The following is a 72,089-nucleotide window of genomic DNA, read 5'->3' as shown; positions in this document are numbered from 1 at the left end:
CCTGCAAGTGAGCCTTCCCTCTAGAATAAAACCAACCATCCACTTGGCTTTGTACCACATGTGACTCCTCTTGAGCGGATTGGCCTACCTTGTGATGATACAGACAGATCATTGGCAGGGAATCCCAGAGGAAGCTGGGCCAGGCTGCACTTGGCTCCCCGTCCAGTTCCCGTGTTGGTGAAGCCTCCTTGCTTTCCTTGCTGATGCTCCCTTTACTTAAAATGGGATTCATTTTGTCTTTGAGAATGATTGTCTGAAGGGGAAAAAAATAAACAGCTTGTTTTAGTTTTGTGCTTTAAATCCTCCTAATCCACTCTCTCTCGGTTTGGAGTCTTCTGGAACGAGGAGCCGGTCCCCAGCTCCTGCCTTCCTCGACCGACCCCACGCCATCCTGCAGCTCGGGGGAGGGCCTCACTCACCTTTGCTGAGCCCGGTGACAGTCAGGTGTGTGAATTCCAAGCTCCTATCTTCCATTATTTCCCAGAGCAAGGACTCCCATGTATCTGCTTCCTGTGCATGCGGAGGGGGGGTTCTACAAAGTCCCTTTCCACCCAGCGCAACCATCCCCATGTGAGTCTCTGGCAGGGATTGTAATTTCTTCCTTCCCCTGGGCTTCTCTTTCCCACGTTGAACCAATGACCTGTTTCCTGTTTTCTAGGTTCTCGAGGGTGGGGGTTCATCCCTCACCTGTGTGTGCCACTCAGCCTGCTGAGGAAGCTGAGGAGGAAGCATTTCCTACAGACCACACAGGTGATCCTCAGCATCTTACCTAGAGGCTTGTTCCTGGCCTCCCAACCACTCCACCAGCTGGATTATGACCACCTGAGGTGGAGAAAATAAGGACATACCACATGCTTTCTATGATGGACGGGGGCATATTTCAAACAAGACATGCAACTAATGGGTTTGATAATGCCCCTGTAGAATTCTCCTGCCTTTATCAAATGGTGGAAGCCTGGGCTAATAGCTGACACCACATCTGTGCTTCTCAGTGTCAGGGAAGCTTATAATCATACTTCCTGTCAATTCACTGAGTCCTTATTACAACTGGACACGACCAGCACTACCAGAACTCGCATTGGAAAGATGGGGAAACTAAGACACAGAAATTATAGTTTGGAGGCCTCAGAGTTCAGGTGCATCTATCAAAGCCCCCGGTTAGCCGCAGCTCCTCCCCACGGGAAGGACCAGATATGCCACACTGGGCTCACAAGCTGCCTGTGCTCTCTATGTTTTCATATTTATATTTGCATATATGTAGTTTTACCTTCATACCACATGTTACACATCCATGGACCCAGCCAATTATGGACCAACAATATTCCCAAAGAAGCCACCAGGTGACCATGGCTCACGTCTGTAATCCCAGCTACTTAGGAGGTTGAGGCCTGAAGAATTACCATTCAAAGCCAGCCCAGACAGGAAATGCCATGAGATTTCACCTCTAGCAAAAAGGTAGGCTGGAGGCATGACTCAAGTCTTGGAGTGCCAGGTATGACCAAGCAAGTTGAATATAAATGAGATCTTAAGTTCAAGACTTAGTACTGGCAAGTGATAGAGCACTAGCACAAAGAGGATCAGGGACAGCTTCAGGCCCTAACTTCAAGCCCTAGGACTGGAAAAAAAGACAGTATTGGAAAAAAAAAACCCCACCTTCCCAAAGTATTGCATCTCTACTGAACATAGACAGACTATCTTCTTGTCATCATTTCATAAAAATTGAGTAAAATGCCTGGGATACTTACATTGCATTAGGTATTGTAAATAGTATAGAGCTAATTTAAAGGACACAGGAGGATGTTTACAGGCTATATACAAATACTACATTTTATAGAACACACTTGAACATCTGGAATTGTGGTGCACACAGGGGCTGTAATGTGTGACGTAGGAGGCTAATGTCTGACCTTCTGGTCCCAGAGTCAGCTACTCACCTTGCTCCCTCTTCTAGACCAGGGAAGATACAGATTCTACTTCCTCTGGAGAGGCTAGTGGGCAGCACAGATTCCCAGAACTTTAGGGAGTCTAAATAGATGAGCTAGAGAAGAAGGGAAGCTAAGAAATTCTTTTTTATCAGAAAGGCTGCTGTGGAGTCTTTAGATGAGGTAGCCAACCCATAGACCTACAGAAATATAAGGCCAGGTGAGCTCAAGAGTTCGGGAAGCCCCGTTCATGTATTTCTGAACCCTCTCAAATCTATCTGGAGCCTGGGCCAGTTCCTTGTCTCGTCACCTGACTACTATTGATTCTTTTCAGACTCTTACTGGAGGACACTGATGAAGAAATTCACTCAATTGGTCTTTAGTGAGTTAGGGAGAACTTGGATAAAGAGTTAGCACTCATCAAAGAGGATTTCTGCAAGGTGTGCTTGAGAGGATAGAGGAATGCACACACACACACACACACACACAGACACACACACACACACACACACACACACACACACACAAGTCTATAGGAAAAAAGGACACACATCTGAGGAGCCTGAAGGTTGAGAACAATTGGCATTTGTAGACTAGGAGAAGGAAAGCTGAAGTAAAGGAGGCTGGGGCTGGCCGCAGACAGGGGAGGAGAGATGGCTAGGTAGGTGAACTGAACCTGAGGGTGGCTGGAGTCACCTGTAGCTTCCTGGAGACGGAGACTGTTGATGCTTCCATGGTGAAGGAGACAAATGAGGAGCCAGAGCACTGAGATGGAGGAAGAGGCAGGTGGTGCACTGGGCGGTGTCTGTGGGGTCACTCTGAGAGCAGGGATGGATGGACAGAGGTTGGCAGGGGGGGTGCACAGACAATGGGTACAATTGGTAACAGATCCAGTACAGGCCCATCTGACAAAACTGAGTGAAACTTGAGCATGATAATGAGACCTGGCATTTAATAAACTTTTTTTTTTCTCTTCCAGGTACCTTCCACATGTCACCTGTTTCAAACCAAACAGAAGGGTTAAAAGATTTCACCAAGAGTCTTTAAACTTTGTTTTTATTGTCAAGGTGATGTACAGAGGAGTTACAGTTCCATAAGTAAGATAATAAGTACATTTCTTGTCAAACTTGTTAACCCTCATTTTTCTCCTACCTTCCCTCTCCCCAATCCCCCACAAGCTGTACAGATCACTTCCAACATATTGTCTTGTGTACATCACTGTTGCATTGGTTCCCCCTTGTCCTTTGTCTCACCATTCTGTTGTTCTCCTTCTCGTCCCTAATTCAAATAAACATATACACAATACCAGGGTACCAAAATCAAATACAGGGGACATACCATAGGAGGAAGAACATAAAAAAAATCACATAGTACAGTTAAAACAACAACAAAGAAAAACCTCATGTTTCCATGTTTTGGAGTTCATTTTGCTTAGCATCATCTTATATGGTCATAGGTACATAGCTATAGAGCTATTCTGCTCATCTGCTAGGATTATCCTAGATATACACTGATTATTGCAAATAAGGGAAACCATGGGACCTCTATTTCTTTAGGTCTAGCTTACTTCACTTCACATGATTTTTTCCCAAGACTTTCCATTTCCATGAACATAATGTTACTGTTACCAAGATTATCTGTGAGGATGTTGGGTGTCAGGGGCCTCAGTGGACTTAGGAATTATTCCTGTATTCCATCAGCACAAGAGCCCCAAGCCCAGAGGGAAAGAGGAAGCAGCCAGATGGACCTGCATACTTTCTGACAACTCTGTAGCAGAGAGGCCTGTGGGATGAGATCTTAGAGCAAACCCAAAGGACTGGTCACAATTGACTGGGTATTCTTCATGCTACATCACTCACTGATTGATGGAGACGAGTCATTCAGTAGCTCTTGTGGTAGCTTTGTAGTCTATCTTGGGCCAAATAGTGGGGATTCAGTAAACGTTGACTTTCATTAAGAACCTAGAACATTTTTTGTGCATCTCACTGTGTATCACACATATATAAACACAGGTACTACTTACCTAATGGGAATTTCGAATTTGTTGTTTGGTAATTAGTTAAATAATGTATAATTAGTTGGTTTTAGGGAGTCTTCAGAAGGGTTAAGGAGAGACTGACACAGGAGCCTCAGCCCCCAAACCTCCATTCTAGAACCTCTACTGCTTCTCTAAGGCACTGTACAAAACAATTACTGCTCCTTGAACTTGGAAGTTCCCGGAAGTATGTGTGCATATACATGTAAAAATGTATGATTTGTTCTTGTCTAAAGATAATTTCTGGTTATCATACAGGCAGTATAAATGTCTATGCAATTTCTTTAAAAAATAACCAGAGGAAGTCTGTAGAAATGTTGGGAGCAAATGAGCAAAGAGACCATTTAATTATCTCTGTCAACTAATAAAACTAATCCCAGTTTTATTCTCACATGGACTGTGATGGCGGAAATTATCACATGTTTAATGAACCTAATGGGGATGTTCCTTCTCAGACCAATTTTGTTCCTGCCTAGATTATACCCATTATCTCTCTGTCCCTGTACCATGCTATTTGCAAACATGTCTTGTCTCCCACCCTTCTAGTTGAGAAGCTCCTGGGGAGCGGAGAACCTCACTGGAGAAGGAGACAGAGTAGGAGCGATATGAACTATAGAAATAAATAGAACTGTTGTAACCACTCAATCCTTGTGCAACCCCAGGCAAACCATTTACCCTCTCAGGAACTCAGTTTCCCAATATGTCAACAGGATTAACAATACTCAATTCAAAGGTACCTGTGAGGATTAAATGAATGAACACATATGAGAGCAGCCAGAATCATTCTGACTTTGAGCTTGGGTTGATACAGCTGAAGTTGAATTTAAATAGACAGGGAAGAATGAAACTCCATAGAAGGCTAACCATAATTCACTTTCTCTAGCACACTGGGACTTGGGTGGGTTTTTGGAACCCAAAGGGTTTAAGAACCCTTTGAAATTCGGGACAACGCATCTGTCCTGTCCTTGAGCATGCATTTGTTTTCCTTATGGAGAGTAAGCCGATGGTTTGCGTCATTCTGGAGGGCAGGAGGAAAGGCAGATGTAGAGGTAAATTTGGTGGCCGGTTGACACGCTACAGAATGACTGCCTGGATGCAGGAAATAGGGCCTGTCCAGAGCCATATTTGACTTCCTTACCCAAGGTCAAGCTTTCCCAGGACTACCGCCCCACTGGGCATAAAGACCTCTCCACTATTCCTTGAAGTTGGGCACTCTGGTAGGAGTTATGAGCCCAGAAGTCCCACCTAAGAGGTTGCCTTAGGTGGGGGTGTACTCAGAACCCTTCACCTCTGTCCATTCACCTCTCTTCCTCCGCTTCCATGCTCAGCCACTGATCCCATAAACACCTGGCACCCTGGGCTCCATTCCAGAAAGCTCAGCCTTTGAGAGAAAAAAAAATGTTAAGAAAAGACAGACCGAATAGGAGAATAGGAGCTTGTGGAAAAGTTGCCAAAAGGTAAGTGTGACTAGCAGGGTCAAGGATAGCAGCAAAGTCAAGATAAGGGTGGAGGTCATTGAGGGGAACTAGCCTCTAGCCTATGGGATCCTTGGAAACCACAATTGCATAGAAGCAGTAGGGGAACTTTGGGGGAGACATTTGATATGTCCTCAGAGTATACAAATAAAAAGGAAGGAGACAGTGAGAGTTCTTCTTTGTAGGCAAGAATACAAGGAAAGGAAGCAGGTTGGTCCCAGGGCCAAGAAAAGGCTCAAGTATGTTGATCGTCCACGGAGATAATTTGGAAAAAAAATCCTTTCTTATAAGAAAGAAGCCACGGCCATCTTTAATTTTACACGAATGTCTGAAAACCCTTGGCAAGAGCAAGACTTCAAATCTTCTCCAAATGATTAAGTCAAGTAATAGGCTTTCAGAACATGGCGAGTTCAAAGGCTGTCAAGTTGGAGCCAGACAGCTAAGGAATGTGCATGCCCTGAGAAGAGGTGTGCTTCCATTAAGGTGTATCAGGTGGCCCTTATCAGAGAGTCCATCGGCCAGTCAAAGGATAGGTTATTGTGTGTGCCAGGTCACCCAGAAGTGGCCCCTCCGAAGTTCACTGAGAGCTGTGGGCCTGGCCCTTCCCTCAAAGCCTTGTTCAAACAAAGCACAAGGCTCTGTGGTTAGGGTAAGGAAACAAAACTGAAAGAAGATTCTTCACTATAACGAGTCCACGGGAGTTATAAGGACTCCAATTCTGTCCTTGTGCTTTCTTTACCACTCTGGGTATCACCCTTTCTGGAAACAAGACTGTCCCATTGGGAGGCATCCTAACGGAACACATATGCCATCCTGCCTGGGTACCTTTCATGCAGATGAGATATGCTAGAAAATTCTAAATAATGACAATCCAAAGACTTGGGCAGAATACAAAGATGCAAAGATGCAAATTTTCTATGGAATAAGTAGTAAAATAAAAAAAGTACTGAAACGATTAGCTAGTCTTATGCTGAATGCTAACATCCAGAAATGGACACTGTATTTGTGTTATCCTTTATTTATGTTACTGGTGCTGGATTCAAAATCTTATGCTCATTAGGCTGGGCTATGCCTTCATAAGTGTAAATAAGACTATGATTCAAGAACGCTTGGTCAAAGAGTGGGATTCTATCTCAGACATAACAAGAATAAAAAGAGCTGGAGGTGTGGCTTACATGGTAGATGCTTGCCTAGCAAGCATATAACCCTGAGTCTACCTCACCCCTACCCACCTCTGACTTGCCGAATCCTACATAATTATCACCTAAGCCACCTTTGCAAATGGCTAGAAGAGAACCACTGTCAATGTCCCTATTTCCCAATATGCTAGACTACTTTTACCATAGGCTCCTTAGCTCAGAATCCTCCCAGAACTACTAAACTGTTATGGAAAGGAATGAAACTCAGGGGAAAAAAATTAAAGTGCTCAAACAACCATTTTATAATCTGCCTTATTAATGAGCTAGGGACTTGGGATGCTGGCAGAATGGTGACTTTGGAATGGAGTCTCCCAAGAGCACCTTGTTCCTTTAGCAGGGCCTACACACACCACAGCTCGTGGTCTGGGGACTCCCACTCCGTGTCACACAGGGCTGGTTGTGTCATTCATAATGTGAGACCATCTAACATATTCTATTACTCAACTACGTGAAGCAAACCCAAGGAGTACTTTAAACTAATCTGTTGCTCAGAAGTGACATTTGCAGCTCCTTTCACTTACATTTCATTATTTCACCACAGGAGAACCATTTCCAGGAATTATGATGTTAAACAGTATATTAATAAATGAGTCTTGGTATTTTTGGGTAATAAATCACTGTTCACATTTGTTCAAACAACAGAAATGTTCACCAGAACTCTTTCTAAGATCTACCTTGAGAAACATAGGCCTATTAGATGCCATTGAGAATCATGTCCCAGGAACAGGAGCAACGTCTGATGGACATTTGCTGAATTCTATTATCCATGCGGGTGGATGGAGCTGAAAGGGAGTGAGACCTGGGCCTCTGGTTAACCAAGCCCACAGCAGGTCCGGCAGAAGAATCCCAGAAGAATACAATGAGCAACAGTTCTCGAATCAGAGATGGTAATTCCAGTGCTGGTTTTGTTCATTTGGTTGTGAGGATGTGTCCATTTTCAACCCCAGTTTCCTTGTGAGTAAAGCAGAATTGTTGTAGTCTGGGTTCCGGGGTCTTGAGAATGTGGAAAATAAAGAGCACCTGTATGAAAACAAGTGGAGGTCACTGAGAAAGAGCTAACTACAGCAACAGAGGTGGCCACCATCACTTAGTTTGGGCAGAGGCTCGAAGGCAGGCAGGAGAGGAAGTTTCCCAGTGATTATGGAGGCAGGGTTCCAGGGGTGCCCTGACAGATGAGCACAGGTATGAGGAGGAGGATGAGAAGAGACCTGGGAGAGGGCATTGTATGAGCTGTTGACGGGCGTATCTGCATTCTCAGGTTACTCCTGAATTACAGGTGTGCATTTGTGGTGGTAGAACTTAGAGAAATCAACAGTCCCCAGCTAAGTCTTACCCATTGGGGGACACTGGTTGCAGAGGCTGAAAATTAGAGCTGACCCTTTGCTAAGGTGTGTCTGCTATATAAATGTATATATTAAGTCTCTCAGTGACGCTTCAATGATGGGTCCATCATCAGATACTATTTTATGACACTGTCAGGGAAGAAAGGGGCACGTGTTAAATTAAAGGCACCAGTCCTTTGGGTATGCTGATAAAGGAGCTATTAGCTATACTGAAGAGTTGGAAGAGACATACAAAGCAACAAAAAAGATCATGTGGTACCCTATAAATGCATTAGAAATAATAGCAAAAAACATTTGTGTCCTTATCTTGGGGTTCATTGCTTAACATCATCTTATGTGACCATTTCTGCTTGTCTCGAATATATACTAGTTATTGCAAATAAGGGAAACCATGGGACCTATGTTTCTTTGTGCTTGGCTCCCTCCCTCATGGTATAACCCCTGTTTTCACTGTATTTGATGTTGATATAATTTGGGGAGTGGAAGGGAAAAAATAAATTGCTTAAATAGGGATACAGGTGGACCCACTGCAACAATGAGATGTACAAGATGCTATGTCAAAAAACAAACTTTACAATTTATGCGGGAGGGGGGTTAGGAGGAATGTAGTTGTGAAGATGGGAGGGAAGGGATGGTAGGGGAAAAACAAAGGAGGAGGCAACAAGGCTTAATAAGAAATATATTGATTACCTTGCTCATGTAATTGTAACCTCTCTACAGTATTTTCACAATAAAAACTTATTTTAAAAAAAAGAAAGGGAAAGGAAAAAAAGAGTTAGAGACTTCAGACTTTTATTAGGGCTGTAGATTACAGGTAAGACTTCAATAGACAAGAAGCAAGTGGAATGTCACCAGAGCAAAGGCAAAGAATCAGGGAAAGAAGAACTCTGCTGATAAGTCGTATATTCCCTAAGCTGCAGATGAAAGAGTTAAGTAGAAGGAAAAAGAAAAGCAGGTTAGGGGAATGGGAAGAACTGAGGAGAATGAGCTTAGTGCAAGTTCACACTTCATAGGTATCCAGACAGAATGACCAGACTGAGATTTTGCTGGTCTAAACCAAAATAGACCACATCACAGAGGCAGGAGACGATGCCCGTGGCTCGGTGAAGAGTCTGCCTTCCTCACATAGCTCAGAGGAACTGACTCTGAGGGGCCACAGCGGTCCCCAGCCCACACCAGGACATCCAGGATCCTTCTGTCCTTCCGGGGGTGGGGGTGGGGTTACAATGCAGAACTTACTTATGTTTGAAATTCTGTTGACTTATTGTCCAAGCAGGCAAAAGTTTAGTTACGAAGGAAGAGATGTTTTCAAGTTAGCAGATAGAACACTATGACAAGAGCAGCCATTTGGAAGGTTCAAAGGCTAAGGTAACACGTGGGTCTATAGTCAAGCTCTGTCTTCAATTAGGAATTCTCATGGAAAGTGGGGGGACGGGTAGTGTTCAACTTTTGTCTTGTACATGATCTGGGGCCTGAGCCATGTATCTTGGCCAGTTGTCCTCTACCCATTAACCAGCTGAGGTTTTTTCTAAGCTTTTGACTTGGTAATTATATCCAACTAAAAATTGATTCCTTTCCTCTGGAATCCAAGTCACTTTCTGTGGACAAACTCCCTCCCGTGCAGCCTTCTCGGTCCCAGGACTCTCTTGCCTACACCCATTCAGCAGAGGTAATGCTTTTCACTTAGAGTTAATCTGGCTTAGAGAGGATACAGCTTGATATGCTAGACCCAGGCTTAGAGGTCATTCTAATGAGCAAGTTTGCTCCTGGCAGAGGCGGTGCTGCTATGCCTGAATGTCAGGTTTGTAAAGACAACACAGTGGAGCAGCCTCCCCAGGTAATGTCACCTTGTGAGCACTCACCTGCCCCGCTTAGACTGTATAGATTTGTATGTGCACATGTGTGTACATATGTATATACACATGGCAGTACATAGCTGGTCATCAAAGGTCTTTTTAAACAAAAACTTCCTCCAGACGTTAGAGAACTTCCATTTCCAACTATTGATTTTAGTGCTGGACAGATAGCAAGTCAGATAAGAAACTAAAAGGAATCCCAGGGTTGCCTTATTGCAAAGCCCTCATGCCAAGCAAGCCCCTGTGAAGGACATAACAGCTTATACTTTCTACATTCTTTCTGTCCATCTATCTAAGGCAGAAAACCCTAGGAATCATGATATTGATGGGTGGATAATGGTCTTGGCCTTGCTATCAATTGGTTACATCATATTTATTATTCTATTGAGCATAGGGTAAGATCAAGCAGAATTTGGTGGATGGATCCAGGAATAGTTGACCACAGGCTTCTGGAGAGAAAGAAATGTTCACAAAGGATAATAACTAAGGGGTTTCATCAATGGGTTTAAACCTAAAGCTACTGTGCAGAAATTCCAATGTTTTCCAAACACATCATGTCTACTTGCTTTCTAAACTATGTGCAAAATACTACCTGTTAGTTTGCATCTTGCCCAGAGTTGATTTCCATTTTGTAAATTAAAAGGACAAGGAGGGGAAAAAAGTCTCAGTCTCAATCCTGCACTCTTTTCAATTCATTGTACTTTCCCTATAAAAGTGGTGTTAGATGGGTGTGGGGGTTCATGCAGCTCATCAACAAGGAGGCTGAGGCAGGAGGATTATGAGTTCAAGACCAGGAAAAAAAATGATAGTGTTGGGCTGGGAAGGTGGCTCAGTGGTAGAGTGCTTGCCTTGCATGCATGAGACCCTGGGTTCGATTCCTCAGCACCACATAAGCAAAAAGAAAAAAGCTGGAAGTGGCGCTGTGGCTCAAGTGGTAGAGTACTAGCCTTGAGCTGAAGAGCTGAGGGAAGTGCCCAGGCCCAGAGTTCAGGCCCCACGACCGGACCTCCCCCCCACAAAAAAAATAGTACCCTGACTTCATTCCATTGGCTGTCCTGTGGGAGCTGCTAGAAAGTGGAGGTTTTAAAAAATATACATAGAAAGATATATTTAATTATATATTAATCAACATCAATTAAATTAAATTAATATATTACTTGATAGTAATTAAATATATTCAATATATTTGTGTATAAATATATATTGAAATAAACATATTTCAATATATTTATTTAAATTTTCTTTAAGTACAAAGGAGTTGCCATTTAGCAGAGCAGTTTATGAATACAGTGCCTCTTGATCAAGGTACCCACTTCCCATCCTCACATACCCCTCCTTCCCCACCCCCTTATTTTTCTTAATTTTTAGGTTATTTTAGGTTTTTCCATTTTACAAAGCAATTTATGTATACAGTATATCTTGATCTGTGACATCCCTTCAACATCTTCCCCCCTCCTTCCCCTACCCACTCCTTCCCTTGTTTTTCTCAGTTCTGTTGAATACACAATACATTCTTGCCTACATTCTACTCATTTCTGCCATTCATTCTTCTCCTCCTCTCCTATTGACCTCACCCTCACAATACTCATTTCCTAGTACTCATTTAGTTGGGATTTGACTTAGTCTTTTTAAAGACTTATACTATTCGTGCTCTCCATAGATTTTGTTATACTCCTGAAGGCAATATGGAGGGTCTTCAAAAAACTAAACATAGAACTACCCTATGACCCAGCAATTTCTCTTCTGGGCATTTATCCAATAGAGCACAAACAAGGGTACTCTGAAGCCACCACCACAGCCATGTTTACTACAGCTTATTTACCATAGCCAAGATAGGGAATCAGCCCAGATGCCCCTCAATGAAATAATGGATCAAGAAAAGGTGATATATATATATATATATATATATATATATATATTCTCATCCATCCAAAAGAATGACATTGAACCATTCATGAGGAAATGGAAAGACTTGGAGAGGATTATGTTAAGTGAAGTAAGCCAGACCCAGAGAAGCACAGAATGCATGTTTTCCCTCATTAGTGGGAACTAGGATGTGCCTATAAATCTAGAAGTAAGCACACTGAGTGGCAAACAATCAGTTATAAATGAATTAACTGAAGTATAATAGAGAGTTGATTTAATGCTAAGTGTCTTGGGAAGAACGTGAGAGCTTGCCCGACAGCTGCTAAGTACCCAGATATGCTCAGATATCTAAGTACCCAGATATGCTCAGTTATACTCTCTAGTCTCTAGTCATCATATATAAGACAGAAAAGCATTCCCAGTGTTTCAAGAACTGTCACTGCATTACAAGGAAAAAGAAAAACAATTCAAAATGACTTTTGGCTGTTTAATAAAACAAAGGCTGATCAATTTATGATTGGTATCATCACTAATGAAAGCCTGTGCAAAATCAGCCCTCAGACTTCTTAGTGCCCCAACTATTTAGGGAGAGCTGCAATGGAGCACCCTGACTGATATCCACATACCTTGGTGCGATTAACCTTGGAGACTTCCCAGTTTCCTCAGCCAGCATCAGGGCTTTCTGTCTATGACAGTGAACTCTCCAATGCACTTGTGTTTGCACCACACCCACATCCTTTCATGCATTACTCAGATTTAAGTCCATCTTGGGTTGCCCCCATACACTGGTTCAGGATGAGGAAAAAGTCAAGAACCAACCCTGGACTTATTTTGAAGTCAGACATGCAGACATGTCTACCATTTCAGCTGGGAGAAGGGCCCCAACAGAATATTGTCCACAAAATACATGCTCAGTGAATGTTTGTTCAGTTGATCTTCTGAGTTGAAAGAGTACATTGTGTTTGCAGAGATAAATTTCACACATTCTCATGACTCAAACTTATAGAGAGGGTGTTAGGGATGCAGATTTTTAAAAAATAGAACAGAGAAAAGGAAATGAGAGAGAGAGAGAGAGATTGAAAAGAGAAGGATTTAACTGTCAACTCTTTCACTTATAGTAACTCATTTATCCCACATTGATTGAATGACTAGTCAGAGGCACACCCAATTCCTGGCTGCTACCATGAGAATTATAGACAATACACTCTAGAAATGTCACATAGGAGTATCTGGAATAATTTTATGTAGTATTTTGGAAGAGCAGGCTTGAAATTGGGACTTGTAGCACACACATATATACACACACTTAAGTTGTTAATCATTTTTCATAAATTCCCATTGTTTCATTTGCTCAACCCTAAAAACTTACTGTTTTATTTTCTCCACTCCCACCCCCTTCCAATAAAATAAAACTAATATCATAGTGTCATTTGAAAATATATTTATGTTTGTTTTCCCTATAAAAAGAGATAATAATGTTATGTTCCAATAATATTAACTTGCAATGTTATTTGCAAGATTGTAGAGCTTTTAATTTTCTGATTATTTCCACAGTGGGAGTTTCAGCTCAATTTCGATGAAGACACTTCTATCTGTTTCGGTTATTTTTTTATTACAGCTAGAAGCAACAATAATTGCCTTTAGTGTAGGGAAACCTCACAGAGGAGACAATTGCTGTCCCCAAAGAATAAGATCATCTGGGCGGATTTTGATGTACAATTTTTGTAAATTAATTGCAGAGTCTTACAAATATTATATTTACTAAAATGCATCGGCTGCTGTGTTCAAAGAATTCATCATTTTTTGGTTATTCTTTTGAAGACATATATTTCTTGAGAACCACAGAAACAAAAAGTGGGTGGAGCCAAGAAAAGCACTAATAGTTTCTATGCATCTGGTGCACAAAGGAGCGAATGTCAGTGGAAAGAACAGACCAAGAGAACGTGGGGGTCAGCATTGGCTCACAAACTTGGTAGATATTTGTTTTTCCATAAGCACTGCAAGCCCACAAAATAACAATTTGTGCCACTTTGAAAGGGTGACTCTGTAAAATGGACTGTTACAGCGTCTGGCATAAAAGCTAAGGTGCAACTCTAATGACAAGAATAGTTAGGTTGCACTCTCTCTTTGATTTCTCTAAGGAAAGTTCCAGGCCCAATGATGGGGACAGCAATGAGCTCAGCCTTCAAGTCTCTATGGTCACACTGCCATGAACTGAGCATCCATGGTGCGAAAAACAATCTCAGAGTTGACTACAGGATTCTGGTTGTTCTTATAAAGATATTACAAGTATTTCTTTGCCTGACAAGTAGTATCTTTTTTATCATCCTTCTTTCCTTCTTCCTTTTAAGTCACTGCCTTCATTATAAAAGTTGAAAAACAAAGTTTAAAATTACCAGCTTCCTTTGCAGCCAAAGTCTGCCAGGTGACCAAGCTCTGACTTTTAAAATGTATCAAAAATACCTGATGAGGACTTGTTTTTATTTTATTTAGGATTTGTTTTATTTGTTTATTGGAGTTCTTTCATAGAGAAGACCCCAATCTTGATTTTCTCAAAGTATTTATCTGAGAGGTCAAAAGTAACTGGAGGAGCTGGGCAGGTGGCTCAGTGGTAGAATGTGTGCCTGCCATGTATAAGGCCTTAGGTTCACTTCCTCAGCACCACAAAAGCAGAAAAAGCTGGAAGTGGCACTGTGGCTCAAGTGGTAGAGTGCTGGCCTTGAGCTAAAGAGCTGAGGAACAGCACCCAGGCCCAGAGTTTAAGCCCCATGACCACCCCCCCCCAAAAAGTAACTGGAAAGTATGCAGTGTGCAATATGTATGTTTGTGTTATTGGAGTTTAGCACTGAATCTGATACTCAACGGATACTAAAAACAGGAAGGAAGGAGGAAAGAAGGAAGGAAGGAAGAAAAGGAAGGAAGGAAGGAAGGAAGGAAGGGAGAAATCAAAGGTAAGAACTAAGGGATGGAAGGAGGAAAAAAGAGAGAGAAGGAGGGGGTAATCTCAATAGACAGGTATAGATATGGTCTAGAACTGACCAAAACAATCCCATCTGTATAGATTGCTACTCATTATTATTCACTTATTGAGTAATCACCATAGTCACACCACATTTTATTGTGTAGCTTTTCAAGTGAGTATATAAAGTTTCAGTGTGGAACTGTGTTCAAACTCCACAGAGATTACAGAAGAACTAGAATGGCACAAGCACAAGTAGGTGCTGAGCCCAGTTACTTATGAGATCGAACTAGTCAGGACGTGACAAATGAGCAAAGGAAATTTGAAGGAGCAATAAATAATACATTTTGAAATAAGGGAGTTAATTCCTTCCAACTGCCTTATGTAACCCTGCTTTTATAAACTTACTATGTAAGTAGTCCTTGAAAACATTTTCAGCTTTCAATAATAAAGAAGTATGCATAGAATGAAAACCATTCACAAAGACTCTAGATTTGTCCCCAGGTTCATTGGTATTATATGTGAAATGTATTTCTTTGGACAATTTCCTGTGCCTCTGATTACTTGTGATATGTCAGCTGTGGAGAGCTACACATGTGTGCCTGGTGTGTATCAATGTGTTCTTGTGTTTGTACATGTGTTCAGACATATATGGGCAATGCGTATACATTTATATATGCACGTATGACATCCATGGCAGTGTTCTGTTACACATTGCCATGCATGTTGATAGTGTATTCATTCAAATTTCTTCATACTGTTAATAAGAATATGAGACTAATTCATCTGAAAGCTATTTTTCTGAATAGCATGGTGCATGGAGGAGAAAATCCACCCTGTTTCCAAGCATTTGAGATGCTATCTTTTCAGATCTATGCCATTCTCTTATCTACATGAATGTCTTTTGGATGATTTATGGATTTTTATAATATACTGTAGCTTATAAGTAACTTTTTTCAGAACTGCTTTAAAAAAACTCATCACTTCTTTCGTTAAGTAGTTAATTAATTTCATTAATTTAAGTAGTTGTATGAACAGGTTTCAACTTAACACATCAGTTTACAGTGAGTATAATGCATGTTGATCAACATCACTCCTGCCATTGTTGCTCCGGTCTCTCCCAACCCAACCCCTCCCTTCAGTTGCCTGATTCCATTTACATATACAGACATTGAATATCATGACTGTATTTTCCCATTCTTTCTCTCCCCATTTGTCTGATGTCCCTCCACTTCATTGTTTGGGAATTTTTACACCTATAACTATAACAATTTCAGACTAATTTCTAAAAGTCTTGGACAAGTAACTACTGTTTAGTTCTGATGGAGAATTAAATTATGAGAACAATTTTGGAGAAGGTTAATACTAATTCTGTCCAGTTATAACCACGGCATTTTACCAAGTTACTCTGATTCTCTCTATCCTTTATTCAAATGCTACAGACACCTTAAAAAGGTTCATCATATTTCTATTTTTAATTTGGGATTGTAGACATTATCAATGTTACAGTTATGGGAAATACTGTGCTTACTTTTTCTACCTAAACATTGATGTTCCAATAAGAAAATAAACATAGGAATCTTTGCTTAGTCCATGCCTTTCTGCAGTCTTTTCTCAGGAATAATGATTCTGTAAGGCTACCATGTACTACTTTTGACAGAATTATATTTAGTGTGCTAGATATACAGGACATTTTATTAGGAGTTTTTTTATTGTCCACTGAGATAATAAAATGAATTTGATATCTTAGAATATTAATATATTATTTCCAAAGATATTTCAATATTGACCAATTTATGCATTTTTAAAATAAACTTTAGATGATAAAGAGATACAATTTGAACATATACTACTGAAATTTCTTTTTCTAATTTCTTCCCTAAATAACTAAATTCAAAGTACAAATAAGTGTATATACTGCAATCTTACCCATTTTTAAAAGGTATAGAAAAAAACCAAAGCTTAGAAGGAAATAAAAGTAAGGTTTCTAAATGCTTTTTTCCCCAAATAATAGAATTGTTGGAGCCTAACAATCTTCTTTTCACCTTTTCTAATTTCCTACCACTCAAATATTTTAAATAATGCAGTGCATTCTTGAGCACCAGAGTACCTCACCTCCAATCCCCAAGAGCTGATCCTGCAGAATTAGACACAAAACATGAGCGTCTCTGTCTTCATCTCCTTGTTTCAGCTGAACTCTCTTTAAGATTATAAAGTTCTCCTTGCAATTTCTTAGTTTAATTTTCCAAAGGCATTTCATGAGGTTTTGCTTTCAAGAGCTTTTGAGATTTGGTTGCCTTGGCTCGGTTCCTATTTTAATGCAGATAAAATTTTCTTTCTGTCCCTAAAGAGTTCATAGTGCATGGGGAATGTCAGCAATAATTAGACTCAAAGATTAGGAAAAGTCAAAATGAAGGTGTTGTATTGTTGGATAATGGAACCAGCTGTAAGTCTGCAGTACAGAGGCCTTTCTAACTGCCCAAGAGGCACAACAGAACTTCCAGAATGTTCTTCATATTGTCAGTGCCCTGTCATGCTCTGGGTATGTTGCAGGACTCTTTGCTTCAAACTGAATAATTATGGAAAAGCAGTGTTTGAAAGGACCTGAGCCTTTCAAACCAGACAAGCCAGCATTTGGCTTCTGCCTCCAATACTGGCCATCAGAATGTACAGTATGAGGGTGATGTTAAGGCCTGCTGGTCATTCAGTTTTTCAGTCATTCAGTGATTCAGTGAGAGAAGAAGGGATGGGTCCATATGCCTGATTTTCCACAAGTAGTCTTCACTACCTGTGACATTTAGTAAAATCAGCAGCAAAAACTAACCAACCAAGAAACAAGTTAGATATGCCATCTCTGTTAAATCCTAGACATAGTAGAAAGACTGAGTTTTTAAACTTTCTACTTAAGATCTCTTGATTTTTAGCTAGAGGCATGAACACTCCTTGTAGGTAAAACATCCCAGACTGCAGTGAAACTTGACTTTGAGGTGGACAGACCTTGTCTCAATTTTAAGTACTGAAAAACAATCCTTGTGGCCATGCTTTAGAAAGTATCAGCTTAGCCTGTTATTCCCTTCTGTGAAGTGGGTACAATCAAACTACCTTCTGCCCTTTTTACTTTTTGGAGAAGATTAGCAAGAGCAGACAGCAGGTAGAATAATTCACACCTAATAATAAATACCCAGTTTTGAGTATTTAAGATGCACCAGGCATTGTGTTAAGGATGCTTTCTGCAAATATTCCTCACACAGGACTGGGAAGGAGGTGCCCTCCCCACCCGACTGTATAGGCAAGGGAGCTGAGGTTCAGAATTTTGACTGGACCACCCAACCTCTCCAGATGGTCCAGTCCATGTCTCAAATCTCTTTCACAGAACAGCCAACACAAACTGGGAAATAAAAGCAAGGTACGGGTAGTAAGGAGAGCTGTGTAGAGCACCAGTGGCTCATACCTGTCACCCTAGCTACTCAGGAGTTTGAGATCTGAGGATCATGATTCAAAGACAGATGGGCAAGAAAGTCAGTGAGATTCTTATCTCCAATTAACCACTAGAAAACAGGAAGTGGTACTGTGGCTCAAGTGGTAGAGTGCTAGCCTTGAGCAAAACAGCTCAAGGACAGATCCCAGGCCCTGAGTTCAAGCTCCAGGACCAGCAAACAAACAAACAAACAAAGATCTGGGCTGGGCACAGGTGGCTCACGCCTGTAATTCTGTTTACTCAGGAGGCTGAGATATGAGCATTGGTGGGGCAGGCAAGTCTGTGAGACTATTATCTCCAATTAACCACCAGAAAACTGGAAGTGGCAATGTGGCTCAAGTGGTAGAGTGGTAGCCGTGAGCCTAAGAGTTCAGGGACAGCACTCAGGCCCAGAGTTCAAGACTCACAACCACCAAAAAAAAAAAAAAAAAGAAGAAGAAGATCTGATTAGAAATTTGCCTTCTGTACCAAATTCCCTTATCTGTTATAAGCTGCTTTTCAGAAGACCATTTCCACTTGGCTAGAGCCATTCTAAATCATGGGTTAATGGTAGGTGTGTAACCAGATCCCTCTCTCTGTCCCCAGGGGCTGGTACAATCAATGGTAGGAAGCAGTTGGCTTTGGGTTGGCCTTCCCCAGTTCTTGGCCTCTCCAACCCTATGGTGGCTGGGTGCGAGAACACCTGGAGGAAGGGCGGTCCTGTCTCCTGAATCAAGTTTCCCAAGGACTTTGCAATGTGGGATTTTACAAAAATCCTTATAAATGCAAAGGTAAGCTGAAAGTTTCTGTGTTTTTTTTTTTCTGAGATGGTTTGAGATGCCAAAACAGGGAAATGTGTTGACTTGAAGATGGACATTTTTATTTTTAAAATCTAAAAATGAATTTCTCTGCTTCCCATTGCCAAGTGTTTCACAGTAGCTCTGATTGCTGAGACTTTTCCAATATCTGCTGGAAATGTTAGGGACCTCATCAAACTTGTAATCTGCCTGCTTTGAGGGCAAGTTGTACTCAGAGATACATGTGAAGATGAGAGCTATGGAATTTATAGAACCCTCCTGAAAGAGATTTGAATCGGGAAATGGTCAGTCTACTACAAATATGCAAACAGAAACAGGAAGGTAAAGAATTTGGGGCTGACTCTATTCACCTACATTCAAAACACATACACGTATTTGATCCTCTCTTCCTCCCTCTTTCCTTCTCTTTTTCCCCACCTTCCCTCTTTTCTTCCTTCCCTCCTCCCCATTACCTCTCCCTCTTGCTTTCCACCTTCCTTTCCTCCCTTCTTTCGGGAGAAAACAGAAATAACTCAATTCCTTCTTGACAGTGCGGAGAATGGAACCTTGGGCCTTGCATATACATGCCAGGCAACTGCTTTGCCAGCAAAGCCCACATTCATGCATTTGAATGTGAATGATTTCTGCCTTTTCTCTGCTCCTAGGATATGTTCCATATAGCTTCATCTTGGGCATTGTTTTGTGTTTACTTTTGCTGGAGAGATGGCTTGTTTTCCCATCATTTGCTTCTTCCTATCAGAATTTGAACTCTGTCAAGAAGACGTGGAAGTGAATTAGTTCTGTACGCTTCTGCAACTGTCTTACACTCTGACACATGCTATGTTCACACAGAGTGTATTAAATTTCTCTGAGTTCAAAAGGTGACCTGTTGGGTCTCAGTGGTTCCTGACCATGTCCTTTAAAAACTGTATCCAAACACAGAATGACAAAGGCAAGAGAACTTTTTGAGGATGTGACAAGTGGACCCTTTTAACAACATTCAACTCTTCTCATTCTTTATTGACTAGCTCTGTTTTATGAGTGTTATTTTTCAAAAGCAATGAGCATGGTGAGTAATGTCTAGATGTCTCTACCTCCTTCTAGAACTGGCTTCAGCCTTTTGTGAGCAATGAAACCCTGAAAGCCCCTTGTCATCTCCAGAAAGCTTGATTTCCTCAGTGTTAAAGTGGGAGGTCTTAATTGTGGCCTTCCCTGCCCCATAGAGACACCAGAATTCTATGACAAGTCGCCATATAAGAATGTTTGAGTTGGTTGTGGTAGACGGCCTGGTCACCAGCCACGTTGACAAGATCAGTTTTGCACTCAGGTGTTTGGTGTCCAATAGAGGTAGGGATGGGAAGGCACAAATGATCAGAGAAAGCTTCCATTGGCCCCCACACCCCCCCCAAAATATTCTCTTCCTGCTTTACTGTCAATCAGGATAGTTCCGCCAGTTCCTGATAATTGCACATTTCATAGGATTTCTTAGCTGAGATGCAAGCCTCCGTTTCTGACACTCTGTATTAACTCTTTAACAACAATAGTTGTGACAAATGCACATGGAGTCGGACATATCACAAAATGCTCCCAGTTAGATTCCAGGTGAATGCTTTCCGAAGGGAGCAGGGCTACCTCCACAGGGAAGCGAGGCAGCTGGAGGCGGCATGCACATCAATGTTCAGGAAAATCCATGCATAGCTTATTGTTCCCACCAAGAAGGCTTTCCTCTCCTTATGGCACATCGGTTACCCATAGGCAACACTGATACATTTCCTTCGTATTCTATCACATAAAGAGAACATCAGGCTAGGAAAAATGTTTGATCAGTGGTAAGCTCTCAAAGTCATTAGAAGAAGGATTAAAGTTTGACCAACCAATTTCATTAGAACTTGAAGACAGGGACATTATAAACACGATTACTTGCTTTTGCTATCTCTAAGTATTTGTACAAAGGGGTTTCAGATCAACATGTCCATTTATGAATACAGTGCATCCTGATCAATGTTATCCCTTCGGTCACTCTCTCCCAATAACCTCCTCTTCCGATGAGGGAGCCATAATCAGGCAAAAGATGGGATGAGATTCAGTTATTACAAGGCCCAAAGTCAAACATAATTAAAAGCAAGATTTGTAATTTTAAAGCTGGTGTTTTAAAGCAGGCATCACACCCGCTAAAATCCTTTTGTTCGCTTACATGACTTCACTCACTAATTAATTGACTTCCCTCCTCTTCATGGATCTGAATTACCCTCAGTCACACCAGAAATGTGTCAGCAAGACCCAACTTCAATGGTTATCTTAACCCAGGGATCCTGAATAAAGGTAGATAACCACTTTTTCCCCTTGTACAAAAATAAAATACAGAAGTGTGTTCATTTATGAATCCATGTCACAAACATCAAAAGTCAGGACAGAAAATATCCTCTAGACAGTTGAGAGTTAAGTTTCTATTTTGGGGAAAGTCAATCTCCTCAGTTCAAAGAAAAACATATTCAAAAAAGGGACTAATGCGCGCAGTACAGGCAGATATCCTCAAAAACGAAACGCTGATCTATGAGTGAATAAACGAGAACCATATGGTTTTTCCTCTTTAATTGACATATGGGCTCTACAAAATAGAGAAAAACACACTTGGCAAGATGCAGCTCAAATTTTATTCAAACCACAAAACTTTAAAAATATCTTAACATGTCTAATGAACCCAAAATGTGTCCTGTTCACCCAAATTAATCTAACGCCATTTCAGTAAACATTTATTTGATTGCCCTACTATGTGCCAGGCACACACACACTTACACATACATGAGAGACAGACAGAGAAAGAGACAGAGACTGAGAAACAGACAGGAGACAGAGATGCAGGATGCAATACAACTCAACTCACTGGTAGATATTGGTGGGAAATCTAGGAGGTCTCTGAAGGTGAAGTTGAGGGTTCATCTGAGAAAGGTACTCAGAGAAGGTGATAGTTGCATCAGAACTTTATAGAAAACTCAGAGCTTTCCAACCAAGAAGGAGGGAGAGAGAACACTTCAGGTCAAGTGATCAACAGAGACAAAGGTCCCAAAGACACAAGAGGTCATAAATCCAGATGACAGCAGCCCAAGAAGCCAGTGTGAGGCAAGAGGATGTAGCCAGGAGAGGAAAGAGACATGCTGGGCTCAGCAACATCACTCAGGGAATCTCCAATAATGGGAGAACCCTGAGAAATAAAAACAACTTTCTCATTACAAAATAACATACACTCATAACATTTTTCTGAGCATTACCTACAGTCTTTTCCTCCCAGCCAAACTTGACTAAAGAGGAAGGAAACATCAACTTTCTCCATCACATTCTAGAACTTTCTACATGGAAATCAAGAGTGTGTACACACCCCACACACATACTTCCAAGTATAAATCTTATCCCACTTAGCATTGTTCGGAAGGTTTTAAGTAGAGGTGGGAGCTTTATCTGAGGCAGATTTAAGAACGACCCTACCACCTTACACGACAGCAAGCAAACCTGTATCGGCCTTGGCTGCCACCCACATGACAGGGCAGGAAGGTCCGGTTCTTCTCAGCCCATCCCCGGATGCCTTTGAGATTTTTCTCAGGCTCAGAGTTTTATGGGATGCTTCTTACTCGGTTTTTTTTTCCTGCTGTGCTATTTACTTCCATTCATAGAGTAGCTTTAGTTCAATAAATGATGTGTTTGCCATCAGAACAATTTGATTCTCGTTCTAATTATAGCAACAAGCTGCTTCCCCTAAGCATATTATGTGTGTTTCATTATTTTAAATTGTTATCTTCCATATTAATTACAGAAACAGTTGATCTTTTCTGATAAGCAAGCAGCTGCAAACTCCCTTTTTATGTCTCATTGTAATAGGTAAGGCGTCAGGTAGAAATCAAATCAAGTCCTAATCTGAGCCATGATGTACTGGCATTGAGGCCGCAATGTGGCTCTCCATTTAGATGACACGTGCTGTGTTCCAGAAGCCTAGGGATGCCTGGCTGGGCCCTCAGGCAAGACACCCCCTCCAGCTAGCGCTGTACCACTGACCTAGGCAGAGAGACAAGTGACACCTTGTTCTTACCATGAAGCTACAGTGGCCGGATGCTAGTGTCCCAGCAAAGCCAGTTTCTGCAGGGAGAGTCCCAGAGTTCAAATGAATAGCTCAGATATTCCAGATTCCCATCAAGAGTGGAGACAGGCAGGGGCCATCCTAGCTCAGAGCCTAGGGCATCAATATGGCCAGACATGTTTCCTGATGAAGACTGGGCATATGTCAAGGCTAAACTTGGGGGCAAAGGCTACATAGTTCTGAAGTGATATCTTGCATTTTGTGTCATATCCCAATCCATAAGAGGGAAGCTAAGCCACGGCCTAGCCCCTACAGGCACATCTTCCCAGTTCGTGTGGATTCCATCCAACATGGAAAGAAAGAAGAAAGAATGAAGTGCTGATGGAGGGAGAGGTGGAGAGAGGGAGAAAGGGAGAAAAGAGAAGAGAGAGAGAAAGAAGAATCAAATAAAAACTCAAAACTAAAAGAAGCCAGAAAGAAGATTCATGAAATAGAAAATAATAGTTCACAGCCATGAACATTAGACAGTTTTCTCTAATGGTTAGATTTACATTGGAAATTGAGCTCTGAGCATTACAACTGCTAAAATGAAGAGGGAAATGTGACCAGTTAGTTGTAAGATCCAGAGAGGAAAAACACAGGACAAACCACTCAGAAGACCTTAAATAGAGAATAAATTGCTCCAAGAGCTATTTTTAAGAGGAGTGGGGATGTGGGCATAGACAGTATCCCAGTCCGTGTGTAAAAAGGAAGAATCTCCTCCCTGTACAATAGCAGCTCCCACCCCTCGGCCTTCCTGCAACACCATCACCGTCCTGTTGAACTTTTGGCGGTGATGGAACTATCTCTACTTGCGTGGTCCAATCTGGCAGCCACGTGTGGCAACAGAGCATTAAAATTGAAACATGGCCAGAGCAGCAGAGAGCTCAGTTTCTAATTTTATTTCCATTTAACTTATTAAAAAGTAAGTGTAAAGAGCCACACATGGCCAGTGGCTCCTGTGCTGGGTGATAGCACAGTTTGTCTCTCCTCTGCTGGTGATCCCCTCTCCCACATACCTGGCTTTCCTCTTCTTGCCACACAAAGCCTGACATACAGTGAGACCTGGGTAGGAAGCTGCCTCTAAGTACAGCCCAGGATGCCTGAAACCACAGGAAACTCAGGACCACTCACGCTGGATTCCTATCTTCATCATTCACTGAGAACGTTACTTCTCTAGGTCTCAGTTTCCCTGTCTCATCTCTTGATAGCTTCTGAAGATACCACTTTAAATCCTACAAAGTCTCAGCTACACAGAGAAACAGATCATTTTGTTTGCTTGTTTATTTACTTATTTTGTAGACCCAAGCTTTGAACTCAGATCTTTCAGTGTTCTTCCCCTACCGCTGCAAAGAAGGCTAAAATGGATGGCCATCAGAGGGGACAGAATGTTGCCTCCAAGAAGTGGCCATCAAAGGTATCTGTGTCCCTGTATTTATTTTCTTAACATCAATAAGATATTAACATCAGACTTGTAGAAAAATATCTATACACTAAACTTAAAAACATGTATGTGTTTTTATTTTCTTATAGCTACCAAATACTGCATATCATTAGGACAAGGATCATTCATTCATTCATTCATTCATTGGATAAATACATACAAGAGCTCACCATGGTGGCTTTGGGCATCCCTCATTCTGGGGAGAGAGCTCATGCAATCTTTGCTCCTATTTAATCAGGACTTACCTGTGGCTTAGCATTCATCCCTAGGGATGCATCCAATCCAGGCCTCCAGATCCTATTACTGGAGAGTACTGAAGCCATCCTTTCTTCAAAATGTGGTAAGCAGCTGGGAGAAATCCCGTCACCAGTCTTCCTTGAAGCAATAGCTGCTATTTTCTCATAAAACCTAAAGCAAGGCTAAAAGGCAATGATTTCCAATGTGTACAGTGTCAAATACATATGCAGGTCAAAGTCACTGGTGAGAAGAAAGTGCTGGATGCCTCACAAGAGCCTGTCCTCTCTTAGGACAGGCTCAACCACCCATCCAAGCTCCTAATAGCATAGATATTTAAGACAATAATGTAAACCTCTCTCTTCCTCTGCTGCTCTCTGATCTGGATATCTGGTCTACCTCTCTACTAGGTTGGACTCTAGACCATCTTTGCTTGAATTCCTGGACCATCCTCTCCTTTTGCTCTCCACTCTGCATTTTTCATGCTGCTGTCAGGTCCTGCTGAAGCCTCAGCTGACCTTCTCCATTAAGAGCTAAGTCATTAGATGACCCATCTACCCTCTGCATGCCCAGAGTCCCAGGTCATAATCTCAGCACTGTGACCTGACATGCAGCATCTAAGTCTTGTCTCTCTGCCACTAGTAGGCTGAAGCCTAATGACTGGCACAGGGATCTGAGATCAGAAAAGTAGGGTAGGGGGCTCCTTGACTGAGGGACTCTAGGGCCAGGCCTCTTGAGATCACTTCATCTCACCATATGGCCGGCTCTCCTCATTGGCATGCACCTCAGCCCAGCCCCATCAGAAAGCTCACTGGGTACCAGACTCCCATCCCCTTCCCCAAACTGTTGCATGCTGCAGTTCACTGTGAACCTTCTCCAGCCCTTGGCTTGCTCCCTTCTGAGAAGATCCAGCAAATTCCTCCTTCCTCATTGTCATCTCAAGGCCATTTCAAGACCTTCAAATTCATGTTCCACTAATGTGGTTTGATCACCAACCACAGGCTACCCCCAGAGACACTTTCCTGTATGCTGTTCCTGGACTTTTCCCCCAGATCTCAAAAGTTCAACATCACGTTTCTGATTGTTTTTTTTTTTCAAGGGAAAAGTTCTTCCTCCTGGATACCTGGGCATACAGCCAGGGCTTGTTTATTGTTTTCTGATTATGAGTGCTTTTATGCAACAATAATGGCAGGCACTTCTAGCCTTCTGTCTCCTGATCCTCACAACAGTCCTGATGGCCACACTATGGAACCAGAAGTAGAGAACAGTCAAGTACCCAAGGCCACACAGCTATAAAGCCTAGGATCTTGCACTTGAATCCAGGTGTAGCTGGAATCCAAGTGTAGCTCTGAAGAACTTGTTCTTTGCACCCATGCTGGAGATTCACAAGTTTATCTGTATATTGGAATCACCTGGGAATCTCTGGAAATTTCCAAAACTAAGGACAGATCTTTGGTTGGTGGATGTCATCACCTCTGGCTGGCCTCAGATAGCAGCACATGTAAAATCTGTCCTGACAGTCCTAGTGTACACAGCTGTGCCATCCTAGAAAGCCTGCCTGTGCCCAGATTGCAGGTGCCAGAGAATTTCTCTCCTACACCGTGACTTCCTTCACATGTGGGCAGATGTGTACAATGCATCTCAGCTCCAAGTCCAGCACCTCACCTGCTCCACCCTCAGAATTTTTTGCTCTGTTATCAGCTCAATAAGCTCCCATAAGTCACTTTCCCTCCTTTCAAATACTTCTCTGATGTCTTTGTTGACAAAGAGTCAACAAAGGGTGAAAATCTAATTAACTGTTCAAAAAATCCCACAATAAAAGTATATTAAATGTTGAATCTGAATGGCCACATTATCTCCAGCAACCTCTGAAAAGGCATACACATCTGCCCAATTCAAGCCACACACACACACACACACACACACACACACACGCATGCATGCATACCCAGACACACTGGTAGAATAAAGGCCAATTTGATATCTGCCCTTTTCATTTGCATTTTATTTTAAAAAATCAGATTCTCCAGTTTTGCTCATTGCTTGTTAGTTGATTGTCTTTATTTAAGTTAAAAAGGGAAAAAAAGGCTACATTGACTTAAGATGTTTTCCTGCCTAGAGTGACAGCAGTAGTGAAGGGTTTTTCATAAATTTGAAAAAAAAAATTAAAGTGTTTTCATGTTCTTGTTGCTATAATAACCTTGCAAGAGATAGAAATGAGAGTCTATTTTCTAACGGAAATTGTGGTCCTCAATCACAGGCTCTCTTCACACTTGTTGGCTATTATTGTAGGGTTGTTAATGAACGTTGACCTCCCCCTGCCATGTGCAATAATGCATTCTCTTAAACACAACAGAGATGTCTCAAATTACTAGGAGCTTTCAAGGAAGAAGATAATGTATGCTTTGCTTGGGTGGCCCCATTCATTAGAATTGTCTTTTTACCTATAGAGTTAATAGAAATCAGCCTCATTCAGATTTAACATTTTATCAGTGCAATGATGCTAGAATATTGTCACTTGCTATACTATGGCTCTTCAGTCTAAGTTGGTCACTTCATGCTGAAGAGTCATTCTAAAACACAAACAAAAAAAAACCCACTTGAATGTGACCCCCAATGCAGTCCTGCAAGCAATCCTGTCCGCCTTTCCAGCTTCTCTTATCCTCACTATTGCCACATCTGATTGTCAGTTTCCCTGTCTCATGACACCAACCCATCCTCCCACGTCACTAGCAGTACCTTCTCAATGCGTAGATCTAGCGTTGGCCTCTGATGTGAGGCTTCTTTGGGACCTCTGCTGAGTAGTGCTAGAACAAGACCACCACTCTACTAGGCTCCTTGCCCTCCAGATGATGGGACCTCACACACTTCCTGGAACCATCCTGTTCTCTCTTGCTCCTATGGATTTGCTGCTTTACTTGTCTAGGATGGAAAGGAGTGACAGATGTCATCATTCCTTGAGCATCTATTATGCACTGTGGGCTTGATACTCCACATTTGTCATCGATGGCCTGTCATCCTCACTCCAACGCACACTTCAAAATGAAGACCCTTCGAGGCCTCGAGAGTCATCCATCATGCCTCTCCTGAGCAGTCTGATAGCACTGTGATTGAAGCCAGCCTACTTAGATACAGAGTCTGAAACAAAGGCTCTTTTGCAAGTGGCTTACTGAGGAAAAGCTCTTGGGTGAAAGTTCTAGAACAGGTGATTGGCGAAGACAGCTCTAAGAAGATGGGATTCCCTCTGGCCCAGACTGTCCTGCTCCCTGGGCACACAGGTTAGAGCAGGTGCAACTTCCCAGGCATCCCAGGGTAGGGCAGCTCCCCTGACCGTGATAACTTCTGGGAGGAGGCATGCATAGTGAGCCCTGAGCAACCCACAGTCCTGGCAGCTCAATCTGGAGAAGTGACTGATGGTCCATCACAGCTCTCTTACTGGGTCTCTTCCAGTGGTCTGCAACACACTTAAGAAGCAGTAAAGGTGTCATATTGAGCCCTGAGAGTCTAGCCTCATATTTGACAACAAGTAGGAGCACCGTGTTGTTTTGAATGTATGACCATTGTATTTGAAACAAATATGTTATACATATTAGATAATAGGTATGTATGTTTATGTATGTTTGTATAATTTATATAAAAGATGCTTATGTATATTTTTGTTTGGGGCAGTACTTTTGTGCCCTACCACTTGAGCCATGCTACCAGCCCAGGTTTTAAAGACATAATAATTTGCTACCATGGTTCTGGTTTTCTAAAATTACTTGCTGTTTATTTGGAGAAGGAAGGAACCTTCATACTGAGGACTGTAATTGTAGCTCTTCACAGGATTATGTCAAAAGAATGACACAGACAGTACAGGGCTCCAACTACTCACGAAACATTGTGGTAGGCATTTGTCATGTGGGAATTTATCATGTGTGTGAAAATTAGTGTTTTCTGTGACCAAAACCATTGATGACTGACTAATCACAGTCTTTCCCTCTCTCCTAACTTACAAACAAGAAACACTGTTCAGATGAAGAGGTTCCAGCCAAGCAGAGGGTAAAAATGAGAAGAAAATGATTTATGGCCAGGAAAAGTTAGCAAAAATCCCATCATTACATGGTGGTACATGCTTGCAGTCACAGATACACAGGAGGTCTAGGTGGGAAGACCTAAGTCCAAAGTTGGCCTTGAACAAAAAATAAAACTAAAACCATAAGACCCTATCTCTGAAAATGAAAACAAAAGAGAGCTGGGGTTATGACTCAGAGAAGGGCCCTGAGTTCAACTCCCAGTACTGCCAAAATAGGGAAAGAAAAAGTAAGATAAGGAAGACAAAGATAAAGATCCTGAAAGGCCAAATGATTACATTTAATATACTGCTTAGAAAAGTGGTAAGAGAAAAGGAGAGAAACAGGAGAAAAAACAAACCTCTGTGAAACTGTTTAGCATTACAGGCAGGAGAGTAAAGCCAAAATTAGCTATCTGAACTTTTACATGAGTCAGTGATGGGAAAGATGGGATTTTTAGGCCCTGGATGTGTATCAGTTACTTATTGCTTAGGAGGAGAAGGAGGGATGGGGCACTTGCTGCTTCATTTGAGTGGCCGGAACATGTTTGCATATCACACTGTGTTGAGACAAAACCCTGTGAGCCTGAGGGATGTAGTTAAGATATGCACACAGAAAAAGTATCTCCTCACTATGCCCTGAACATTTGTGTCCCCCTAAGATCCAAGTTGAAATAATTCACCTCCATGATGGTATGACTGCATTGGTCCCCTGAGAAGTGGTCAGATCCTCAGTCCTCAGGGTGGAACCCTTGGAAACAGCATCTGTGCCCTTAGAGATAACCCAGGAAGCTGCCTACACCTTTCTGGCAAATGAGAACATGGGCGGAAGGTGAATTCTATGAACTGGCTCTCACTCAGCACCACCATTGCCAGCAGCGTGAGCCTAGGATTCCAGAACAGTGGTAACAGTTTGCTCACAAACTGTTGACCATGCAGGTGAACACATTCATTTAATGGTTATTGGATTAATTTGAATGATAGAGATTGAGAAATGTTCCCCAAATTATACTAATATTAGCTACCAATGCTAGAATTGGTCTCTGAGCTTGTCAGCATCCAAATCTCTATTCTGCTCACCACGGCTGGAGACTACACACATAGCTGAAGGTGAACCTCATAGAAACATTCTTGAAGGGAACCCAGTCCGTGGTGTGCAGGATCAGCTTTAGAGCTAACACAGCTGTCAGTGACCCTGATCGTAACATAGACAATGGAACCCAAGGACTCCATGGCATCTCTGTGATTTCAAAACATCCCAGGCTGCTGCTAGGGAGGCAGAGCTCACTACTTCCCCTTTGTCTTTGAGGTTGTGCTCAGAGCCTTGACGTGCCATTTTGAAGACTCTTTCCCCAATCTCTCCCATGGCTGGCACTCCTCCATACCTGCTTCAGTACCTGAGCTTCACCTCCAGAACTCCATCCCAATTAGAAATTAAAATTTCCTTTTCCCTCTGTTGTGAGAATAAGAACTCAAGGTTTTTATTCTTTCTTGGTGATGAAATAAGGATAGTGAGTATAACCAGTGCCATCTTGGCAACATTGTAGATAACAGGGAATTGGGTTTAAATGGCACCATCTTGTCTTCTTGGCAGATGGAGGTAAAGACCACCCCCCTTGCAGGTGATGGGCATGCCTGAATTCCTAGAGGCAGGGGTGTGGATTTGGACAATAGAATACTGGACCTCCCAGTCCTGTGCTGTGAACTCCCCTGAGCAGGACTCTATTTATAACCAGACCAGCTCAGGAGCTGGCCCATGCCTTGTGTCTCCTGGCTGTCTCTGGTCACCATGGCATCCCTCCTCAGCTCTCCATTGGAGTTGATTTGGTCTGTTGGTATTGTTTTTCTGCTCTTTCTTTGCTTTGCTACTCTCATGGCTCACTCTTCTAACAGCATTAAATGTATCCCAGGCTGTAAGCTTTCTGGGGAATTGTGTCCATCTGTAGTCATCAGGTTTCTAATAAAGGCTCCCAAAATGTGGCTTCTCTGTATCTCACAAACACTTTCCCATATAACAGTGCGGCCCCTGAACTGGGAATCAAATTCTGAAAGCCAGCACACTGTGTGCCACTGTGACAGTATGTGACACTGGATGCACATCCCTAGCACCTGCTCTGCAGCATGCCCAGTGATCAATCTCAGCCCTGACTCCACATAGCATGGTTTTCAAAAGAGGAAATTAAAGAATGGGTAAAAGCATACTTTCTATAGTGGAGGTGTTGTTCACATGCACGTGGTTATTTTTTAATTACAGTTTGATTTAGAGCATAAAGTGGTTTCCAAAGCTTGAATAATAACTGCCAAAAGAACCAAGAGGAGAGGTATTTATAGAAGAAATGTTTGCTTTCCTTTGCCTGAATTATCAATTGCTCTCATCTGGTATTTCAATTAATAAGGTGTGTGATTTTTTTCTTAATTTAAATAAGGTTAAATTTCTGAAAAGATTAATAGTAGATGAACATGAATTATGTAATAAAAAAGAACGCCCAACAGCAGTGGAGCTGGAGTGGTTATCTGGAAACAAAGATTGGTGATAAATTCTTGGAGGGGCTGCACTGATTAGTCCTATTGTTTGGGTTGCATTTTTTTCCACTTTAGATAATCTTCACCTGTGTTCAGATTGCATTTTTCCGCCTTTTAAATAAGCTTCACCTTATGTTCATATTCCTTTTAGGACTTTGAATCTTTTTCCACGAGTGTATGCATTTGTCACTTCCTGTCATGTGCTCTGGCATGGCTGTAAAGCCAGCAGCCCCCACTAGGGGACGGGAAGCCTGTGGTGAGTGGGAGGAGGTGGGGTGGTCCTTCAGCAAGGGACTGCTGGGTTCTGGACGGAGGACAATGGGAGCCGCGCCCTCTCCTACTCATGCACAGTCCTCACTGGCTACAGGAGGAGCAATTTCTTAGCATACCCCTCCTCTCCTTCTTTCCTGTTTCTGCTTCCCCAAATCCAAGGTAAGACCTTTCATCTCTGTGGAGATACTGCAGATGTCACCAGCAAGTCACCCAGCTTCCAGCCTAAGCTTTCCCATGCCCATCCCATATCATGGCCAGAAAACCTGAAGAACAGCACAGAAGACGTCCACGTCAGGTCACCCTGGAATACTGGGTACCCCATTTGTTCTCTTACCTGAAACAGGCAGAGAAAGTAGAAATAAACCAAATATACAAAACAATACTTTAAAAAATACTGACGTAAGACAAAAAGGCAGGGCTCCTGAAATATAAATAACACACAAAATGGACTAAATATATTGCTTAAAATCAGTTTAAAAAATATCTATGAAACACCTTCAAAGCCATCAGAAGCATTCTATCTCACTCTTTCACTCCACTTGTGTTGCTAAAATATAAAAATCTGATCATATCCAGTATTCAAGGAAACTAGAGCCCTACATACAGCTGAAAGTACTATAAAATGGTACAATAATTTGGCAAACAACTTTGCAATTGATACAAAGGTAAAAATGCTGTCTCCATTCATTTTTCTGTTGCTGACAATGCAATCCTATCAACTGGGTAAGTTATAAACAAGAGAAGTTTGTTTTGGCTCATGGAAAAACAAATCATAGCTTATCCACAAAATAGATAACTACTTGAAAATAAAAAGGAATGAACCACTGAGGTACTCTACAACATGAACAAATCTCAAAAAAAGTATACAAAGTAAAAAGAATGAAGACCCAAAAGCTCAGATTCTTTCTGCCAGAGACAGAAAGATACCAGTGGCAGAGGTCAGGGAGAGATAGGCGAGAGATTGTAAAGCTCAGTGAAAGGCTGGGAAGGTGACTCAGTGGTAGAGTGCTTGCCTTGCATGCATCAGGCCCTGGGTTCAATTCCTCAGCACCACAGAAACAGAAAAAGCCGGAAGTGACGCTGTGGCTCAAGTGGTAGAGTGCTAGCCTTGAGCTGAAGAGCTGAGGGACAGTGCCCAGGCCCAGAGTTCAGGCCCCACAAACAACCAAAAAAAAAAAAAATAAGCTCAGTGAAAAACTTGGGGCAGTTGCAGACGTGACTGTTGTTTTGCTCATGGTGACAGACCTAGATAATGTCAGACCTTACCCAACTGTGCATGTGCAGTTCAATCGCATTCAATTCAACCTTAATCATGTCTTTTAAAAACATGACTGCCTAGCTTTCATCTTTCAGTGGCTTCCTATGACACTGAATGTGTGGTCTTGCTGTAGGGGCATGATGGGGCTGCTGTATCTTTTTCTGGGCTGATTCCCTCCCTCCCTTTCCCCCAATTCAAAGCACTCCTTTGCCTAAGCTGGGTGTTGATTAGCCTCTGGTCCACCCCTTCTGATATTCCCTCTTGAGTAGTCTCTGTTCTCATCCTCCAGTCAATTTCCACTCACTCCCAGACCCCTCTTCTAGCTTTCCTCTGCAAAACAGACCCCGGTGTTTTTCCTGCAGGCCTTTCCCCATTTTCACAGTTGACTTTGTACCTTTTCACTGTCCACCTCCAGCCCAGCCTGTCCACACCACCCCGCCCACAATCATGGGTCACTCAGGAGCAGTGAGTTGGTGTTTTTTTCTGATCCTTGCCTGCTTAGACAAATACTGGATACATGTTTGGAACCATGAACATTTTTGAAATCATACTTGCAAAAGATGATAGGGAGAATTCACTGAGAACATGTCCGTCCTGGGGGTATGTCCAGTCCACAGGAAGATCCTCCCATCCAGATTCCTCCTGCCTAGAACCTGTCTGGCATCCTGTTTCTGGACAAGGCTGTTCTCATTCACAGCGCAAGTAAAAGGAGTGAATGTTCCTGGAAAGAATTCAGGGAGAGAGAGGAGGAGAGGGATGGAGAGAGAGGGAGGCAGGTTCTGTCTTCCCGAAGCAGCTTAAAACAATGCTTTCTGGGCTGGGACGTAGCTCAGTGGCAAAGCGCTTGCCTAGCAAGTGCAACGTCCTGGGTTCGATCCCCAGTACCAAAAAAGAAAAGACAAAAAAATACAGTTAAAAAAAATGCTTTCTAATCTTCCAACAGCTGTCAGGTGAGAAAGAGGTGGGTTGGATTCCAAATGTCTATTTTTAGCACACCTGTAGAGATAAAGGTTATGCTCAAATAATTAATTTTATAACTTTCATTTAATATACATACCAAACCAACATACTGGCAAATTCTATAAAAGTACAAAACTCAGGGTCACTGTACCCACATCCCTTTACCTCTGATATGTGTGTTGTATCCAAATATTTTGCCTCTTTCTAATTAAAAAAATTTGACTATTGTTGATATTCAGTGACTAACATAGAGGGAACAGGCATTTCTTGGGTGTCAGTGTCCTTGAACCTCTCAGGACTTGTTACCTTCACCCTTTAATTGAGGTAACTCAACTACATTTAAGGACAGCCCCATGTGTGAAATATTCCAGAGCTGATCTCTCCCCATTCTGCTCTGCATGGCTCTCTTTTTCTGAGTTTAAATAATGAGCAATAGAAAATGGAAAGTTTCTGGGATCCTCTTCTCTTCCCTGCTGTGTGGTGTGATCTGCACACCATAGTAGCAGTGGAATCAGGCACCTAAAGGGATGGGTGGGCTTGGGAAAGATAGCAGGCAACAAGGGCAGGAATGATATTGGTCAAGATGCATTGCACTCATAACCTGACAGATGGAGTTGAAACCTGTTCATACAACTGTCCCATTAGAGTTCAGAACTCACACCTTTTTTTGTCATTTGTATGGCTTGAACTCTGGGCCTGGGTGCTGTCCCTCAACTCTTCAGCTCAAAGCAAGCACTCCACCACTTGAGCCACAGCACCACTTCCAGTTTTCTGGTGATTAATTGGAGATAAGAGTCTCACAGACTTTCCTGTCCAGGCTGGCTTTGAACCTTGATCCTCAGATCTGAGCCTCATGAGTAGCTAGGATTACAGACGTGAGCCACCAGCGTCTTGCTAAGCTTTTTTCATTTTTTTTTTTAGCAGAGAAAAATAAACTCCTAATTTGAGATGAAAAATAAATGCTGGGCCACTGGAAAAGGTTAGTCACTTAAACTAAAACCAAGACCAAGATGACTGATTTAGTCTTTTGTAGAAAAGAGAGAAAGAAAATGAAATAAACATTATGATAATCAGCACATACACACACACACACACACACACACACACACACACACACACACACACACACACACACAGAATGGAGAGGGAGGTGTAAAAATCCCCACTCATTCATCATTTAATTTTGACAAAGATCAAAAAAGTTTTAATTAGAGAGGCAATCTATATGGATTAGAACGTGGACATCAGGCATGATGCAGATAAATGGAACTTGGCCTTTGTTTGCATCAGCTCATACATAGCCCAAGCAGAAACAGTTTCTTAGCTTCTCTGAGGTGGGGGCCAAGGATGAGGACCATCTACAGGGCAGGATCCTGTTCAAACCAACCAAGACTTGCAGAGCCAGTCACCAGAAGGTCTTCAGTGCAGGGTGAGTTTGGGCCAAAATCACTGTGTTCAGAATCATCAGGTCTTCATCTTTGGGGAACAGGAGCCCAGAGGACAGGCAGGACGGTGTAAGCCAGACCCAGGTGGGCAGAGGTCTGAGTCCAACCCATGTAAGAGTTCCCCAGGTCATTTCATAAAAACAAGCGATGGATGGGGAACATTCTCAAGGTCATACTTGCTTCAGAAGGCAGAGTGGATGTGTTCCAAAGTCCAGAGAACAGGAGGGCAGCATGGTTGCCTTGGCTTCTTAACTGTTCTAACTTTGCAGCAGCCAGTCCGCTGTTGGCCATCTCTATAGTGTCTGGAGTCTCTCAGTGCTGAAACTCTACAGCACGCCCTGAGTAGGCCAATAGTCCTCAACTGATGGCGACTTTTGCCCTCTCCCTTCTCCCCCTCCTCCAGGAGCAATTTGTCAATGGTTAGCTTATGTTTTTGTTTTTATGAAGATGTGACAGGAAGAGGTACTGGCATCTAGTGAGTAGAGGTCAGTGGTGCTGCTGAATACCCTACCCTGGCAGGACTGCCCCTCCCTCACCAAAAGCATCATCCAGCCTGAAGTACCAATAGCACTAGGATAACTCTGGATTAGCCTACAACAAGTCAAGCTTCGGGGTAGAACAGAATTGAATGGAGCCTCCACTTTGTGGCCTCAACACCTTTCCCTTCCCTGAAAGCCTCCCTCTGTAGTTGGGATGAGACACGACACCTTCCCCTCAGTATCTCCACCGAATCTAAGGTAAGGTGTGGAACATGTTGAACTTTCTTCCAGTATCTGGACGCAGTCAGACAGTGATGGCTAGTGTAATTGATCAATTTTGGTATCATCAGAACAATACTGAGTTTCTTAGAAGAAGACAAAGTAGGTTTGAAACCCTGAAGTCATTGACATCTGTGGGCAGATCGTTCTGTGATGTTCAGGGTTTGTGCTGGCACTGTAGGATAGCAACAAGGTCTCTGATTGCGCCTCACTTCATGCTAGTAATACCCCCTACAGTCACCATTGTCCATTGTCAAGTGAAGGGCACACTTGTCTCTGGTTGACAGTTGCTGTTGGACCACTAATGATGAATTTAGAATCATATGCCAGCAAGCTCCATAGAGTTGCTTCATAACACATCCACCCCTAAAGATGCCCACACATTAGCATCTGTTATGGGTTGGATATGAAATGTCCCCAGAAAGGTTCATGAGCTCAAGGTTTGACCTGGTAGATCCAGTCATTGAAAGGGGATGAGAGCATGGAAACACTGCGTCCACGCAGGGATGAATCCACCCATTCATGAATTTACAACTGAATGGGTTGTTAGGAAGCTGGGTCTGACTGGATGGAGGAGGAAGTAGGCCCCTGGGTATGCACCGTGGAAGAGTTTGTTTTGTCCCTGCTTCACTCTTAGCCTCCTGGCTCTACCCCTGATGGGGTGATCTGGCTCACCACCCCCCAAGACCAGCAGAGTCATGTGACTATTTTGAAATCACATGCTGAAACACACTTTTCCTCCTTCAAAAGGTTTCTCTTGGGTATTCTGTCACAAAGATGAAAAACGGACGCAGCCGGCACCCTGAGCCCAACATAGACCAAGTCTGGCCTTCATCAGACATCCCAGAGAGCTACTTATTATAGAGGGGTAACTTTACAGCTCCCTGCTTTTCCTAATTTAGACTGTCCTGTCTGTGCTTGCATATATTTTTCTGCAGCAGCTTCTGTTCTCAAGAAAGTATTTTTCCCCTCTGAACGCTAGGTTCTCTTGGCCATCCTTCTAACACACTGGATATTATTACGTTGCTTTCCCAGAGTTTCTCAAATTACCCTCCCATTTATTAAAATACAGGAATCTTCAAGATGGAAGTGTTAGTCATTATTTTTCAATATTAATGTTATTGTTTTTCTGAAGCTCCTGTTGTTCGTAATTCGAGGACCCCTTGTTGAATCCCACAAGTAGCATGCTTATGAGATGTAATATTTTATCTCTCGGACTCAGTGCCTGCCACCATCATTTCCTTCTTATTTCAATAAAAATGATCTCCCTCTTTGCAGTTCTGACAGGAGCTAATGGTTTTCTTTATCACAAGAGAAAGTAAGAGTGGGGCCTCAGTAAAAGACAAAATGAACTGTATATATTTGTGCCTTAATTCAATTTGGAGCATAAAATCTGATCCTAATAAAGTAACTTCCATAACATTAGATATCGCAAAAAGAAAAAATGCAGTGTGGAAGTCTACAAGCCTCCTTTTCTTTTTTCTGGATTTGCAGATGTTAGGATGGAACAGCAATATTGAAGCATAACTTTGTGGAAAGGGAGACCCTGCTATAAATGCTCACATACTTTCTGGTTTTTCCTCCCTTCTTTCTGTCTTTCTCCTTTTTTGTATGCTTGAGTGAGGAAGTTCTGGCAAGGTGCTTTAATCAAGTGCTAATACAATCTGATATAATGTCACCAGCAGAAGAATGGTATTAGTGGCTTGACAAGAATTGTTCTCTACATGAAAATTCCAGGAGGATTCTGCCTAGCTTTGTAGACTTATTAGGGGGGGAAATGGCATGTTCTGTTCACAATGAAATCATGAACATTCCTTGTTAAAACTTAGAGTTTTATAGCAAATGCCAAACAGTTGTGAAAATAAAGATATTTAAGGAGCACACCCCATGTATGTAATATGTTCTTTATTACCCAGCAATTAATAATAAAAATCCTAAAATGTCCTACTTGGATGTGATGTATGGATGAAGAACTTGGGAGAAATTATGAAACCCCTACAAAAGAGACTTAGATTTCTACTAATAAAAGTGGCTGAACGACAGCAGTCCCATCTCGTGGTACAACCATCTTTCCATATGTCATGCTTATACAGAAGACTACTGGCACTGGACACACAGGCTGGAAATGTGCCCCTGCATTTGGGATCATGTACCTGTCAGTACCCAGCTGTGTAACTCCACAAATGTAACTTAGTCCAGAGAAGTGTCCGGTCCTATAGAATGTGGAAATAAAAATTGGCCCCTTGGGTCACTTTCAGAATTAAACAATAGTGTTCCACACAATGCATAATACATGGAAAGAAAATAAATGACAGCATTAGACTTACTGCTTTTATCTCATTACTGTCTTTGGTCAACAATGCTACCACATTCAGCCGTTGGGTTTGCAATTAGGAATAGGTCAGAAGGTTCCATTCTGACATCAAATTCTCCAGCACTTAGTAGGCATCTACTTGGGCAGTATCCAAGGTAGATGCTGCAGGGAATTCAGAGGTGAGTTTGCCATGATCTCTGACTGCCATAGGATCGTCAGTTCTGGGGAAAAGCATTCCTACACATTACCCACTGCTCATTGGCTTGGCTCTCGCTTGACTCTGGGTATATTGCTGTAGTTATGTGTGTGCTGTCATTCGGGGGAAAATGCTTCTACACAGAGTGTGAGCCTGTTTAAGTCAAGGCAGGAGCCCCTTCTGAACCACATTTGCCTCAGTGGCTTACCACAGGGTCTGGATCATCCATTCACAGATCGTGAGTTCCTTCAGCAGCATGCCCATCAGGAGGCCATCAGCTGACGGCAAGGATGCAGTGACAAGACTTCACATTGTGTTCCAAAGGGCAAGCAGTGATCGGAGTCCGCAACACAACTAGCACAACATACGAAACCGAATGTTTGTCGAATGACTAAATGGAGGCAACTAAAATCATGTAGAGGGTGTTGATTCAGGAAGACAGAACAAGAAAGGAGGATGCTGCAAGAGGTTATCTTAGGATGTGAATTGATGTCAGGGCAATGGAAACTTCTGGAAGCAGGAGTGAAGTAGTAAAGTTTTATACAGTTGGTACTAGGAGCATCCGGGCAAGAACCCCCTTTAGCCTGGCTGTGGTCCCCGGTAGCCTCACCTGGCTCAGATTCTCCCCTCCTTGCATTATAAGCTGTTTTATCTCCGGTGTCTGTCATCTGGATGTGCAGGCAGAAATGTGAAGCCATGCCCTTTGAGATGGTAGGGATTAAGAGTGGAGATACTATCCTTCGGGGAGCCATCCAGCTTACCCCATGGGAACTCTTGCAATAATGCCCAGTGGGAATTCTGCGGTGAGGTCACACTTAGAAATGTTAACTCATTCCATGCCACTGTTCCTACAATCCATCATTGGGTTTTCCTAAATGCCAGACTAAAGCCTCAGTTACAATGGAACTCAAGCTCATTGGAGCTACTTGATGTTCACCCATTGGTAGGGAGACTCAGCACAGTCCCTCACCCTAGGTGGCCCTGCCTAGTGACAGGCATAGACATTCGTATCTGAACACAGTATGCTATGATGGCTACGATGTGTACCACGGCCCCGATCTGTCTCTTGCTAGGAGAAGTAGCCACATGAGCTATGAGTTCTGCTCTGTTATGGGAGCAGTGGCAATGGTGGGGACTGAGGTTGATCTGTGCAGGTGAGTCTTTGGTCCAGTGCTGGTAGGCTGGGTACCATCCGGTTCTCACTATGGCAAATCACTTTCACCACCGTCCCCAGCCCTACCCCAAGCATAGCCCAACCACAGGAGAAATCTTTGAGATTAGAACGAGCTTCACATCAACAACTCACTGCTGAGCTCTGCCAAGGTCTTATCATCCTCTCCAATACACTGATGACACACAAAGGAAACCAACTGGATCTGGATCCCCTAACCTCCAGAAGAGCCCAGGCTTCATCATCCACCGGCCACGGGAAACGTTACTCAGGATGCCATGGAATTCCTGTCTTCACTTTGCTGTCAGTCATGTCTCTGCACAAAGATCGCAGAAAGTAAGAGGGTGACGATTCTCTTCAGTAGCCGCCATCCGGTGATGCTGGAGACATGCTCTATCTCTCCGTTTCCCTCTCAGGAGTCTTCATCACGCATGCTCCTTGTGGAGGCACCAGGCACACGCCCCTGCCCTCTGTGGGCCTTTGCTTGTTGGCCTTTATCACGAAGTACGCATTCTAATGACAGCACTGCAGCGGGGATCTTTGTGACCTTATCGGTGAACTCCACAGCTCAGGGCTGGCACCACGAAACCTTTGGGCAATGGGCTCTTGATGTGGCATCTTTCACACTAAAACATAAAATAAAATAAAGTTTGTTAGAGACCATTTTAATGGCATTATGCTATCAACAGAAGAGCTTCTAGAAAATTCCAGAAGACCATGCAGAGACTCCTAAATGAGGACTACAGAAACGCTTAGTATTCAACCTGGTGACTGCTCTTCATTTGAAGCATTCATATGACGCCTTGGTGGTGGGGTCTCAGTGTCAGTATTTCTTTTCAAAATGGCTTTGCAAAGGGTGAACAAATGCAGCTGTGGTGCTCACTGGACGCTGTGTGGAAACTGAACTGTACAACTTGTGGGTGGGGATGAGAGAGAAAGACTTGGTGGCAGTGAGGGAAGAAATAACATTCTCTAAAAAGATATGTACTCTTTACCTGACTTATGCAACTGTGACCCCTTTGTACATCACTTTTGTAATGACAAGGAAAATGTTTAAACACACACACACACACACACACACACACACACACACACACACACACACACACACACACAAGCTAAGTAAGTGCCAAATCCCTTACTTAAAAAAAAAAAACTCTGCCAGCAAAGCTAAAATGAGGGCCCCGCTTTTTTGAGAGACAATTGTTAAAAGCATGAACTATTTATCCCAGGGCCCCATTTATCTACACAGTCTTTTTATGAGTAGAAACAAAAGAGAGAAAAGAAATGGGAGGACGGTAGAGTACTGTGGGCATAAAAAAGTAAGCTTTAAGTTGATGAGAAACCTTTAGAACCAATTCAATGAAAGAAGTTTCTTCCTGAAAACTCATATACACACAAAATGCCATTTTCTACAATTCCATTTCCTAGTGACCTTGGCTTCCGCCGATCTTTGTCACACATAATGCTCACTATATATTAATAAGACCATAAAGAATGCACCCTGTGCAACAAGTTTTCTGGCTAGATTTACATAATTTTTCCCAGTCATTTATTTTCCCTAAAATGGACCTTGAAAGAATAAAACTATTGCTTCTTTAAATCACTTACCGTGTGTGTGTGTGTGTGTGTGTGTGTGTGTGTGTGTGTGTGTGTGTGTATGTAGCTTAACTACAAAAACAAAACCAATTTAAACATTCTTAGAAAGTTGTCAGCACTGTGCCTTGATCACATTCTTATGGTCATGTGACTCAGGTCTATTTATTTATGGATTGTGGATTATAGGAAAAGATGAATTGAATACTCAGTGTCTAATTTTTCTCTATTTGCAAATTTATGTTCAATGTGAAGTATGAACTGATTTATGGTCACAACAATGTATAAATTGAAGACCTCATTTCCCCCAGAGTGTTCATGTATAAATTTATTAAAGTAACTCCCTTCCCCTCACCCCTGTGATACCATTTATTATTTAAAAAAAAAAAACAGGAGTTCTCTTCTGCATAGTTACCATCTCCATTGCCTTGGTACTTCATCATATGCCAGATGCAGGTGAGTTGAACAAGAAGGACAGAAACGATGTTGAAATACACCTATGTTTGTCTTTTTATTTCCATTGACCCTACGAATGTAAGCAAAACAAAATGAAGAAAGGCAGAACTGGGGGCAGAAATGCCCTGTTGGGCAATAGAAAAAGGGAGAAGAAAATGAGAGACCAGAGAGAGAGACAGAGAGAGACAGAGACAGAGAGATAGAAATAACGCCAAGACTGAGCGCACATGCCAGCACGCAGGAGAGAAAGCTCCAGTTCAGTGGTGACGGAAACCCAAAGTGAAGGAGTCAGGAGGGTATTATGTAAATTACCCAGGCAGCCCAGCCATGCACTGATGATTATAGAGGATGTGAACAATGTGGTGGTCCCCAGACACCAGTGAGCCTTGTTATTTTTCTTCCCTCCAACTACCCTTGGGGTGGATTCTTCCTGACCCTGGTCCTTGCAGGAAAAAAAAAATCAAGAAATAACCTCTCCCTCACCAACACATTCACTCTAACTCTCTCAGTCAAGGGAGGGCAAGAGCGGATGGAGGGAGGTGCGGCGTGGGATGGCTCCCTCCTTGGCTGCCAACCGGATGCCCTCAGACTACCTTTTGTTTAGCTCAGTGAACTATTTGGCATTCTCACACTCCTTGATTGTGCCTTAGTTTTAAGGACAGAGCTGAGGGGATGGGGAGGAGAGAGAGAGCGCGTGTAGTAAGGAGGTAGCTCTGAGCTCATAAAATGAAGAAAAGTCTTGTGTACGTGTGTGCATGTGTGACACTAACTTTCAGAATGGCCATTTTAAAATATCCCTCTCGGGCTGGGAAGGTGGCTCAGTGGTAGAGCTCTTGACTTGCATGCATGAGGCCCTGGGTTTGATTCCTCAGCACCACATAAGCAAAAAGAAAAAAGCTGGAAGTGGCGCTGTGGCTCAAGTGGTAGAGCGCTAGCCTTGAGCTGAAGAGCTGAGGGACAGCGTCCAGGCCCAGAGTTCAGGCCCCACGACTGGACCCAAAAAATAAAATAAAATACCCCCCCCCTCTCTCTCTCTCTCTCTGTCTCTCTCTCTGTCTCTCTCTCTGTCTCTCTCTCTGTCTCTCTCTGTCTCTCTCTGTCTGTCTGTCTGTCTGTCTGTCTGTCTGTCTCTCTCTCTCTCTCTCTCTCTCTCTCTCTCTCTCTCTCTCTCTCTCTCTCTCTCTCTCTCTCTCTGAGCTCTTGCTGGGAATAAAAGCTAATCTGTGGAATTTTGGGGTTGCAAGTGAGGATTAGTAGCTCTGAATAAATCTGCAATTTGTCATTCATGCCAAATTAAAAGTATATGCAGAGAAGGAACAAGAATACCTTAATTGCCAGTTTGGGTGGTACATACTTTAACCAGCTGCTTGGGAGATTAAGGTAGGAGGACCACAAGTTGGAGGCCAGTCTGGAAGACTCAGCCAGACTTGGAAAAGGCTGGGATATAGCTCAGTTAGGTACACTGCTTGACTAACATGTAGAGAGATTTGAATTCAATTTCCAGTACTGCTGAAAGAAACACCTCAAAGGACCCATAATATTTCTTGGTCTGCAATTGCCCACACATGAATGCATTGCTATTTAAAACATTTATGGATAATGCATTACATAGATGCCAGGCCTTCTCCAAGATTTGGGATTCACAAGATCAATAGAAGGCAGCAAACGCTCAGCCTGGAGGGAAAGGAACTAGAGATGAGCCTGCTTCTTGACTCAGTGGAGTTTCTGTGGGGATGGGAAAGAGATGCTTTCTTTCCCACAGGGACACCTTGTGCCTGTCCTTCTTGCCTGCCAGCCTGCAAGGCTCTGGGCAAACAGGATGCTATCAGGTGTCCTGGCTTCCAGTCAGATGTCTGGTTCACCCTTTATGCTCCACATATCATGGACTGGACCAGCTGATTTTAGGAATGCCACTTTATCATGATCTTAAACCTTGGTCCCGAAACTAGTATCCCCTTGAGAAGGCGAGAAGCTCCCTCCCCATCCCACTGGGCCTCTTCTGGACAGCCCCTCTTATACATCCATGTCCTGTTACAATTACTGTCATCATCACCATTTATATTTCTCTAAGGAGCAAAAACACGCACTGTTTGTTTGTTTGTTTTTTAATTTGGCTCATCTTGCACAACATATGATGTCCAAATCCATCCATTTTTTCTCTGTACGTGGCAATTTTCTTTTTTTATGGTTGAATAATATTCTATGGTATCTCTTAGTAACAACATAAACTAATGAGGCCACTCTGGATATCAGTATGGAGTCACCTCAATAAACTAAAAAGAGATCTAACTTAAGACCCTGATGCACCACTCTTGGATGTATATCTGAAGGAGAGTGAGTCAATATGCAAGAACAATACATGCAAATCTGTGTTTGCTGCAACTCTGCTCAAAATAGCTAATCAACTGAGGTGCTAACCAAACAAGGCAAGGTCTTAGATGGTAGAGCAATGTTCTCAGGCTTGCAGGGAGAGCAATGGTACAGTGGGTGTCCAGTATCACGGAGGGAACCCATTGAAGAAGACTAGGAATCAGGCTGTTGGCTTTGCAGAGACAAGACTTCTCCCGTCTACCATGAAGTTGTCTGGTCTTGATGAATTTGATGAGTTGGCAGGTGATTGGATTAGGAAGGAGCTGGAAGGAAAATGGATTCCAAATTGCACTGATGATGTGCAGAAAAACATCTCACTTTTTTCCCAAGCCCATACTAGAATTCAGTCCTCCTATTCTATGCTTCCCGAAGCTGAGATAGCAGGTACGTGCTACTTCATGCAGGCTCTTCTACTGACATGGGGTCTTACAAACTTTTTCACCTGGGCTGACCTGTGACTGCATTCTTACTGATCTTAGCCTTCTGCATGCTGAGCTGACAGGCATGTACCACCATGATCTGCTGTTGGTTGAGATCTTTTTGCCTCATTTGACCTAAAACTCTGATCCTCTTGCCTCCCCTCCTAGAGTAGTTGGGACTGCAAGTGCCCTATCGTGCCCCATGCTTGTTTTGTTTTGTGAGCGAAGATCGGCTCCAAACCCTCACATGTGCCCGGATGCTTGTCACCTCTCAGCACCCTGGAGGTGCAGGAAGCCATGAGCTCTGACACTAGTAGGACTGGAAAAAATTATATTAAGTGAAACAAGCCAGACCCAAAGAAATATAGGTTTCAGGGTTTCCCTCATTTGTAATAACTGGAATATGTCTATGATATTCTTAACAGGGGATCACAATAGCCCAATCACTAAGTGGGTGGGACCATATATGAGGAAGTGCATCAAGATGAGAATTGGGCAAAAAAAAGGTTCTTCTTATGTCCTGTATGCAGTTGTTTTTCTTTCTGTTTTAGTTTTCTGTACCCTTTGTCTTGTCTATAAGCTGATGTGATCCATGGAAGGGAAAGGGAATTACAAAAACAGCAGGACAAAGGATGAACTAATGCAACAATGATACTCACTGGACAATATGTTGGCAATGAACTTTACACATTGCTGGGAATGTACTCATTACCTTACTTATGTAACTGTAACCCCCATGTTCATCACCTTAACAATAATTTTTTTTTATAAAAAGGACTTTTCCATAGCCAGAGTAAGAAAAAGAAAGTTAAACAAAATTATGGTTGTCATGATTTCTGTATTTCCATTCTCAAATGTACAAATGTGGTATCTTTTATTCTCTGGATGCAGAGTCCCAGGTGAGGGGACAGGAATTATATCCCATTTCTTTGTAACTCCCTAGCACTGCATCTGCTCTCTGAAATGTAGACACAGTTAATGATGCTTCCCTTAGGGGATAACAATAGTAGTCTCTATAAACTCCAAGCAGTTGTCAACTATTTTAACATGTGCACTTAGAAATATGAAATCATCCGGGCTGGGAAGGTGACTCGGTGGTAGAGTGCTTGCCTTGCATGCATGAGGCCCTGGATTTGATTCCTCAGCACCACATAAGCAGAAAAAGCTGGAAGTGGCGGTGTGGCTCAAGTGGTGGAGAGCTAGCCTTGAGCTGAAGAGATGAGGAACAGCACCCAGGCCCAGAGTTCAGGCCCCACAACCAACAACAACAACAACAAAACGTGGAATCATTGCCTTAATTGTCCATTGTGTGGGACATTCTCTCTCCTGAACCTGGCAGTACAAAGCCAGCTCCACCATCAGCCTCAGTTTTCAGAGCAGGACTCTGTGGTTCGGAAAGTTTAGATCAATTTCGCAAGTCCCAAACCTCAGTGAAGTGGTGTTGCCAGGTTTGAAGGACAAACATCCTTGCCTCAAAAGTCTAAGATCTAAATCATGAGGCTGTAGCTAACCTCCTTTGCGTTCTCTAATTAATGTTAGCATTCAGTAACAATTCCTACTAGCTACTTTTTAGCTATCTACATCACATAAAATATGAAATTTTTAAAATTAATTTACTTTATTGTTATTCTAGAGGTGATGTACAGAGGGAATAGGAGACATTGTTAAACACAGAAAGGCTTTCAGGGCCTTCCCAATCGTGAGATCAGAGTTGATCCCCTTGAAAAACTCAATGATGAAAGCCAGTGAGGAGAGGAAGGCGTTCACATAGCACTCTCCAGAAAAGAGTACCTTCACTGCTGTGGCTGAGTATGTGCCCTGAGCACATTTGTATAATAAGCACTGTTTCACCATCTCTGGGAATGCTGGTGACAGGGTGGATGCACACCTTCACAGAGTACAGTGCGTGCACTCATGTCCAGAGGCAAGGAAAGAGGGAAGAATGCTGAAGGGAACCAGTGTTGTCTTCTATAGAGAAGAGTCCATCAACATGACCAAAAAAACTAGTAAACAATTCAGGAGAGAATACGGCTCCAGCATTTTCACACTTTGGGTGATTTACTGAAAGGAAATGTTCCACAAACAAACAAAAAGTTAGGCTCATAGAAGTGTCATTAAAGTACTATTTGCAATAAAATAAAGGGAATAAGGAGAACCTTAATAATCAATCAGACTACTGAATAATTAAATTATGGTACAGTAAAATGATCATTATTGAAAGTGTGGTGAAACATGCTCTTAATGGACAGTCAGCAAAACAGAATGCAAGGTTCTGACTCTATTGTATTTGAAATTTGTGTGCATAGAGACTAATATGAAGAATGATCCCCTTACATGCATGCACTCTCTCGCTCTCTCTAGCTCTCTCTCACTCTCTCTCTCTTCAGTTCACTATTTTCATCTGTTTTCTAGATATTCTGTACTTGGCTTGGTGCCACAGACATTGACAACATGGAACAGACCTTCAGTAACCATTCTTGAAGGTACAAAGGTACAAATACTTGCTGATTTCTATTTCAGTCATTATGTCATTGACACGTGGCTAGCTAAACTCAGGACCAAGTGGCTTTCTGATCTCTCTGTGGTATCCTTTGAGTCTCCTGTTTCAGCTAGTACATCCTTTGCCTTCTGAGACTGTGGCTTGTCCCCTTTTCAAGGAAATCATCTTAGGATTCTAATGATCATGACCAAAATGTTGTACAGAAATATAGGATTGTATAACCATCAATGTCAGAAAGGAACCCATAAAGATTGTTATTTTCTTTCTTTTTTTGTAATAATAATATAGATCCTGATTGTGGTAGAAACAGAAATTAAGAACCAAGACTGTGGAAAAGACAAGTTCTGGTATTTAGTTGATGTTTTCTAGGTGAGTCACCAGACTGAAGAGGGTAAGTGACATTTGTAAAGTATCATATTGGGTCATCCCAAAAATCACTTTTTCCATTGCCCAAAATCTCCTTGCCATGTCCAATTGGAGAAAAGCTAAAGCGGAGATGGTCTTAGCTGCTAGCTACCATCAAAACTAAAGTGGATCAACAGCCTTAGGCCCAGATAATACTCCAGGAGCACTCAGAGCTTTGGAATGAGGTTCTACAGTGGGGGAGAAGTGAAGCATCCATTAATGGGGGAAAAAGGAGTTCAGGTATGAATCGGAACCCAAGATGGCCTCAGAGACTCTTGTGTGCTGAGCACTGTCTCTGCGCCAGATGCATCCCCACGGCTGGAGGTTGGAAGAGTCCTCCCAGACCGCCTTCCAGTGGAGGTGATCAAGTCCCCCATCTGAGCTGCATGGAACCATGTGTGTGGGAGATTTTAGCTTGCAGTACCCAGATCCTTAAGTGTGAGGACTCCGCCAGACAATTCGGTGGAAAACACAAGATTAACTAGTCCCAAGTAGCCACAAGAGATAAACAGTCCCCCAATGGCCATCTGGTTAGCTCAGTTGCTGCCTTGACTGAGTTAAGGCTTTAGGACCAGGTCTTGGGGCTCAACACTGCACCAGAACTAAGGATTTTCTTTTAGCATGTCAACATTGTTGGATAACCGCCACTATTTTTTTTAAATTATAGTATATGTTACCTTTTCATCTTGAAATGTCCTAGGTGGATATTTATATGTCTATGTCAATGTGTGCACTGGAAAATTAAAAGCAACATGAATGAAAGGAAGGACATTAACAATATATCTATTTGCTAGGACAAACATGCACCATGGTTGCTCAGAATATAAAATATTAAACTTATTGCTGGCTTTTATTTTAATAAGAATCTCGTGGACTAAATAATGGGAACCAAGTAAGTAATAGATTTTCCAACAGTGCTGTGGGCTTCCCCCTGGGACTTTCGGGAGGTGGGGGGGTTGGGGAGGAAATCTGGTAAGTGACACTTGTACAGGTTTAAATTTGAAATTGCATTTAATTTGTATGTCCTATTACTTAGTTGAAAACATGTACCTCTAAGGCAAATGCAGACAGAAATGGGCATTGAGCTAAAAATATTTGAGAGGCAATAATTTGCCTTAATAGCATCCACACCTAGATGGAGAAAGTAATGAAGTCTCTCAGGGGAGGCATTTCTTTGGCTTAATTTGTTTTCACGCTGTTACCAAGTTGTCAACCTAAGACTGTACTGAGCAACTGCTCATGAACTTGTCTTTTGTTTCCGTTCTTCGTAAGCCCACTCCATCTCAGATACTTCTTCCCTTTATTTAGGCCACACTCCAAGTATTCGGTTTTGTGGCTTGAGACCCAGAATCAGGAAAGGCAGGCCCACTGATGGGTTACCAGGCCAGTCTTGCCTTCATGATCTTTCCCTGTTCTCTGTCCTCACAACCCTGGCAGATTGAAATGAGGACAAGATGCAGGAGTGGAAGGGTTCTAGAGCCTGTAATAGCTGGAAACAGTATGGTCCTAGTATTAGAGATCTACAGGCAGTTAGAAATGATGGAAAGGATAAGGAACAGGAGGACTAACAAAAACAATGTCCTTGTGAAGTAGAAGAGGTCAAAGCTAGACAAGGAGAACCCTTGGCTGAAGTCTAACACTGAGACACAAAAGGTGAATGTGAGGGCCAAAAGGAAAGGAAAAGGGGAGGGGAGGCAAAGGGGCATGTCCTAGGCTTCCAACTGTGTTCATGGACTGTGCACATGCACCCTGTGGATGGACACACACGTGTGTCAGTGGGTGCCATACACGCGGAGTGAAGGAAAACACCTGAACCCAATGCTCAAACTGGATTGGAAATTTTTCTGTGAGTATCAAATGCTCAGCTGATCACATTTACACTGGCCCAAACTGAAGTCATAGGCCAAGTCTGCCTTCTGAACCACACATCCGATACCCGATACCCCGAAACATCCCACCAATGTCAAGCACCCAGTGGGGGCCACTGTGTACCTTCTTCCAGCAGAAATGGCCATGGCCTTTTTATTTACTTTACACCTGTTTATTAGTACACATTAGTTGTACAAAGGGAGTTTCACTGTGATATTTCTTTTTTTTAAATAAGTTTTTTATTGTGAAAATACTGTACAGAGGGCTTACAGTTACATGAGCAAGGTAATGAGTACATTTCTTTGCCAGCATTGTTGCCTCCTCTTTTGTTTTTCCCCTACCATCCCTTCCTTCCCACCTCTCCAACTACACTCCCCCCACCCCAGTCTAAATTGTAAAGTTCATTTTTCAACATAGCATCTTCCACAGCTCATTGTTGCAATGGGTCAACCTGTATCCCTATTTAAATATTTTGTTTTTACCTTCCCCTCCTCAAATTATACCAACATTAAATACAGTGAAAACAGGGGTTATGCCATGGGGGAGGGACATATAAAGCAACAAAAAATCACATGGTACCTTATAAATATATTAGAAACAATAACAAGAAAGAAAAAACCACTTGTGTCTCTATCTTGGGGTTCATTTCACCTAACTTCATCTTATCTGGTCATAAGTATATAGCTTTTGATCTTTTCTACTTGTCCCAGACCTATACTAGTTATTGCAAATAAGGAAAATCATGGGAACTATGTTTCTTTGGGCCTGGCTTACTTCACTTAATATAATTTTTTCCAAGTCTTTCCATTTCCTAACAAATGGGGCAATGTCATTCTTTCTGATGAAGGCATAGAATTCCATTGCATATGTACATATATATATAATCTCACATTTTCGAGCCATAAAAGAAATGCAAATCAAAACAACATTGATATTCCACCTCACCCCAGTTAGAATGGCTACAATCAAGAACTCTAATAACAACATATGCTGGAAGGGATGTGGCCAGAAGGGAACCTTACTGCATTGTTGGTGGAGTGTAAACTTGTTCAACCACTTTGGAAAGTAGTATGGAGGTTCCTCAAAAGACTCCACATAGAACTCCCCTATGACCCAGCAATCCCACTTTTGGGCATTTACCCAAATGATCACAAACAAGACCATACTAAAGTTACCAGCACAACTATGTTTATGGCAGCATTATTTACCATAGCTAAGATATGGAACCAACCCAGATGCCCCTCAGTAGATGAATGGATCACTGTTATATTTCTGTATATGCATCCATACCCCAATTTAACACAGCTCCTCCACTCTCCTCCCTTACCCTCTTCCTGTTCTGAAAACAATCACAGCAGGTTTCATTATTTTATGTTTGTATGTGCAGACAAATAGTTTGGCCGCATTCCCCCTCGCTCGCTCACTCTGCTAGCCCACACCCCTTCTGCCGATGCCCACCCCACAACAGATCCTGGTGATTTCAAAGGATGGAGATCTGCTTTCGTTCTGCAGTTCATTCAGAGCCCCTCAGGATCACGATGTGCCTGAGCAGTAACTGGGCAAACAACAACATCTCTGAAGCATCTCATGGATGACAGAGACCCAGCTCCCTATCCTGGGGTGGAGCACTGGGCTGAAGCTCAGAAGGAAAAAGAGGAGAAAACCAAGAGTCAGATGATGGCACGTGCACTCCGTAATCAACACCACACAAAGATGGGGCTGGCCACACCCAGGGAGGTTATGTTGGTCTTTGGTGCTGAATCTACTTCTTTGAGCATTATATACACAAGCAACAAACTCAATAAATATGTTATGGAGGTCCTCTTCCTCATTTTAAACTTGGGACTAAATAGGTCTTCTGATAAGACAAGCTCACATTTTTCATTTTCTAGATCCTCATACTCCAGGCTACACCCAAGATAGGAATGTGTTCAGACTCAATCTATAAAGTACCACACCACCCCCTTGCATACAGCAGAGGTAGCGCTTTTCCAATGGGATCTGAGTAGCTGGATTGGACTCTGGTCTTAAGAGTAGGGCCAGAATGTGGATTCCTTTTCTATCCCTGGCCTTGCCCCCATAGTTGCTTGGTGATGGGGGAAGAATGTGGGGCTCCTGGGTGCAGGGAAAGGAATATAGAGTGGCCATTTGTTCATGAGGTTTATGAATATTGAACCTCAGGTCAATTCAGACTTAGCCATATGACACAGGAGAGCTAAACTGGGAAATGGTGCCATTATCAGCCCAATCTAAATCTCTTTTCCTCATCTACCAGTTCAACTATTTTTTTTAATCCAAGAAGGAGCACCAGCATTGGTAACGTGTTCTCTGATGCTTTGGGAGAGGCAGGCAGGAGAACAGAGAGCTCAGCACAGAAAAGTCTGATTAAGTGACCCAAACTTAGATCTCAAGATGGACGAGGAGTCTCTTCACCAAGAGTGGGTCTGTCCTTTCCTAAAACACTCTCCAGACCCTGCCTGTTCCTGATTGCTCCGGCTGGCCATGAGAACATGCTGCTTTCACCAAAAAAGACAGAATTAGGTGGCCGCTGCTGGGACCAAGAACCTTCTTTCCAATAAGGCCCAGTACAGGCTGCAGGCAGCAACATCGTCAACATGTGGTGACTACAGTCTACTTCCTCACAGGTTAGAGGTAGCAGGTGCAACCTTCCTACCTATACCCTGTGAGACCAGAAAGTGCATCTGTCCTCCACATGGTCCCCAAAACATCAGTACAGCATCAACATGGAGTGCACCACTACATTTGAAAGAAGAAGCAGATGTCTGCTTTCCGTTTACTGAATAAATAATCACGGGTGGGACAGAGTCCCACCACAACAGTGCATGGGCCGTGGTTGAGTTGGAACCCTCAACTCAAAATCAGTGTCCTACCATCTGGCAGTGGTTCCCTTGAATGACGTTACTCAGTTTTCCTCTCATTTAACTGTGAAGATGATCTTACCCACTTCTAATGTTTTGATGAAAACTTACATAAAGCCATCCTAACTCAGCTCTTAACACGGTGTCTAGCATGCAAAGAAATGACACTAAATAGTAGCTATCATCAAGAATGACAGTCATTCCTGATATGCAAATACATATTTTTAACTTTTACTAAGATAATACTAGCTATTTTTAACAGATTCAATGCCAGATTTTCTGTGGTTTAACACAGATGATTTCTTAAAACTCCACCCCCCACCCCCCGAACCATTTGGTCAGAAATGGAGTCCAGGTGAGAGGAAAACTTGGACCTTGTTATCACTCAGAGATCAAGACTTAGTACCCAGCTCCCACAGCTGCTCTGGGACAGGAGTCTTAGGTAGGAATGTCAGAAGAGCTGTGCCTGGAAATGAAATTTTACTTCAGCCATCATTGTCATGGTCCAGCTCACCCCGAACAATGAAGGGGCTGGAGCAAGATCATCCACTAATTGCTTGGAAAGAAGAGATAAGATGTTTTGTCCACAGCCAGGAAATCTTGGTCATGCAGAATTAGCTGAATATCTGACAAAACCAAGGTTAGGGGACCAAAATTAAGCTCCTATGTTGTGAGCTGTTATTGCCTTTCAGCAATGATGGGTCCTTTCTGTGGGGACTGGGAAGCAGGCAGGACAGCTCCTACGGAGGTGACCTGGAAGGTGGGCAGGGTTTCTCCTGCTGTGATTTGTGCTGTACTGTGGTTCTTTGGGCCAGGAGTTGTCAGTGGCACTGTCAAACATTGGGAGGCTGCAAGAAAAATGTTTGCTGAAAGCAATCGCTGGTATGTAGAACTTAAGCAAATCACTTCCTCTCCAATTCACATCCTCCTCCTCCTCCGTAAAACAAAATGGCCGTGAGAGGGGGAAGGCTTGTAACACTGCTGGATGTCACCAGTAGATAATAAGCACTCAAAAAACGCAGTCATTACTCCATTTTATTTACGCCCTGGGAGAATAGAAAGAAAAACGTGCTGTCTTGCTTTCCCCTAGTTGAGGTCTGAGCCCTGAGGGAACTCTAGTTTGCTGGATTGGATCTTGTCTTCCACTGCCCACAGCTACACACAGAGGCAAGCCCATTCCCGTCCCTACTCTGCGCCCCCATCCATAAGAACTGAAACTCTGCCTTTGGGAATTGCATAGATCTCACCAACTGTCAATCGAAATACATACACGGGCACTCACCCCAGCTGGGCTTCACATGTGTGTTGCTGGTGGCCATCTCGTATGCCACCAACTCTTGGCTGTTTCATCCTGCGTGCTCATTTTGAAGCACACATGAAAACTCTACCCCTGGTCTTCAGAACAAATCCTTTTGCACTGCATTGATGAGGGCTGATTTCTGCTCTCATCAATTTTGCTAGTTTTGCTGATGTTTTCATATCCAACAATACATTTCAAAGAAAAGATCCTACTAAACACATCTAATAGACAAAATCTCCTGTTCTCTGCTATAACACAGAAAGTTTTCTCTTTCTTATCCTTTCCTCCCACACAGCATTACACATATTTTACTGTCTTCAGTGAATTCAGCCCATTTGCTGCCTCTGACTTGATACTTCATAATCAGAGCTTCCTGCGAGTCCTTGGGATGCAAGCAGCCTGCTGGTGCTCACACTGAGTTATTAATACCAGTTATATGTGTGCTCAAAAGCCACGAGAGAAAAGGTTTGGTATTTGGGCCCAGTTAAAAATGTAGCCCCAAACTAGCTGCTTTCTTCTATTTCTTAGTGGAATGATATAATTCTTGCTTTGGAAATCAGAAGTGAAGAAACTATTTATTCTGCCTGCTTCAATACCATCCAGCTGTATTAGTAAAATATGGTGTGTCCTGTTGGAGTTCATCCCAGAGAGAGTCCAAACACTTTTAGTGCTTTTAACTTTAGGTTACTGCTGAATTAGTTCACTGGCAGATTTTCTTTTCTTTTTGAAAATCAGTCAATCAAAAGAGAACATGTCTCTTTGTGAGCATACTTGAAAGTATTTTAAATGCACACCTTCAGGTTTTGAAAGCCCACAGTGTACATTTTTAGCTCAAAAAATCCAGTTTGGATAGTTTTAATTTGTTCCACAAAAAGTTTGCCAAAACGGGAAAAACTTCATGTTTTTTTGTTTTTGTTCTGTGACAGGGAAGGCAAGTTAATAACTTGATTGAAATGGATAGAAATATGCAATGAAATGGAAGGACAGAGACATTTGCATCTTCATTTTACTTAAAGCAGTGAGTCCTGAGATATATTAGATGACAGAGAAGCCAAAATTAATTCTTACAGATGCTACATACAGTTATTGATGTGTTTAAAATCTAAAGTTGAAAATGTCTCAACAACGTAGTTGAGTTTATCCAAATGCTGTGGGAAGAACTCTCAAAATGTAAAATCCAAGATCCCCACATTTCCATCTCATCTTGGTTTGCAGATACATAACTACAGACTCTAAGTCTTGACATAGTTATCAAATTGAATGTGGTAGCCAGATGTGGTATGTTATACCTTTCACAGGAGGCAGAAGCAGGAGGGATTTTGAATTTAAGAACAGTCAGGGAAAAGTTAGCAAGAGCAATATAGTGTGTGTGTGTGTGTGTGTGTGTGTGTGTGTGTGTGTGTGTGTGTGTGTGTGTGTGTGTGTATGTGTGTGTACATATGGTGGTTATGGGACTTGACTCAGGTTGTCCCTGAGATCTTTTGCTCAAGGCTAGCATTATTCGAGCCACAGCACTACTTCTGGTTTTTGAATAGTTAATTGGAATAAGAGTCTCACAGGGACTTTTATGCCTGGGCTGGCTTTGAACTGTGATTCTCACATGTGAGCATCAGATGTAATCCTAAGTAGCTGGGATTACAGGCATGAGCCACCAGCACCTGGTGCAGTATTAAAAAAATTAGAAGGACTGGAGATTAGTCAAGTGGCATAGCACTTGTCTAACAAGTATGAAGTCCTGTGTTCAGTCCTCAGTACCACAAAAATCATGATTGAACTTAGTAGTAGAAAGGGCAAGACAAGAGAGGTAGCAAATGAAAATTTCCTGGAAGCAATAAAAAAAATGATTGCACAACTAAGGCTAATGACCCTAAAGTGTGGTTCACTACCCCTGGGATTCCTCAAAGGACTTGCTTGTCCTTGTTAGTAGTGATGGCCAGAAGTCTTAAGTGTTGTCTCAGATCTGCAATAAGGATGCACGGCTGTGGTCAGTAGTGATTGTAGTCCTAGCACCAGTCCAGGTGATGCATCAACCCCATGGCAGCCACTACTCTCACAGCCAGGTTTATTTAAGAATGTCTTCAATGAGACTCAGAACTCCTGATGTGATTATATCTCGATCTGAGTGTTGAGGTTTGACTAGGTTTTTACCAAGGTCCTACAAATTGTTACGCCAGCTTAAGACAGCACACATCAATTGGTCTTGTAGTTCTGTGCAACAGAAATTGTGTAGGGTTTCACCTTATGATTCACATTCATGTGTCAGCAGAGGCGTCTCCTTACCTGGTAGTAGTAGGTGAGGAGCCATCTCCTCATCTTTTCTACCTTTGAAAGCTGTTCTCATCCCTTGATTTATAGGCTCCTTTGTCCATCTTTCCATCTTCAAAGGAAGTACCATTGCATGTTGCTGTTTTCATTCATATCCTTCCCAATCTACCTTTTTTCTCCCTTTCTCCTATCTTCTCTCTCTCTCCCTCCCTCCTTCTCTCTCTTTTCTCCTAATACAGCCAAGAAAAATTCTTTACTTATGAGGACCAATGTGAGTACACTGAGCCCACTGCAATAATCCAAGATATTCTCCCATTTCAGGGTCCTTAATTTAGTCATTTTCAAAGTCTCTTTTGCCATATGAAGTGGCATACACAAACTCTGAGGACATCTCTGACTACCATTAAGCCTACTGAGCCCACAATCTGACTGAAAACCTGGGCAGTGTCATAAAGCTCTTGAGTTGAATTCTTATGTGAAATGAAGTTGCAAGTCTCCAATTGCTTGAGTTACAAACTAAACTAGCACCTTCCCCTGGAAACATTATTTTGATGCAAACTAACAGCGTACCAAAAAACTATAATTATTCAGGACAAGGTTTGGCACATCATCATTACTCTCATCTCTGTACTGATAGAATTTTACTTAATATTTTTACTTCAACAACAACAACTGGTTGGATTTGTCATCAGTAACAAAGCCATTCATGTTAAAATTAGGCCTGTGGAATCCTCACATCTGCTATCATAAACCTGACAGCTTCTGAATTCTTCTGATGAAATATAGGCTGGCATTAATGAGGTTGATTTTTTTTGTACTGTCTAGAAAAGTGGGTAAGTATTTGGAAGATCTGAGTAACTACATGAATCAATGTTTTCTAGATGAAAATTTACGTTACAATATCTACCATGAGTCTATCGTTAATTAAAGTTCAAAACAGATCAACCTAATAACAGGGCATGAAAAGCTCATGGATATGGTTTTACTGATTTCACATTATAATTGAACTTTTAAGAAACAATCACGTGCTGAGTTTGGTTGCTGATAAAACGTTTTGACATTCCTATTCCTGAATGCGCACCATGTGCAATTGTATTTTCCTCATCTATTTCAACCGAGGAACCTATCACCACAAAGAGTGCAGAAGAAGAAAGGATAACTTAGCCAACCATTGTTAAGTTAGACATTGAGGAGGTTGGTAGAACTTAGAATATCAGCCTTGTCAGTGATACTTTTGGGCAGAACTATTTTCCTCATAATCCAAAAAATGGATTTTTTTATAACTGAATAAATGGAGGACTCTTGGCATTTTTACAAACTCTAATATGCTAAATACTGCTAACACAAGTCATATAAGCAAAACTTTCTGAGTCTCCAATCACTTTGAAGAATGTAAACCTATCCTTGAAAGCTTGGAAACTCTTGCATAAAATAATGTCAGGAACTGGGCACTGGTGTTTCATGCCTGTAATCCTAGCTATTCAGGAGGATCTGAGGATCATGGTTCCAAGCCAGCCCTGGCAGAAAAGCTTGTGATACTTATCTCCATCAGAAAATTGGAAGTGGTACTATAGCTCAAGTGGTGGGACATGAGCCTTGAGCTGAAGAACTCAGGGACAGCACCTAGGACAAGTTCAAGCTCCATGACCAACCTAAAACACACACACACACACACACACACACACACACACACACACACACACACACACACACACACACAAATACACAATTAGTGCCAGGAATTAGCTGAACCAGATAGGTGATGAATGATGAGACTGGAGAGAATTAGAGCTTGGCTCTGGACACATTATTTTTGGAAAGAATATCGGCAACTTTTATTGTGGTCAGAAATACTATGATATCTACTCCACAGGAAGTTTCAGCCCTGTTAGATTAATATATCCTTTTACCAAGATAGTTTAGCTTTGTTTGTGCTTTGTCCCCTGGCAAACACCTTGTGAAGGAAGTGCTGGGTTCTTGTTGGAAGCCTGGCTCAGCCCATGAGTCCCCATGAGTCTAAAAACTGTGCCCCATCCATCAGAGACTCCGGTTGTTACAGAGTGGTTGGGCTATAATAAGTGCTCAGTACATTCTGTCAAATTAAATTAAATCACTTCCCTTTATTTAGTTATATGTACATTCAAAAAGTATCCCTTCAATAAATCCTACACAAATGATATCCACACACAAATATGTACATGTATATACAAATCACTTTTATATCAGAAATATGCATATGTATGCACAAATCACCATTATGTATGTAAAGCGGCCAGCCTGCATATATGCATTATTGTTCAACTCAGACTTGATGTCACACCCTGGAGACAAGTCACTAAAGGACATGTCCTTCCTGCCCCAGAAAAACTCACCATATAACAGAAGAAATAGCATATTGCCCAATGTGCCTCTGTGCTTTGGAAAATCCAGATGACTCCAGGAGCACAGTGTAGAAAGTCATGACTGAAGCTAGGGTAGCAGAAGGCAGTGGAGGTTCTAACAGTGAAAAAGCCTGAGGGAGAGGCTCAGAGGAGAAGAAGCAAACACGAAGAAGATAATGGATCGTGACTTTTAAGAGCAGAGAAATCATGTACATGTATAAAGAAATATAGGTACACACACAAACACACACACACACATACACACAACCCCCAACCCCTTGTTTTAGGAGCACCCTTAATTTACACTAGATGTTTAGACATACCATTTTTCTCTTGAAGCCTCAGTTTCCCCATCTGTAAAGTTAAAGGTTGTGCAGGTTCAAAGGTTCTAAATTCTGGCTGAGAATTGGACTATTTATGGGATTCTCCTGCTGACATCCTGTGCCCCGAATCCTAATTCAGTCGGTTGATGATGCACTCACACATGGAAATATGTAAATCTCTCTGCAAGAAACTCTATCACAGCTCCACTGACAACCACTGAGCTGGTTGAAGAGGCTTGTCTGACTTTCATTTATTTCACTATTCTATCTTCTGTTTTTTTCTTCTACCCATTTTAGTCACATGAGCTCGGGGCATAGCGAACATTCTACTGGCTGTTGCTTGAAATAACTAATGCCACAGTTCAGTCCTGGGGTTCGTGGAGCTCACAATTTAGCAGACTGGATCTCTCTCTTACCATTCCCCACCCTTCCCCTGCCTCTCCCTCCCCACCCTTTCTAGTACCACTTCAGAGTCATCTCATTCTAAATCCCTAAAAACAGTTACACCATGCTGTGCTTATAATACATGTGGCTCATGTAGGACTGGGGCCAGGTTATTCCCTTATTAACTTGACTCAGCAGTGTCTACTAGCACTCCATCAATAGCGCTATTAATATTTTCATGGCGACCCATGCATCCTGTACTGTCACGCATGGAGCTCTTACAGGTGCATGACTTTGCTTGCTCCTGAGATCCCCAAGCCTATTTGGCAGATGATAAAATTAAATCTTCTTCCTTCCTCCTCCATGGAGGAGGAAGACTTTCCCTTTACAGATACAGCCCCAGCTCCAGGAACACCAAGAATATCAAGGGTAGAAGGATGGAAACCCTGATCAATGTGCCTTAGTGGGCTCCTGGCTTGAAGAATGGTCTTCCATTGGCAGTAAACTGGTCCAGGACTCATGCTGAGGAGAGACCCTGCCAATTCATGCCCTGTCATTTGCTGTGGCTGGTTGCTGCTGGACAGAAAGTCAAGCTGGCTGTGTTGGGAAATTGGGTGCTATCTCATGTAATCCTAGCAAACTCCAAGCATGTTCAAAAGGTTGGTAGTTGGTGCTTGACCCCAGATTCCAGAGAGTAAAACCTTTTTTCAATCTATTCTTTTCTCATTATATGCCTTCCACAATCCTTTTGCTTTTAAGATGAAATCTTCCTATGCAACCTATGCTGGCTCCCAGCCTCAGCCCTGTGAGCTCTGGGACTACAGGTGTGTACCACTGTGTGCAGCTCATAATCTTTTTTTTTTTTTTGGAGAGCCTGCTGTGACCTTAGAACTTCTGAGGTCATCTCAACGAAATGGGTTTTAAGTTTCTGTTCTATCCAATTGATCACCCTAGACTTCTCTCTACAACAGCATCTCATTTAAGCTTGAGAACAAATAGATGATTCTATTATTATTTCTCCTATTTTGCTGAGGTCCAGGGAAATGGAATGGAATCTCTAAGGTCTCAGCATGAGAATGCACCAGATTTTTCTCTGGGATCCAGGTCAGTCACAAGCAAGTAGCCACAGGCTTTTTTCATCATGGTTACTTCACCAATTTACCATCATTCTAAACAAGTTTGAAATGTCTTTGGAATTCTTCTGGCATCAATTCCTAAGCCAAAGGTGATCCTTTGGAGCATGGGGATTTTTTAAATTAATAGCTGGATAATTAAGCCCCCACATTTTAAGTGTTAACCATATTGAAATGAATGTCTGCCTTCAGTTGGTGGTTACTTTGTCAGGCATAAATCCACCTCAACCAGCCTTGTTCTTCCTACATAATGCTCCATTGTGATGGAAATGTTCAATTTCTGCAGTGTCCAATGTCCAGTGAGCCATGGGAGACAATTAAGTGCTTGCAATTTGGCTACTGAGGATGCAGGGTGGCCCTTAAACTTTGATTTAAATTTAAATTTGAAGTAACCACCACTGAGTGGTGATCGCTACTGCGCTACGTAATGATATGAGCTGACTGTCACTAGCAGTCCCCCAAAAAATCACCCACTGTTCTGTCTTCTTCATTTTTATCCTGTCAATTTATTCATTTATTGTTTATTTTGAAATGTTTTGTTTCATCAGGGTAAACCAAGATCTATACTCTTCGCAAAGGTTTATTGACATTAGGCACCACACAGGGCAGTAGATCTGAAGAACTCCATCTTGCTTCATTGACAACCCATGACTGCTGATTTGCAGCTCCTCTCCTCCTTTCTGCACCCTATCTCAGATTCCTCCCCCTCCTGCCAGGCTATTAAAACATTTTTGGATTCCGCTTGTACATGGAATCGTGTGGTGCTTTGCTTTCTCTGACTGACTTATTTCACTTAGCATAGTGACCTTACAACTCATTTGTGATCTCTCACACAACAAAATTCCCTTCTTTTCTAAGGCTAAATGATATTCCACAGTGTGTATAGACCACATTTACTTTATCCGTGCATACATCCATGTGCAACTAGGTGGTTTCTGCATCTTGGCTATTACAAATAATGTTGTCTTTTTTTTTCTTATAAGTCTTCATTTATTTTGGAGCATAAAAATGAGAAAAAGCCAAGTAAATATTTTGCATGCATCTAAATTAAGTGGACGTATTATATTGTTCTCTTTTAAATTGGAAGTTATAGATTATGTCTTTTTTATACTCTAACTTGGGACAGCGAACTACTGTCAGTTATTTTATTCTCTTCCCCTTCTTTTGCCCTTCTACATACATAATTTTTATTTTTTTATTTTTATTTTTTATTGTGAAAATACTGAACAGATGGGTTACAATTACATGGGCACAATAATGAGTACATTTCTTTTTTTATTTTTAATTTAATTTAATTTTATTTGTGAACATACTGTACAGAGGGGTTACAATTACATGGGCAGGATAATGCATACATTTCTTACCAAGCATTGAAGCGTTGTAGCCTCCTCCTTTGTTTCCCCTTCCCATCCCTTCCCATCCTCCCCCTGCCTCCCCACTCAATCCCTCCCCTGCCCCCGCACCAAAGTTGTAAAGTTCATTTTCAACATAACGACTTGTACATCTCATTGTTGCAATGGGTCCACCTGTATCCCTATTTAAATGATTTGTTTTTCCCCTTCCCCTACACAAATTATACCATCTTAAACATGAGAGGACTAAGATTGTTTCAAGACCCTGATATAAGTACCTGTGTGTTCTATGAGCCTACCCAGTTAGCTACAGGACACATCATCCAATAGATTTCATTCATAGATTTTGCACAGGGAAAGTCTTGCAGAGGGTAAACTAAGGGAAATGGAGACCTCCAATACTGCATTAGAATGATTAGAGAGAATTCTAGCATTTCAACTAGACAAGTGAGCCACAGTTTGGAAAATACCATATTCAGAAACACATTCTATTCTGGCTAGTCAGTGGCTCAGTTCTGTGACCTTGTCTGAACCCAGCGTTCTGATTCTTCCATTGTGTTAACACATGTTACTCTGGAAACTCGATGGATAGACCCATTTTTCAGTTTAAGAGAGTGACCGTCAATTCAACACTAGACAAGCTGATACATAGTCCTGGAACCAGAAGACACTACATTCTCCCAAAGACAGAAAGGTTTCTGTGCTCTGCTAGGGAGGGTCAAGGCTGGGACAGCGATCACCTTTCCTCGTCACCTGCCCCGCGCCCTTCCATGTTAACATACTGTGAATGGAGCAAACGTGACAAAACCAATCCATCACCCCAAGCCAACACAAAGAGGAATAGAGAGGTTAACAAAAATTGATGACATCCCCACTGGAATTTTACACTGATTCGGCCAGCCCTGCGATTGAAACAGACAAAGATTTATAGTCCGAGTGAGGACGTTGGCTCCTCTTGATTGCCTTGATTTTTTTTATGCGCTCCTGCATATTTATTCCCAAGCTCATCGCCGGCTTGTAGCATTAGAATGCTGATTTGATTGTACATTGCGAGAAGAACGGGCATTATACAACCATTTGCATGATGTGAGAGAAATCACCAGAACCGTTTCTGCTATCAGCGGCCCAAATGATCACTAATGTTCACCTGCAAATGTGGGGATCTTGTGACTTTTTTTCTGAAATTCAGATTTCCTTTTGCTTTTTTTACTGTACAAATAAAAAAGAGGGAATTATTCCATATCCCATGGTTGAGAAATTGTATTTTGTCATGCCTCCAAGGGCTACAGTAGCATTGGGCCTTTATGAATTCGTTTGATATCAGGGCTCTGCGTTTTGAGTTCCAACACAAAATTTTTCCCCCAATGACATTAGTGCTGAAAGCTTTTATCAGTTCATTGTGACAGAAAATTGATTATTATCCTTGACATTTGATGGATAGCTTTCATAAAAGTGGCGTTTTTATTGTATGTTGGCCTATAAAGACCCCCCCCAGTGAAACTTTCTTAGGACCCTCAAAGTATTTCTCAGCTTTCCTCTAGGCATCTACAATAGAAGACTGAATAAGGGCCTCTGAAAGGAAGTTAAAGGGAAAGTACAGATGTGAACTAGCTGTTTCCTCCTTCTATAGAGAAGACAGGGTCCAGCCAGGAGACAGCCCAGGGAACTCTCAGAAAAGACTTTGAGCTTCACGCATTCTGTGAGCACTTGTACTGATGTCCATGAATTAAAGGGCATCAGAGTGCCTTTTACATTCTAGCCTGCATTCAAAGGATGTCTATGTACCAGGTTCTAGGTTCTCTTGCAGGAAGGGGCTATCTATGAACTAGTAACCACCATAACCCATGGTCTCTGTGCAGTGGGTCTTCCCTCAGTTTCTTGTGCCGCAAACAGATGGCAAACGAACTTTACAAGTTTGGCCGGGGAAGGGGGGGCAGGGTGGGAGATGGGAAGGGATGGGAAGGGGAAACAAAGGAGGGGGAACAATGCTTGATAGGAAATGTGCTCATTACCTTGTCCATGTAATTGTAACCCCTCTGTAGGGTATTTTCACAATTAAAAAAATTGAGGTTTGAAGGATCATTAACTGGATACTAGTTCCGGCATCCTGTGTGTGGTGGTGTAGACCTTGAAGTGTATAATCCTCTCTTGAGCATGCCCTCCTCTACAGATTCTTCCTCTAGAAACAACAGCAGCCACCACCATCAGGAATCTATTACTCCGCTCAATAATCCCCTCAAACAGCGGCACACACATACACACACAGAAAGTGACCCACGGAAAGCACCATCGGACTGCAATGGACTTCTCACTTCCACTGCCTCCTGCTCAGGTCCTCCTGCAGAAACAGAAAGGACCCTTTTGTGCCGGGTTCAGTCTTACACAAAGCCAGGACAGTTCTGAATGGAGAATCTCTGAGAGCCCCTTGCCATGGAGGAGCCTATAGTCCAATTGGCATGGTTTCTAATTCAGAAAACACCTGTGCTGCCCCCAAGAGTGGGCAGGCACTCCACTGCGCCACACACAAACAATTCAGGCTCCTATTTTCAAGAATCCTTGTCTCAATTCCTAGTATTAGAGAACAATACCTGGGAGGGGGAGGGGGTATTGGTTCCTCACCCTTTTAGGAGAGACTTTAGGTGTTGCCAGGCATTTCAGTTCCCATCTGTGGCACACACTGGTATTTTTACCTAAAGCAGGAAATTATTATTACATACATGGCCAGCTTTTTCTTTTTTAGGGGAGGGAGAGATGGGCCCACTCACAAAATCCTCACTTACTTCGGGAAAAAGCCATTCTGGTCACAGGGGATCCAGACAGCCACCAGTCTTCCCTCCTTCCCCATGACCTTACTTTAGGGCTGTCAGAGGAGGCACTTGTTCCCATGGTCCCTCCGGGGTGTTCTAATGAGGGCTGCTGGTGGATTAGAATTAATAGAAACAGTAGGTGTCTAAGGAAGGAGAAGACTTAAAATAGTTCATTAAGTGTAGGAGGGAGAAAACTTTATTTGATGCATCAAATGGTCTTCATTAAAAGTGAACTTGTCTTGGGAACTAGAGCAGCCACTTAAAAATACATTTTTTTCCTTATTAAAGGAGAGAAATTAATACGGGATCATTATAGAAATTTTGAAACAGAAGGAAATGTGTTCCACGAAAAGTTACTTGTACCTCAGAAGAGTAAGATCATCGCAATAGCCGTTTTCTCTCAGGACTGCTTATAAACTGAGCTTCTAGGTATGTATCTGGGAATTGTGGTATTAGGCCCACTTGGTGTATGTTGGTTTTTACACTGTGCTATTTTTTTTTAATTTGAATCTTTTTAAATTCAAGACTCTTTAAAAATTATATTATATTATCTATGTGAGGTCAAACAAAAGAGTTACCATGCCAGTCCTTTCATCCTTCTCCCCCATCTCTCCCAAACCAACCCTTCCCCTCAATTTTCTTAATTCCATAGGATGTGCACTGAATATTATGATACCATTGTCCCTTCCTTTCTCTCTTCCTTTGTCTCCTCCCCTCCCCTAGACCCCGCGGCATACCTTTCTAGTATCAGTTTCCACTGATATTCATTTTATTAGACTGTAAGTTAGTTTTAAATATAATATTGTATTCTGTGTTTAAATATTAAATATTCTTTTAAAACTTGGCCTTTGTGTGTGGAAGGGGGTGGTGCTGGAGCTTGAGCTCATGGCTTAGAAGCAGTCCTATACCTTTTTTGCTCAAAGCTAGCACTCTACCTCTTGAGCCACCTCTCCATGTCTGGCTTTTTGTCAGTTAACTGAAGATTGAACTTTTCTGCCTGGGCTGCCTTTGAACTATGATCCTTGGATCTCCCTCCATCTTGTGAATAGTTAGGGTGACAGATGTGAGCCATGGGTGCATGGCTTGAAAACTTGACTTTTAACGGCTATGTGATATCTAATTCTACCTCATACGGTATGTTTTTATTTTCATTTTCACCACTATTAATAAATAACCAAGAGATAGCTAGTTTTCCTAATTTGAATCAATATTACAGCGGATTTGGAAGCCACCTGAGTAACCTTAAAGAAGTTCAAAATGCCCAGGGCAGGCCTCCCCTGTAAAGCAATGTTGCAGGTACAAATTCCTCTGGCCCATCTTGTATAGATCTGACTATAGCCTGATGTCTTTCCCCCGAGTATATCCCTCAAAAAGGAAGGGATTGCTCTAGGGGTAGGATTTCAGTTCCTAGAAAAAAATTCCTCTGTTAGTTAATACAAAGCAAAATATTTTTTACATATTTGTCTATATTCTAACTTGACTTGACTATTCCAAAGGGGTCCTTTTGCTTTTTACCAAACATTGGAACATGTGGACCATCATCGTTGAAAGTAATCACACATCTCCAAAGCGAAAGGGACTTTTTAACTACCATTACTGCAATTTGAGAAGCACATTGAGGGCATAAGTAGCAATCAGAAATTCTCCAGCTTTAAAGTGATCGCTTTCATTATCTGAGAGTGTTGTTTTCCCAAACTAAGGGGAGTGGAGAAGAATTCTGTAGAATTTTGAAAGAAAGATTTTGAAATAAAGTCTTCTCTTTCCTTGGGAATTCTCATAGGAGTGATTCCAAGGCTGAATTGCTGAAATAAGGACTATTGACATGATAGCTTTTTAAAAAGTTCCTGATTTTACAAAATTCAAAACAAATCAAAAAAAACTAAAGAAAGAAATGCTTGTGCAAATTGACAAAGTGGTAAATTTTAAGTAGTCTGGGTTTAATTAATTTATTTTTAAGATTTATTTCATTCACAGTTTTCATGTAAGAGCAATATTTATCGGGTATTTTAAATGTGTGTGTATACATAGGTTAATGAAATAAATATAAATTGACATTTAATTACTTCATCTTCATTCTTAACTAGATTTTCATGTTGATGAAATCCTTCCTCGGGATCTTCTCATTTGAAGAGAGGGGGAAGGATGGGAGAGAGAGTTATTCTTGTACCAGATATGGAAAGAGGGAGGAGTAAGGGAGAAGGGAAGGAAAAATGGCAGGAGAGTTTCTTTCTTTCTTTCTTTCTTTTTGGGTTGGTTGTGGGGGCTGAACTCCAGGCCTGGGTGCTGTCCCTCAGTTCTTCATCTGAAGGCTAGTACCCTACCACTTAAGCCGCAGCACCACTTGCAGCTTTTTTCTGCTTATGTGGTGCTGAGGAATCGAACCCAGGGCCTCATGCACGCGAGGCAAATGCTCTACCACGGAGCCACCTTCCCAGCCTGAGGGTTTCATTAATTGGCTCATAGACTCTAAAGACTGGTGAGACGACTGTAGGCAGCCAGCCCAGCAGGTAAGGTAGGCTGCAGATGCTCATTAGAGTTCATTCTGATGGTCTGCAAACAGAATGTCCTCTTTCTCAGGATATTTGTCAGTTTTCTTTTGTTTTTGGTTTTTGGTTTTGGTTTTGCAGCTGACTAGATTCAATCCTTATTTTTTCTAAAATCCTAATATTTGGCCAAAACACTGGGCCCCATCCCCCAGTTGAGCTGATACATAAATGCAACTATTACATGGGCCAACAGGAGGCCAAGGGTCCTCAGAGTGCTCCTGGACAGCTTCACAGGCATTGAGACAGTTGGCCCGGTGGTCCCCACCACCTCAGGCCCTAGTGGATGAAAGCGCATGCATAGATGGAGGAGGCCACAGGAAGATGCAGGACAGGAAGATTCTAAGAGACATTTTAGGCCAATTCTCTTTCCCTCCATCTTTACCTAGGGTTCACCAGAGAAAAAGAAGCAATAAGGTATGGGTGATTTCTCTAGAGAGGAAGAGAGAGAGGCAGAGATCTTTATGGAATTGTTTCATGCGATCATAGAAACTGATGAGTGCAAAATCTGCAAGATGGAGACTCAAGCTGGTTGATGGTATGGATGAGATTATACCAGAATTACCTTTCCCTCGGAGGAGGTCAGTTCTTTGTTCTGTAGCCTGCCACTGACTGGAAGAAACCTTGCCACATTAGGGAGGGAGGACCATACACTTGGCTGAAAGTCCGCTTAATTAAATGTAATGTCATCCAAAACAGCCCTACAGAAACATCCAGGATAATGTTGGACCAAATATCTGGGAACCATAGACCAAGCACATTGATGCACAAAGTAAATCCTCTCAGGATCCCTTAGGGATCTTTAAGAACTTGCGTTGTGGGTCTCAGGAACAGGGAGAATGTGGAAATATAAAGCTGAGCCTTAACACTTGATTTTCACAAAAGGTTCACAGTGGAAATGTTTGGGGTTATCAAAGCAGCAGGCTTTCAATTCCCAGGAAATCTCATTACCATATGCTCAGGACCAAACCACTGACATTTCCACAGAGAGGGCTGGACTCAAACTCAACTTACTCCATTAGAAATATTTTGGGCACTTAAAGGAAAAGGGTCTTGAAAGTACGTATTTCTGAAATGGGAGAGGACTTTGTATATGTAAAAGAAAGACCAACTAGGGCTGGGAAGGTGGCTCAGTGGTAGAGCGCTTGCCTTGCATGCTCGAGGCCCTGGGTTCGATTCCTCAGCACCACATAAGAAAAAAAGAAAAAAGCCGGAAGTGGCGCTGTGGCTCAAGAGGTAGAGCGCTAGCCTTGAGCTGAAGAGCTGAGGGACAGCGCCCAGGCCCAGAGTTCAGGCCCCACGACCGGACCCCCCCCCCCCCCAAAAAAAAGCAAGAAAGACCAACTATTACTATATTTAGGAAAATATTTAGAGGCCTGTTCTGAGGTGTATGTACTGTCTGGCTATCATCTATCTACCCATCCACCTACCTTCTATCATCTACCTATACATCCACCTATCATCTGTCACCTATCTACCCATCCATCTATTATCTATCACATATCTACTTATCCATTTTCTATCATCTATCTACCTATCCATCTATCCGTCTGCCTTCTATTTATCTACCCATCCATTTATCCTCTATCTTAACTTCCATCTACTACTATCTACCCATCCAGCTATCTTCTATCATCTATCTACTCATCCATCTATCTAGTGTCTATCCATCTATGTTCTATCTACCCATCCATTTATCCTCTATCTATCTATATTAACCTCCATCTATCTACCCATCCATCTATCTACTATCTATCCATCCATAATCTATCTTCTATCTGTCATCTATCAACCCATTCATCTATCCTCTATTTTTCTTTCTTACCATACATTTACTACCTATCCATCCATGTACTATCTAGCCATCCATCTATCTTCTATCTATCTATCTGTCTGTCTGTCTATCTGTTTGCCTATCTATCTATGTGATGTTGAGGATGAAGCCCAGGGTCTCCCATATACTAGGCAAATGAATAGCTCTGTGCCATTTGGTAGAAACTCATGGAGCACGTAGCTGCAGACAACCTTCTCAGTAACTGCTGTGTTCTGGAAGTTAAGGTTCCCCAAACTCATATGTTTGAACACTAACCCCAATGCAATAGTGTTAATGGGAAACCCCCATGGGAGGTGATTGGGTCATGAGAGTGGAGCCCTCCTCCAGATAACTGCCTTTCTATGAGAGAGGCTTGAGAGCACCTGTCTCCCCTTCCCCCATGTGAGCACCCAGAAGGGACCATGTTTGCAGCAGGCAGCCCTCACCCGAAGGTCAAACCCGCTAGTACTTTGACTTAGACTTACATGTCTCCAGAACTGTGAGAAATGTATTTCTGTCTTTTACAAGTTACCTGACAATGACACCCAGTGAGGAAGAAAACAAGAGATTGGTACTAGTGTCAGGAAGTGAGTGAGAGAGGGAAAGTGCATAAGACCATGATAAGGCTACCACCGAAAAGAGCTTCCTCCTCCATTTTGTAGGAGAAGAAGGCAATGAGTGTCATTTCAATAGAAATGTCAAAGTGTGAAAAGACTTCTGACACATCAAGGTTTTCCAACACAGCAACATAGAACAAAGTACCATTTGGAGCTCAGTTTTGGAAGTAATGCACTTTGTTTTAGTTTAGTTTGTTGTTTTTCTCAAGAAGGGAAACCTATGTTAATTTATAAAGGGTCTCTTTATGGAACTTCCACACATGCACATGAAGTACTTCGACCCCAGTCACCCCCTCTGCTAAGCTCATCCTGTTCCCGTCTTTTACAAACCTATGGGCTTCATAATGTTAGTTTCATAAATGAACGCATGTAAGGTATTTGGAAGCTCTCTCAACATTATCTTAAAGCTACGGATTATTTACTCAGGGATTCACTCAGCCGTTTTTCTTCCAGAAAGTATTCACTGTTTGCCTACACCAAGCGCTGAGCAGTGGAGGAATGCACATGTGTTTGGGTGGTGGACTCTGCTCTCTGAGACCCCACACCTTCAGGGAGCCCCAGTCCACCTGTCTCTACCTCCTGAGCAGCTGGGATTATAGGTGCTCACCACCATGACTCTCAAAACTTCATTCATAGAACTCTGGAAACTATAGAAAGATGCTCTTCTTTCTTATGTCCTTCTCTCTTCTTCCTTCTGGTCTTTCTAATAGGACCATGAGGAAGCTACCAGACAGGCTCCTAGGGAGATATGACCACTGATGTGTGTGTGTGTGTGTGTGTGTGTGTGTGTGTGTGTGTGTGTCTAAGGGATAAGATCAAAATATTAAAATGTGAAATCATAACTGATTTAACAATCTTCTGCCTCTTTTCCCCAGTCCCGTGGCACACAGATGATGCTGAGCTGGGCCCACTCACTGGCTGGTGACCCCTGCTAGACACAAGGCGAAGCGACCTTGGCAGCACGAAGTCACATGACATAGTGGGGACACAACAGCTGGGGATCCGAAGATGACTTGGGAGCTCATTTCTGCTTCTCCTGGCATGTGAGTATGTTAACGTGGTATGCACCTGGCTTGCATCTGCTACAGAAGGTGTCTCCAGGAAGGCTTTCCCGAGCCTGGGGGGGGGGTAGTTGTTCAGTGCTAGGAGGCCCCTTGTGCCCTGGTCACACCCGGGCACAGAGTTTGAGTGCTCAGTTTGAGTAGTACAGAGTTTGAGGCTGCCTTGTGGTGGGTAAGGGGGAAATGGTTGGAGCAGCCTTTGCAGACACCAGAAGTAGACCTTGAGATTCTCTCAGCTCTCTAAACTCCACCCCACTTACTCCTTCCAGAAACACAGAGACAGCCTTCTCCCCACTCCCCCCCACACCTTCGGGTCCAGTCCTGTTCCACATACATAAACTGCTCTGTCTTGTGGTCGCCAGACCTTGAAATCGGTTACCCAATGTATTATCAAATGCTTGTTCAAATTCATGGGAAGGCCCCAGCTCTCCATGCCTTCTAATCCCCGGTCCTTCGGGAATGAAAGGGAAACAATGGATTCATTTCACACGCAAAAAAAAAAATCATCACATTTACATATTTTTATCATGAGCTCAAGGAATCATTTTAATTAAACCATTTTTAAAGAGGGTAGAGAGGAAGAAAGGCAAGATGGTAAATATTTAACACCTAATCAAGGGGAGAGAAGCGTGAAGCTGAAACCCTCATTAAGCTGCATGGGTGCATGGTGGGCTTTGGAGGCGATCTGGGCTGCAGCCCCACCCCCTTTATCAGGAGATGACACCGTGCCAGCCACCCACCTCAACCGGGAGCGTGGGAGGGGTACCAATGTCACGGAAGGATGCCCAAGAAAGCCTAGTGATATTCATAATAATAATGACCAGCATTGTTGTGGGATGGGACCTAGGATCAGGCTCTTCACCCGGTGATCATCTGAAGTCCTAGCAAGGCCCTTGCAAAGCATACACGACTAATTTCCTCAGTATACTTAAGAGTAAACCAATGCTTAGAAACTTACCGTCTAATAGCTTGCCAGGCTGGTCTTCAAATCCTAGCAGTTATGGCACACACACAACTCTAGCTGTTATTTTATTTGGCCTGCTCTGTAGTGCTTGAAACATATATATGTCTGTTCTCCTTTTTCCTAAAGTGCAGACCATAGAAGAATGTCTCCAAATGCTGCCCTGTTTCTGTTCTGACTGGGTCTGAGGCTGTTGCGTTTGCATTGGGTTTTACAAGGTATATTTGAAAATATCTTCCATCACACCTACTGAATATCTATGCTCTGACAAGTGAGACATGAGAGCCAAGATTCCTTCTTTTGAAATGATGGCAAGTCTTGCAGTGCCATGTTTCTGTGGCTGAGCCACCTGCCTCCGAAGAGAATGAGGACCTCAGGGACAAGAGGACTTTTGAGATTTCATAGCCTAGAACTTGGGTATCCCCAGGTCGGTGGTCATAGGCAGCAGGTCAGCTTTCAGTCATTTCTAGACTGATTGGATGCACAAAATTAAACCATGATGTAGGAGACAGGGGAAATCTTGAAGCACAGCTCTTTCAAGAGCTGAACTTGGTGCTCTGTTGAGATAATTGTATGGCTGTTTCTGCAATCAGTTCAGAGAAAATTGCTCATCCCAATTAGCTTTTCCTATGCAATCCTTTTCAGTTGATGGCACTAAACTACTGTGTGTGTGTGTGTGTGTGTGTGTGTGTGTGTGTGTGTGTGTGTGTGTGTGTGAGATCAAGTACTAGACAAATAGCTTGAGGAAATACTAACAGAAACAGATATTGCTTACATGTTTCAAACATATCTAAATTACAGATACATACCAACACATATATATCCTAACAAATAATGAAGCTTCCATTTGTCTCTTTCTGCCTTTCTCTCCTTTTACCTTCTTTCCCTCCCTTCTTTTCCTCCCTCCCTCCCACTGTCCTATTTTTCCTCCTTTCCTTCCTTCTTTCCTCTCTTCTTTCCCCTTCTTTCCTTTCCTGCTCTTCCTCCCTCTTGCCTCCTTCATCCTCTTTC

The sequence above is a fragment of the Dipodomys merriami genome, unplaced genomic scaffold (genome assembly GCF_024711535.1).
Source record: "Dipodomys merriami isolate MVZ:Mamm:240054 unplaced genomic scaffold, mDipMer1.0.p SCAF_50, whole genome shotgun sequence".
NCBI lineage: Eukaryota > Metazoa > Chordata > Mammalia > Rodentia > Heteromyidae > Dipodomys > Dipodomys merriami.
The sequence above is the reverse complement of the archived record's forward strand: the minus strand, read 5'-3'. Positions refer to the sequence as shown.